This window comes from Hyla sarda, chromosome 9 (assembly GCF_029499605.1).
Source record: "Hyla sarda isolate aHylSar1 chromosome 9, aHylSar1.hap1, whole genome shotgun sequence".
Taxonomy (NCBI): domain Eukaryota; kingdom Metazoa; phylum Chordata; class Amphibia; order Anura; family Hylidae; genus Hyla; species Hyla sarda.
The window spans coordinates 146,052,759-146,113,706 of NC_079197.1; the positions used below are offsets into that span (position 1 = coordinate 146,052,759).

The following is a 60,948-nucleotide window of genomic DNA, read 5'->3' on the forward strand; positions in this document are numbered from 1 at the left end:
TACAAAATCCGCTGCGGAGAAACAGCTGCTCCTCCAATGAAAACCGAAACTAAACTTGGTTATAACCACAAAAACACCATTTCAACCATCCTGAGGTAAAAAGGAACATAGTGCAAGAAGAATCCTTCGCGTTACGACAGAACGTTCAACCGCAGGAAATAACAAAGTCACAAAACATCAGCGAAGTGTAAAATGATAAAGAAACCTAAGATGCACATAGTGTATATGTCCTACGCTTATCTATAGGACGATCGCTTAAGAGACAGTTCCTACATTTTACCACAAATACACATTTTGCAAGCGGAACTATTAGGATGTGTTCACACGGGGTTAATACGCTGCAGAAAATCTGCACCAAATCGTGCACATGAGGGGTTCGATTTATTAAAACCTGTGTAGAGGAAGTGGGGTGCAGTTGCCCGTAGCAACCAATCAGATCGCTTCTTTCATTTTCAAAGAGGCCTGTGAAAAATGAAAGAAGCGATCTGATTGGTTGCTATGGGCAACTGCACCCCACTTCCTCTACACAGGTTTTGATAAATCTCGTTATTTTGCTGTTAATTCGCTGCTGCAGGTTTCGTTGCGAATTGCTACATGGGAAAAAAAAAATGTTTATTCCTAGGTTACGTTCACACGTCCGGATCTCTGCTCGCCGTCGCCTTTATTGTTTACTTCTGAAGCGTAACAATGTGTCCTGGTCATGTGACACGCACACAGGTGCGGGGCTGGTTGCAAGACACAGTCGTGATGTCTGTACTGCAAGTGTAACGCCCCCGCATCTGTGTGATGTGTCACATGACCAGGAGTGTTACATGCCGAACGTAAACAATGAAGCTTTCTAATACGGTGAACCTTAAAGGGGTAATCCAGTGGAGAAAAACATATCCCCTATGCTAAGGATAGGGGATAAGTGGTCCGACCGCTGGGGCCCCGGCTCGCTGGCCATATAGCGCGTGTTGCCCACCGCACGAAGCGGCGGCAGACACGCCCCCTCAATACATCGCTATGGTAGAGCCGGAGATTGCCGAAGGCAGCGCTCCGGCTCTGCCATAGACTTGTATTGAGGGGGCGTGTCAGCCGCCGCTTCGTGCGGTGGTCAACACGCCCCCTTCCCGCGGGCTGCCGGCCTAAGGTATTGATACAGAAAGTGTATTAGGAGCAGGTGAGGACAACTATTTGCTGAAAAAGGACTACTCCTTTAGGGACTATTCCCACGTACAGTATTCTGCGCAGATTTGATGCGGAGGATTTGAAGCTGTGTTCAGTCATTTAGTTTACATTGAAATCTGCAGCAGAAAATCCTGCGCATCAAATCTGCGCAGAATACTGTACGTGTGAATAGACCCTTAAAGGGTTAGAACTTTTGATCAGACTGTGGACCTCCAGCTGTTGCAAAACTACAACTCCCAGCATGCCCGGACAGCCAACGGCTGTCCGGGCATGCTGGGAATTGTAGTTTTTCAACAGCTGGAGGCACCCCTGGTTGGGAAACACTGACCTATACTATATACTACTATATAGTACAACATGCTGGGAATTTTCATTTGGGGCAGCTGCTGAGCCACAGGGCATGCTGGGAGTTGTAGTTTTGCAACAGCTGAAGACCATCACAATAGTGCTCCAGGGAGAATGTTGGGGGTAAGGCTGCGTTCACACGGACTTAAAAAAAATAAACAACGGACAATGACGGATGCAAACGGATGTTATCCGTTTGTTTCCGTTATTGTTCCGTTAATAAACCCCCCCAAAAATGTTGTTGTTGTTCTAAACATGCTCAGAAGTAAAAACGGATCAAAAAACGGATCGAAAAAAAACGGATGCAAACGGATGACATTAAAAGCTCATCCATTTTCCTTAGACTTCAATGTTAAATTTACTGTATCCGTTTTTTTTGACAGAAGAAAAAATACAGCATGTGCCGTTTTTTTCTGCCGTCAAAAAAACGGAAATGAGTGCAGACGGGTACAAACAGATGTAAACGGATTGTAAAAAAAAATCCCATTGACAAGAATGGGATTTTTTTTTTAAACCGTTTTTTTTTTATCCGTTTACAGCCAGAACTGTAACTAACTAAATAAATAAAAATCATAGGCAATTTTTTATTCGCCCAAAAATCTGACGGAAACGGGCGCATATTTTGGGCACAAGTCAATGGAACTGACTAAGGCTAGGTTCACATCATGATTTAACCATCCGATTAGCAGCCCGCAAAATCGGACAAAATCGGATTGCAAAAAATCGTACACAATCGTATGTAAAAATTTCTTTGCTATCCGATTTTAAAATCGTATTCCATCCGATTTTCAATCGAAATCCGATCCCGTTTTAAAAATGAATATGTGTGCCAATGGCAATAAAGTTTTATGTATTTGAAGTGTATGTGTTTTGAAGTCTACTGCGCATGGGTACAAAAAAATCGTGCACTCTTAATCTGATAGAATCGCACAGTCACGCGATTCCGTGCGATTTACATAGACATCAATAATAAAAATGTCGCACACAATTTCGATCCGATTTTGAATCTGGACGAAAAAGCGCGGCCAAACCACGACTTTTACCTCCGATCTCAAATCGTGCAAAATCGGATGCGGAATCAAAACTGATGCATTTGTTGTCTATCAGTAATGAAGGGAAGTCGATGGATACGACTTGGCGTGCAGGTTGGCGCGATTTCAAAGTTAAAAACGGTGAGAAGAAGTAGGATGGTAAAATCGTCATGTGAATGCACCCTAAAACAATGTTAAAAAAAACTTTATTTTTAGGTGAAAAAACACAAAAAAATAAAAAACGTATTAACTAGTTGGATATATCAACCCAGCCTAAGTAATATTTCAGCGACTCGCCGTCACGTGACTTTGTTATGGTTTACGGTACGTTATGGTAGATACGTTACAAGGGGGTTGCATGACTTGCGATCCAAAAGCCGTAAAATTGGGACTGTTGTCATGACAACACACTGCGACATTTTCAGCCGTCGCGTGCGACTGAATTGCGCATTGTCAATTGCGCAAATTGGACCCTTATGCATAAAAAAAAAAACAAAAACACAAGGATTGTTGCAAAACTACAACTCCCAGCATGCCCGGACAGCCAAAGGCTGTCCGGGCATGCTGGGAGTTGTAGTTTTGCAACAGCTGGAGGCACCCTGCTTGGGAAACACTTCTTGTAGAGATGATGTCTTGCGATGACGTCATTGCAATAGCTGTCAGCTTCTGCTGGGACTTGTAGTCCCCCTGCTGGCTGTATACAGTAGGGTCTACACACCTACCTGTCCTGCCCGGCTCCCTCATGCTGGTGGTCGCGTTACCCCCGGCCTCTAGGCGGCTGCAGCCCCCCCGGTACAGATCTCACAACTTCGCAGATAAAAGTTTTTTTCTCGAGTTCTTCCTCTATGGAGCCTCTGGAATTCCCCGATTGTGCGGTCGGCTCCGCTGATTGGTTGAGCATCCCGGGGACGTCACTGAAAGGGAGGAGGGGGCGTGGCCAGGAAATCCCCCTTCAGCATTCGGGAGAGCACGTGACTTCCCGTGTATGCCACCACGTGGGAGGGGGAAGAAAAGAGAGAGAGAGCAGAAGAAACCGACAAGTCTGTGTGAACAGGGGCCGAGAATTCCGTGCGTCTACTGTGTGAACAGGGGCCGAGAATCCGACGCGTCTTCGCCACAAACCAAAGACCTGTGACTGACTCTGCAGCTGCTGCAAATCCACCACTCCTTGGGCTGTCAGGGCATGCTGGGAGTTGTAGTTTTTGCGACATCTGGAGAACCCCTGACATTGACTGGGCATGCTGGGAGTTGTAGTTCTGCAACAGCTGGAGAGAGGCACAGGAAGGAAAGCACTGACATAAAGGGTTAAGGCAGTGGCATCCAAACTGTAGACTTTCATATGTTGCAAAAAAAAAAAAAAACTACAATTCCCAGCATCCCCGGTCAGCCAACATGCTGGGAATTGTAGTTTTGCAACATCTAGAGGTCCACAGTTTGGAGGCCCTGGGGTTGTGGGGGGGGCTCCAATTCCTCTTGAATTCTCCGCTCCAAATTAATTCACATCTCCTCTGCCCATTGACTTTAATGTTTTTTCCGCTGTCCTGTTCACACTGCGGAAATTCTACTAGCGGAAATTCTACTAGCGGAATTCTGTTCCGCTTGAAGAAAGAGCATGTTCATTCTTCAAGCGGAATCCACGAGCAGAAATCAATTGAAGTCAATGGTAAAAAAAAATTCTGCCCGACATCGTTTTCTCGTGCAGTTTGCGCGGAAATGGGTGAAAAACCCTTCACTTCTTTCTCCCCCATTTCCACACAAATTGCACGCAAATTTCATGCGAAAATAAAATTCTTTTTTCCGCCCGTAAATTTTTCGTCGTGAGTTACTCTTGATTTACTCCATGTGAACGCACCCTCACAAGGAGGAGCCACCCTGCAACAGTTGAAGGCTGTCCGGGCATGCTGGGGGTTGTAGTACTGCAACAGCTGGAGATTCACAGATAGGGGAGCACTGACATTGACTGTTTGGGCATGCTGGGAGTTGTAGTTTTCCAACAGGTAGGCGAGCGCTGACAAAAAAAGGGTTTAGGCAGTGGTCTCCAAACTGTGGACCTACAACTATTGCAAAACTGCAGCTCCGCGCCTGCCCCAGACAGCTAACATGCTGGGAGTTGAAGTTTTGCTAAACAGCTACAGGTCCACAGTTTAACCTGTGAGGACGAAGGGCGTATGAATACACCCGTGGGAATTTCAGTCCCCGCCGGGCGGGAACCGGAACGGGGTGACTGCTGATATCAATCAGCAGGCACCCCGCGCAAATGCTCAGGGGGGTCAGCCCACTGTTCCAAAGATCTATCAAACGCCAGTGAAGTGTAAATACTCACTGCACCCCTTATTAAATTCTGTGAGGGGTGTAGTTTCCAAAATGGGGTCACATGTGGGGGGGTCCATTGTTCTGGCACTATGGGGGGCTTTGTAAACGCACATGGCCCCTGACTTCCATTCCAAACAAATTCACTCTTCAAAAGCTCAATGGCGCTCCTTCTCTTCTGAGCATTGTAGTGCGCCAGCAGAGCATTTTACGTCCTAACATGGGGTATTTCCATACTCGGGAGAAAATGCCCCCCAAAATTTGTAACCCCATTTCTTCTATTACCTTTTGTAACAATGGTAAATTTGGGGAAAAACTGCACTTTAGTGAAAAAATTTTTTTTTCGTTTACACATCCGATTTTAACGAAAAGTCGTCAAACACCAGTGAGGTGTTAAGGCTCACTGGACCCCTTGTTACGTGCCTTGAGGGGTGTCGTTTCCAAAATGGTATGTCATGTGGGTGTTTTTCTGCTTTTCTGGCACCATAAGGGCTTCCTAAAGGTGAGATGCCCCCCAAAAACCATTTCTGCAAAATTCACTCTTCAAAATCCCACTGTCGCTCCTTCCCTTCTGAGTCCTCTACTGCGCCCGCTGAACACTTGATGTACAAATATGAGGTATTTCCTTAATTCAGAGAAATTGGGTTACAAATTTTGGGGGGCTTTTTCTCCTATTACCACTTGTAAAAATTAAAAAACTGGGTCTACAAGAACATGCGAGTGTAAAAAATGAAGATTTTGAATTTTCTCCTTCACTTTGCTGCTATTCCTGTGAAACACCTAAAGGGTTAACAAACTTACTGAGTCATTTTAAATACTTTGAGGGGTGCAGTTTTTATAATGGGGTCATTTATGGGGTATTTCTAATTGGAAGGCCCTTCAAATCCACTTCAAAACTGAACTGGTCCCTGAAAAATTCCAATTTAGAAAATGTTGTGAAAAAATTAGAAAATTGCTGCTGAACTTTGAAGCCCTCTGGTGTTTTCCAAAAGCAAAAACATGTCAATTTTATGATGCAAACATAAAGTAGACATATTGTATTTGTAAATCAATATATAATTTATTTGGAATATCCATTTTCCTTATAAGCAGAGAGCTTCAAAGTTAAAAAAATTTAAAATTTTCAATTTTTTCATCAAATTTTGGAATTTTTCACCAAGAAATGCTGCAAGTATCGACAAAATTTTACCACTAATAAAAAGTAGAATATGTCACGAAAAAACAATCTCGGAATCAAATTTATAGGTAAAAGCATCCCAGAGTTATTAATGCTTAAAGTGACAGTGGTCAGATTTGCAAAAAATGCTCCCGTCCTTAGGGTCATAATGGGCTCCGTCCCCAAGGGGTTAAAGACCACTGCCTGATGTGTACAACAAAAAAGTGGCATTAAAGGGATACTCCGCCCCTAGACATCTTATCCCCTATTCAAGGATAGGGGATAAGATGTCTGATCTCGGGGTCCCGCCGCTGGGGACCACCGTTTTTCAGCTAGACAGCGAGGATCGCTCTGTGACTGATGACGCACAATGCGGGGACAGAGTATCGTGACGTCACAGCTCCGCCCCCTCTATGCAAGTATATGGGAGGGGGCATGATGGCCACCATGCCCCCTCCCATAGATTTGCATTGAGGGGGCGGAACGTGACGTCACAACACTCCGTCCCTGCATCGCGCATCATCAGTCACAGAGCAATCCTCGCTCTGTGCAGCTGAAAAACGGGGGTGCTGCAGGAGAGATCGTGGGGTTCCCAAGCAGTGGGCCCCCCATGATCAGACATCTTATCCCATATTTTTTGGATAGGGGATAAGATGTCTAGGGGCGGAGTAGCCCTTTAACAATGACAGCCTGTCCAACAAAAAACAAGTCCCCAATATGGAAAAAAAAAAAAGTTATGACTCTTGTAACCTCCTAGAGGACACATGGGGTGGTGATGCCGTTGGCTGTCTGGGCATGCTGGGAGTTGTAGATTTTGCAAAAGCTGGAGAAACACTGGTCTAAAGAATATGAGCATTTTAAAGGGGTACACCAGCGCTTGAATGAAAATTAATATGATGCTGGAACCTGTAAAAAAAAAAAAAAAATCTCATTGGGGTCTGTTCAATCCCTGATCTTGTATTTTTTCTGCTTCTGAGAAAAGTGCTGAGTACAGGACCTGCCTGCTTAGCCAATCACTTCACATCAGAGTTCTGTTTTGGCCAATGATTGGCTGAGCAGGCAGGTCCTGCACCGAGCACTTTTCTCAGAAAGAAAAAGATGGAAAGAATCAGGTGATTGGGGAGTAGGGAAGTATGTAAATTTTTCTTATTTTTTTACACAGGCTCCAGCACCATATTAATTTAGATGCAAGCGCCAGTATATGCAAAAAAGAAGAAAAGGGAGGGATTCAGCTCACCACTGTGCGGTATTGGATGCAGGAGCTCCGTAGTTGCAGGAGAGCAAGGCAGGCAGGATGCGGGCCGTGTCCCGGAGAACAATGGAAGAAAAAAAGCACACGTGCAGGGGTGGGCCTCCAGCTGCTCCAAAAAGTCCAATTAGAAAGTTAAAACTTCACCTTTAATGTAGCATGTTAAAAACAAAGGATATCCATGGTGGAAAATAAAAGGAAGGAAGGGAAACCGACGCGTTTCGAGCCTGTACTGGCTCTTAGTCGTGGCACATAGTATATCGGGCAAGTGCCCCCTTATATAGTGTAACTCCAAATGATCCCAGACGGAAACCCGGAGGCCCGGGTTCCGGAAGGGTGATGACGTAGGTCAATGATAAGAACAAGTATAAGACCTGGACTGGATGGATGGTCATGTGCTGGGTGAGTGCATAATAGTTAACACTATGTGTGCGGAGGCCATATCAAATTCATGAGTACCAACTCCGGCAGCATAGCGTAGCCCGTATATGGGCATGATTACTCAAACCTAGTTTAGGTTGCCGACCGGTTGTACATATGTGGAAAGGTCTTATATGGGACATCAGCATAAACCGCATCCATAAGGCGCGTAGTGTGAATACTCTGTGATGTGTGTACACACCGTTTGGTCCAGAATTAAAATATTTTTGGAACCATGCTCTGTCCTCATAGATCTATAAAGATAATAATGATTAACGTATATTCATATGCACGTGGACCATGTGCATCAAGGGCAAATGCCACAAGTATCCAATATAATAGTATATGTAGCAATGTGCGCACATATATATCTACGGGCCATACTGTGCCTTTGAGTCATAAAAAACATGAAAAACATATATTATAGAGAAACCGCAACGGTAAACGGTTCCCAAAAAGAGGGATAATTCTTTCTACTTGGACAGAACATGAAAAACCTGTCATAAGCCTACAAAGGCACAGTACCAATCCCAGCCTAGTAGAAATAGTAATAATGGTATACATATCTAGTCCCATATAGCATACATAGTATTGTAGTATGAAAAAGTTGCATCTATACCCAATTATAATAGCAACATGTGAACTATGTCCATCATATAACCTACATCAAAAAGAAAAGGGAAAGGAGGGGGGAAAGGAAGGAAAAAGTAGGGTTGAGAGGAAAAAAGGGGGTAGGTGGGAAATAGCGGAGGTGTACCCATATCATAGCTAGAATATGAGGAAAATAGCACCCTCTCTTATGACATATCTCTAATAGATATACATCAGGTCATGTTTTGTATTCATGCCGGTGGGGAAGCGAGAATCCAATACAAGGATCCAATATGCCTCACGGGACCTGAGTTTCGCCGTTCTATCTCCTCCCCTCCGGCATGAGAAAACTTTTTCTATTGCTGCAACTTTGAAACCTCTGGAATCGTTCTGGTGTTGATCTCGGAGATGTCTAGTTAACCCGGATACAGAGCGATTACTTATGAGGGTATTAGTGGTGCACCGAAAATGTTCTGCGATACGTGTTTTTAATTTCCTCGCTGTACTACCTACATATTGTTTCTGGCAGCTGGTACATGTGACCAGGTACACTACATATGTCGAGTTGCAGTTGACTAGTGTTTTAATGGGGTATGTCCGATTTGTAACGGTAGATGAAAAGGTGGATACATTTGACATGAGGTTGCAACATGTACACCTGGTAGCGTTACATTTGTAGCACCCAGTTGTTGATAACCAAGTCTTAGCGGTCTCTTTAGATGTAAATTCGCTAGGAGAAAGAAGGTCCCTAAGGGATGCTCCTTTCTTTGCTACAAAACGGGTGCCATGTTCCAGAAGGTGGGCAGTGGTTTCATCTTGGGAGAGGACAGGTAAATGTTTTCTCAAAATAGTACATATCCCCTGAAAGTCACTGCTGTATGGTGTGGAAAACGTGACCATATGTGTTGATTCAGTCTCTGGGGATTGTCTAGTATGTTCTTCTAGATACGTTTCCCTGTTCTTAGAATCTACTATACACTGTGCTCTCTTTAAGATGGGTTTCGTATAACCTCTCTTCCTGAGGCGGTTACCAATGTCTCTGCAACTGGATTCATATGCCAGTGTTGTTGAGGAGGCCCTTTTTGCTCTTATTAGTTCTCCAATCGGGAGATTGCGAATGGTGTGTTTAGGATGGTTACTTGCAGCATGTAAGATGCTGTTTCCAGCAGTGGGCTTTCTATACATTCTGGTATGCACCAGATTTTTCTCCGCATCTCCTGTTAGAGTAACATCAAGGAAATTAGTTTCTATGTGGTTTAGTGTATATGTAAATTTCAAATTGTGTGAATTGAGATTAAGATGATCCACAAATGAAACTGCTTCTTCATCCGACCCTCGCCACACTATGAGGAGGTCGTCTATATACCTGCCGTACCACCCCACAAGGGGGTGGTAGATGTTATTGGCTGTATACAGATAGACCTCCTCCCAGTGAGCCATGTATAAGTTGGCTAGGGCTGGGGAGAATTTGGCTCCCATAGGGCATCCAGTGGTTTGAAAAAAGAATTGTCCATCAAAAGAGAAAAAATTGTGCTTCAGTACAAAAAGTAATACATCAAGTATGAATTGTTTGAGGTCATTGCTATAGTTGGAGTATTTGTTGAGATGGAATTCCACTGCTGACAAGGCGGACTCATGGGGTATGCTTGTGTATAGGGCAGTGACATCACATGAAAGCCACTTGTCTTGTTTGTTCCATGTGAGGGATTTAGAGGCTAGCAGAAGGGTTTTTGTGTCTCGAATAAATCCCATCGTTCTGGGGACAAGCGGCTGTAGGAGATGATCCAACCATTCGCCCAAATGTTCCTGTAGAGATCCGATACCCGCAACTATTGGGCGGAGCGGGGGAGGAAATATATTCTTATGAGTTTTAGGGAAGCCGTGAAAAATGGGACATATAGGAAAATCCGGTATCATATATTGTTTTTGTTTATTGTCTATACTTCCCATCTGTACCCCTTCCTCCAATAATTTTTTCAGCTTGTTTTTGACCAGTGCAGTGGGATTGGTGGAGATTATTGGATTCTCGCTTCCCCACCGGCATGAATACAAAACATGACCTGATGTATATCTATTAGAGATATGTCATAAGAGAGGGTGCTATTTTCCTCATATTCTAGCTATGATATGGGTACACCTCCGCTATTTCCCACCTCCCCCCTTTTTTCCTCTCAACCCTACTTTTTCCTTCCTTTCCCCCCTCCTTTCCCTTTTCTTTTTGATGTAGGTTATATGATGGACATAGTTCACATGTTGCTATTATAATTGGGTATAGATGCAACTTTTTCATACTACAATACTATGTATGCTATATGGGACTAGATATGTATACCATTATTACTATTTCTACTAGGCTGGGATTGGTACTGTGCCTTTGTAGGCTTATGACAGGTTTTTCATGTTCTGTCTAAGTAGAAAGAATTATCCCTCTTTTTGGGAACCGTTTACCGTTGCGGTTTCTCTATAATATATGTTTTTCATGTTTTTTATGACTCAAAGGCACAGTATGGCCCGTAGATATATATGTGCGCACATTGCTACATATACTATTATATTGGATACTTGTGGCATTTGCCCTTGATGCACATGGTCCACGTGCATATGAATATACGTGAATCATTATTATCTTTATAGATCTATGAGGACAGAGCATGGTTCCAAAAATATTTTAATTCTGGACCAAACGGTGTGTACACACATCACAGAGTATTCACACTACGCGCCTTATGGATGCGGTTTATGCTGATGTCCCATATAAGACCTTTCCACATATGTACAACCGGTCGGCAACCTAAACTAGGTTTGAGTAATCATGCCCATATACGGGCTACGCTATGCTGCCAGAGTTGGTACTCATGAATTTGATATGGCCTCCGCACACATAGTGTTAAATATTATGCACTCACCCAGCACATGACCATCCATCCAGTCCAGGTCTTATACTTGTTCTTATCATTGACCTAAGTCATCACCCTTCCGGAACCCGGGCCTCCGGGTTTCCGTCTGGGATAATTTGGAGTTACACTATATAAGGGGGCACTTGCCCGATATACTATGTGCCACGACTAAGAGCCAGTACAGGCTCGAAACGCGTCGGTTTCCCTTCCTTCCTTTTATTTTCCACCATGGATATCCTTTGTTTTTAACATGCTACATTAAAGGTGAAGTTTTAACTTTCTAATTGGACTTTTTGGAGCAGCTGGAGGCCCACCCCTGCACGTGTGCTTTTTTTCTTCCAAGCGCCAGTATACCCCTTTAATATATTGATGGATTCTCCTCAGAATAGGTCATCAATATCAGAATGGGGGGGGGTCCCACAACCAGCACCCCACCGAACAGCTGGCATAGACAGAACAGAGGCAGAAGATAGCTCTATACATTGGGGGAGATTTATCAATAACTGGAGGAGAGGTGCAGTTCCAGCTGTCGGCTTCTGTTCTGTGGGCACCAAGTCTCTGGCAGACAAATGATCAGCAGGCGATGCCAGGTGTCAGATCACTACCCATCTCATATTGATGGCCTGTCCTAAAGACTCATGAAATGACATCACTCATTGTACCACAAAAAAAATATTTGTGGGGCAAAAGAGGAAAAAAAAACAAAAAAAAACACCATTTTGTAGTTTTTGGGGGCTTTTGTTTGTACGAAATGCGTTTTTATTGGCAAAAATGACAATCTTTATTCTGTAGGTCCATACAATTACAATGATACCCAATTTATAGGAGGCTGTATGAGGGCTTATTTTTTGCGCTGTGATCTGTAATTGTTATCTGTACCCCTTTTGTTTTGATCGCTTTTTATGTTTTTTTTTTCCTGCTATATGAAATGACCATCAATTCTTTTGTACGTGTGCGCCATTGACCATGTGGTTTGATTAACATCATACTTTAATATTTTTGACATTTCCGCATACCATGTATGTTTATTTACATTTTTTTTTCATTACTTTTTTTTTTTTTTATATAACCCACCATAGCACACCATTAATCAGTGTTATTAGCTCTCCATTAGTGCAGTCTGCCATGGCATTCTACACTGAAGGAGCACCAATCGGATGAAATGGGTAAGGACGTTCCACACTTGCTCTCAGCTGATTGGGACCCGGATATTTTGGTGCAATGTTCCCAATCAGCAAGCTAGCTGGTCATCTTTTATCCTGCATTTAGATGCTGTGATCAGTTAATGCCAGACATGGGCCAGGACCCACCAAGTACGACACGCACACTGCTGCTGAACATGCTCCTTACAACAGGAGCGGGACTAGGGCGTACATGTACATCCGATGTCCACAATGGGCTAAAGAGGCCTGTGAAAAATAAAAGAAGCAATGTGATTGGTTGCTTTAAATGTATGGATGACCTATCCTTACAATAGGTCAGCAACGTCAGATGAGTGAGGTGCCGACACCCTGCGGATCAGATCTTTGCTGCGGCCATGGTACCTGCACACACAGCGTCAGAAGCAGACAGCACCATACATTGTTTAGTGGCCATGACAGGTTACTGCAGTCACACTTCTGTTGAGCTCCATCTCATTCTGGGCCGGTTTGGTGCAAACAATGGAACCATTCAGACCCTGAAAACATAGACACCACTGAGTCCCTAAGAATCCCACGGACCTGAATGGGGTCCATCAGGTGTCCAGTATTTTAGGGGAGTTAGAAAAAATGTTGCATGTCCAATATTTTTTAATTAACTCCCCCTCCATTCATCTCTATGGGAGAGCCGGAGATACAGCATTCATGTATCTCCGGCTATCCTGGAGAGATAAATGGAGAGAGTGTGTCAGACGCAGCTTTGTGCCATTGTCAACACACCTCAATCATGCAGATAGCTGGGGCACCAGGCGGGAGATTGCAGGGGTCCCAGCGGTCGGACCCTCCACGATCAGACACTTAGCCCCTATCCCGTGGATACTTGTTTTTTTTTTTTATATTGGATTACTCCTTTAATGGCAATGTGAACCTAACATTACTGGAAGCTGAGCTGCTGTAACAGGCTGCCTTATGTTCTGTGGAGCTAAAATATATATTTAAAAAAAACAAAAAAATGTATGCGACAAGCTGAGAGGATGCCCATCTTTGGCCCAAACTCACAAAAACTGCACTGAGCAACTCCCGTATCCTGTGGCTATGCCATTAACATTTAACATGGAGATTACACATTGAATGTAAGGTCAACAGGAAACATTGTGTAAAACTACAGACAAAAACTGCAGCTGTATCTCCCTCCTCCCCCTTCCTGTTTTTTTTTCTTTTCTTAAAGGGGTACTCCAGTGGAAAACATATATATATTTTTTTTAAATCAACTGGTGCCAGAATGTTAAACAGATTAGTAAAATTACTTCTATTAAAAAAATCTTTACCCTTCCAGCACTTTTTAGCAGCTGTATGCTACAGAGGAAATTTTTTCTTTTTGAATTTCTTTTTTGTCTTGTCCACAGTGCTCTCTGCTGACACCTGATGCCCATATCTGGAACTGTCCAGAGCAGGAGAAAATAGCAAACCTATGCTACTCTGGACAGTTCCTGACACGGACAGAGGTGTCAGCAGAGAGCACTGTGGACAAGACAAAAAAAGAAATTCAAAAAGAAAAAGAATTTCCTCTGTAGCATACAGCTGCTAAAAAGTACTGGAAGGGTAAAGATTTTTTTTAAATAGAAGTAATTTACAAATCTGTATAACTTTCTGACACCAGTTGATTTTAAAATACAAATATGTTATCCACTGGAGTACCCCTTTAAAACATGCGGAGGAGGTGTCTTTTAAAAGCAGAACCACCTGCTGCTTGAGAAAAAAATGCCCCTCTGTTCTAATACCCAAGTCTCATGTATTCACATTTACTATTGATTGATATATCTTATTGCTGATAACTAGAGTGGTTGAGAATTTGCCGTACAAAGCGGCAAATCTCAAGCAGCAGCGGTCGATAATTTTATCATTTTTTTTTTTAGAAAGAATAGTTCCGCCTTCCAATTGTTCTAGGAAAATTTGAGCACTAGGAAAACGGAACTACTTTTTCTAGACAAAATCAATCTACCACAGAGGCTTGAGATTTAGCGTTACCGCCGCATACTGTGAATATGTTGATCTCTACTTGCGACCCGAGGTGGCACCTGCAGTACAAATGTAAGCAAAGAATCAAGTATTTATATACTGTAAGACAGTGGTCTCCAAACTGTGGCCCTCCAGCTGTTGCAAAACTACAACTCCCTGCATGCCCGGACAGCCGTTGGCTGTCCGGGCATGCTGGGAGTTGTAGTTTTGCAACAGCTGGAGGGCCACAGTTTGATGACCACAGCTGTAAGACAGAATAGGGAATCATACATTTGTACCCCTCTAATCGCTTATATTATGTAGTTGCCATCTTTATACTCCACAAACCCATGTGTAAAATCAAAATCAAAAATTTACTTTAAGAAGCATTGTACAAATAAATTAAACGTGTCCAGACTAAAAAAAAATTAAATAAAAATGACACCATCTAATTTGGATTATGACATCTCCATTGTAATCACTTTAATAATTAAACAATTTTCTGTTTGCCCTTTCCAGTTATTTTAAAATAATTTACTATTTATGTATTTTTGTTTTATTTAATTTTTATTAATTATTATTATTATTTTTTCAAAAGGGGTTGTTTACTTTTTGGACACCCTAAATTGTGTGATCTTTTTCACCACCGCGCACCTACGCCTCGTGGCGGCTTTTGTTCGTTGGAGGATTCTAGTATTGTGAGACACGTTTTACAGCACAATAACCCTATAGAGGGGGAAGCACATGGGGTTGGCATTGCCCCCTATAAACCTTATTTGCAATATACTTTAAATTTGACTCTGAGATGGTGTTTGTCTGCTGCAGGGTTACTGACTACCCAGAAGTAACTGCAGACATCACTGTAGTCTGGACCGCCCCCTGACAGCTGTAAAAGGGCAGTAAGGGGGGGATGGATCGCACTGCACAAACTTATGATCAGAAGGCTGCTGAAATATTAAAGTTTTACTGTTAAAGGGGTACTCCAAATCAATTGGTGCCAGAAAGTTAAGATTTGTAAATTATTTCTATTAAAAAATCTAAATCCTTCCAGTACTTATTAGCTGCTGAATACAACAGAGGAAATTCTTTTTCTTTTTGTTACACAGAGCTCTCTGCTGACATCACGAGCACAGTGCTCTCTGCTGACATCTCTGTTCATTTTAGGAACTGTCCAGAGTAGAAGAATATCCCCATGAGCAGCATATGTTTGCTATGGGGATATTCTCCTACTCTGGACAGTTCCAAAAATGGACAGAGATGTCAGCAGAGAGCACTGTGGTCATGATGTCAGAAAAGAGCACTGTGTTCCAAAAAGAAGAAAATTTCCTCTGTAGTATTCAGAAGCTAATAAGTACTGGAAGGATTAAGATTTTTTTAATAGAAAGATTTGTAAATTATGTTTAACTTTCTGACACCAGTTGATTTAAAAAAAAAAAAAAGTTTTCCACCGGAGTACCCCTTTAATGTATACCATCCAATTAATTTGCGCAATTTCAGATGGCAGACAAAAAAAAAAAATAATAATCTGAATCTGGAAAAGACGTAATATATACATAAAGACTTTGTACACTTCAGTCACGGGCATCATGTAAACAACAAATAACCATTCATGGTTTTATAATTGCTTAATCCGATTATCCTCCCTTAGGCTACTATGTTCACACGGTGGACATTCCGCTCGGAAATTCCGCTGCAGCAGAGTCCCATTTATTTTAATCGGATTCTGCTGCACTGTGCACACGGCGGAATTTTCGCAGCAGCAACTTCTTCCCAATGCCAGCATCCGCAGAAAGGTTAGACATTAGGGGGCACATTTCCAAGCGGTCCTAGTGCTCGCCGGATCATTCAAAACATGCAGGATGCCCACTCTGTGTTTTCACGGGCAGACATTCTGCACAGAATCAGCTGTGTGAACATAGCCTTAGGGTGTGTGCACATGGTGGAGAAATTCACTGTGGTTAAGGGGCAGAATTTCCTTGAGAAGCTGCAATTTCTATGACTCTTCGGACCCGGAAATTCCCTCGTGTGCTCCACACAGCAGAATTGAATACAATGGGACTCTGCTGCTGGGAAATCTCCATGCGGAATTCCGCACGCAAATTCTGAGGTGTGAACATAGCCAAAGTGATCAGTTCTCCTGGGTGCAGATGCTACATTTTGCAGCTCCGTGGGAAGTAATGTCACCAGCCTCAGATTAGGGGCTCTGGTGTCGGAGGTCACAAGGGAAAGTTAAATGGGCACTCTCATTAAAACTAATTTTTGCTAGTGCACTTTCTTATGGTAAATAAAAAAAAAATATTTCTAATGTACTTTGTTTAAAAAAATTATAATGAAGTTTTTAATGTTTTGTGTTTAAAAAAGCTGCCACTAGGTGTCTCCCTACTTGTCCAGAGCACATTTCCCCCCCATCTCTTGCAGACTTTGGACTTCTGCTGGCCTGGCAGGAAATGCAGTCTGGAGTGCTGAAGAGGGTGTGTGCAGCCTTAGCCAATCATAGCTCATCTCACACACTGAACTGCTCTGGGCTGTGTGTAGCAGAGTGAGGGAGGAAGTTCTCCCCTGTATGGCTTCAGATGATGTCACAGCCTGCTGGGGAACGCCCCTTCCCAGTCTGTAAATCTGACTGAGACTGAGAAGAAAATACAGAGCAATATCAAGGTAGAAAAATAAAAAATAAAAATAAAAGGCAGGGGGTGGTTTATCATGAACTGGGAGGATTATAAAATTTAACAAGATCATGATTTAAAAGGTTTTTAAAAGCCAGGCAGGGTATGTAAAAGTAAAAAAATAAATAAAAATAAAGATACAGGACAACTCCCTTAACCCCATTCACTGAGGCTAGTTGGCGTCCTAAGTTAAGTTTCATACGTGATTTTGCTCTGAATAGGCATGGCACATCTTGCAAATCCGAAATGCGTACTGGGAATAAAAAAAAAAAAAAGCACAGTCCGAACTGAACATTGGGGCTCACTCCCATTAAGAACGAGCCGTGCATTGCATGCATTTTTGGGTGAATATTTTCCGCGCTGAAAAACGCTGTGAACCATGCGCCTACTACATATGGAGTTCAAGCCAAAGATAAAAGGCAAAGCTGCCAGATGAAGAACATGCAGCAGTGTCCAAAAAGTGAACAACCCAAATAAAACACAATGGCCTTGGATTAAAACTTTGATTATGAACATCCTACAGAAATTACACCAGCCATACACCTCACCCTCTTATTCCCCTAGAACAGTGCATGTGCTATCCAAAACTGGTTTTTACACCTAATACAAAACAATTAAAAACTTAGCACAGTGGAAATCCATATCGTACAACAGGAAAGATACACAGTCTTCCTCCATCTTTTTTTACAGAGGGAATGTTTTCAGTAAAACCAACGAGCAGAGAAGCCTAGGACGACCCTCTTCGACCTCTTGCTATCTGAATACAGGTGTCCTTAAAGCAGTGGTCTCAAACTGTGGCCCTCCAGCTGTTGCAAAACTTCAATTCCCAGCATGCCCGGACAGCCAACGGCTGTCCGGGCATGCTGGGAGTTGAAGTTTTGCAACAGCTGGAGGGCCACAGTTTGAGACCACTGTTGTAAAGGGAGCCTGTCACCAAGGGCAGCATGAAATAGGTGCAGTGAGCGGGGTCACAGAGCACTATATAATGAAGTGTTCGAATCCTTCAGAGAAATCAAAAGGTGCCAGGACCAAGGTAAGTAGTCACAAGAGCTGATCCTCATATGATGTGTCCCAATACACAGATAGCAAGAAATGTGTCACTCAAGGTCAGCAAAGTAGAGGACAGGAAGGAGGACCGCTTCCCTGTGACTACTTACCTTTGTCCCAGTGGCTTTTTAGGGTGTATTTGATGCTGCAGATTTCAATGTAAATCTGCAGCTTCAAATATGCACAGGGTACTTACTATATGTGTGAATGCACCCTGAAACTACGATTTACCTAAAACACCCAATTGTTTCAGAGTATTATAGTGTTCAGATGGTTCGGGCAGCATGAAACAGGTGACACAGGTACTCTATAATCACCCTCTATATCAGTGCAACCAAATCTGTATTTCGAATAATAACCAGCATTTCCCCCTAAAATAAGAAAAAAACTAAATACATACCCCCCCCCATTTAAAACTATTCTTCTAGTCAGCTGTTCATTGGGTACTAGAAGTGATTTGGGACAAATCAAATTTGCTACCTCAGCAGTGGATCAACGCTGGGCCATCCACCCCACTGGATCACCAGGAACGGGATACAGGCACCTTTAGACGCTGCTGTCAACTTTGACAGTGGCGATCTAAAGGGTTAATAGCCGCCCGCGGCGATCGCCGCATGTCGGCTATTAACGCCGGCCCCCAGCTACAGGAATCAGCTGGGGGCCGGCCGGTATGACGTGGGCTCGAGTCGGGAGCCCGCATCATACCCAGTTAACAGCCATTGGACGAGCATAGACGTCCATGGTCGTTATCAGGTTAAACATATTTATGTTCATAATTTTAAAAGCAAGTGAACGGGAAAGGGTCTGCTAATTAAACAAAAAAAAAAAGTATATTAAAAGTTTTATTTGGTCACAGGTACTCTTTAAAGGGGCACTCTGGTAATTAAAAAAACTTTTTTCCCCTATTCATAGGACTTCCTACGATCTCCTGTCCGGCACCCCAGCTCTCCCCATGCACAGAGTGGCTACTGAGCTGTGTGGACCACGATATAAAGCTGTGGCCAACATGTCCCCCTCTACGCATTTCTAAGTGAGACCCGAAGATACAGTGCTTAGTATCTCCAGCTTTAATAGAGGGCCTGTCAGCCAATGCTTCTTGTGGTGGTCAACACAGGTCCGAGTGGTAGCCGCTCCATGCGGGGGTCCCAGCAGTTTAACACCCTGCGATGACGCACCCCAATCTGTGGATTAGGTTTAATGTACCAGAGTAACAATGGGTGTAATGACAGCCATAACAATCGCCACAATAACATGACTTCACACATTGGGCCAACTCAGGTTATTTCCTCGGGCATACACAGGACTCCTATAAATGTAGGATAGATATATATATATACACACACACACACACACATACGACATAAAGCACATAACAGTACTACCAACCACATCAGCCCCTGCCTGACTGTACAGCTTATAGTCTGTAGCATTAGAATCCACAACGGCTCCTTTGGTGTAAAACAAGCTTGAAACATCTTGAACTATTACTGCCGCACGAACTGCAGGAAGATAAAGAGCGGCCATATTTATTAAACCCAGTTTGAGCAAGTTGATCCCACGGAGGAGTCAAGATTGAGAGGAAGAAGAAAGACACAGCACAATGGAATTCTATCAGAGAGGAAGGAGCGCGAGTAGGAGAGACAGAGGGCAAGGAACAGTAAGAGAGAGAGATAGAAAGTAAGAGGGGAAAAAGGACCGGACAGAAAGACGGACAGGATGACCGAAAGCAACAGGGGGGGCAGAGAAAGACAAACTTCACCAGTCCCATATACATATTAACAGACGGGGGAAATGCCGTCTCAACAAAGAGGGTCAGGGGACAGAGGAGATTTATATATAAAACAGCAGCCGATTTACCCCCCGGGGGAGGTTTTAACAGTTCATGTAGAATGGGAACAAGAAAAAATAAAAAAAATAAACTAAAAATAAAATAAATTAGTCTTTCTTTTTGTCTTCTTCTGGTTTGGGTGGGGATGTGTCTTCAGGGTTGGGGGAATTGAGCGCTAGCTGATCCTGGACAGGAAGAGCAGGGGGGCTCTCGCCGCTGGTCCCAAACTCGTTCATCCGCGTGGGGTCCACTCGATAGATCCAGCGTTGGTACAAATAGATGAAGAAGACCACGTCTGGGGAATGACCGGGGACACAATGCAGAAAGGAGTTTAACTTTTAAGGCATTTGATTCCATATGCTTTATATTCCCTAAACCCGGTGTTTTTCCAAACAGTGTGCCTCCAGCTGTTGCAAAACTACAACTTCCAGCATGCCCGGACAGCCAAAGGCAAGCTGGGAGTTGTAGTTTTGCAACAGCTGGAGGCACACTGTTTGATTAACACAGCCTTAACTATTTAGCTGCCAACGCTATTCTGACAAACCTGAATTATAAAAACTAAAAATAAATTCCCTATCCCGACAGATTGTATGAAAGCAGCCATTATCTATTAGGCTTCCAAACATTACCAAAATCAGAAATGAGTGACGGTCCCATAGACCATGAATGGAGCATTGGCCAAGCAGACATGTCGCTGCTCTGTTTAGTTGGTGGGGATCCCACCAGCTACTTATTCTGGAAACAGAAAACTTTTACTCTATATCTATCTCTCTCTCATATCTAAGAGATCCCTCTCCATATATTATATATATATATATATATATATATATATATATATATATATATATATATATATATATATATATATATATATATATATATATATATATATATATATATATATATATATAATATTATATATATATATATATATATATATATATATATATTATATATTAATTATTATATATTATATATATATTATATATTATATATATATATATATATATATATATATATATATATATATGAGCAGGGAGAGTTTATCTTATAATAGGCACTCATTTGAATGAACTTTGCATAGATTAATAGTACAAGCAAATAAAAGAAACTTTGTAATATATCTTATTATTAGATAAATATGCTCTCTCTCCTGTTACCAAACTTTATCCCTCTCCCCTCCTGCTGCTCCAAAATCAGCTCAGCTTTGTTCTGTGCCTGCAAGACAAGCAATACAAGTCTATGGAAGGGGAGGAGTGAGCTTTGCCCACCAGCTCTGAGAGAACGGCAAATTATTGATGAACCCTGCAGAGCGGGATTCTGCTAAAAAATACCACATACAAGTTATATAATGGTCATAAATAGTGCTACTCCTTATGTACAAGTACAGGACAGCTTATCCTGAAAAATCACCTAAAATGACAGATACGTTTTAGGATTGACTTACACTCTGTCACAACGTGGGCAACCTTTTTATCTTTTTCACCACCAACAGAGTGAAAATGGACAGTAAATTGTGGCTTTCCTCCACTGAAGATAGCTTTAGAAGTTACATGCCCCACATAGGTGTATTATGGCTACATTTTTGTAAGTCCCGGATGGTCAGGCAAGGAGTTGCGGTCTAGGGACTACAAACCCCTTAGAGAAGCCGGCCTTGCGGCACTAGCTTCTGAATTCAAGCAGAAAATATTCCTCCCTATGTCTGCTGCAGGGGAAACGTAGTATTAGACAACAGAGGATGGAATGAATGTCCACCAGGCAATACATGGACAGTCTGAGTCCCAAACAATAGCCACTTTAGCTCATAGAGGAGGTCATGAGAAAGAAGCCGCTCTATGATGTTCATGTACATATGGGAAGATGAAAAAATGACAGAAGATAAGGTTCTTACCATCTCGCAGACACCCGATCCTATACATCATGGGCATCTTGATAACAAAAGCAAACAAGTCATCGATAAAGGTGTTGAGGGCTTTGTAGGTGAGCATCCTCCATGGGAGGTGGGCAACTGACTTCAACTTATAGTTAATGAACAGCTGTGGAGTCATCGTGATAAATCCTATAAAATGAAGCAGAGGAAATAGTGTTGCCGTTTAGGGAGCTCTGTAGCTTTGACATTCCGTAAAATGAAGAAAGGGACCAGGGAGCAGCATTTTAACAGGTTTCATACCGAATCTCCCAGTTACTTACCAAACGTGAGGAGGAAGCCATACAACATGCTTAGTACCCAGGAATACCAGCCTTTGTGCTCCATGTACAATAAGCTGTATACTGCATAGCATCCCAGCAATGGGAAGAGGATCCAGGACAGGTAGCGGAATGCCATCTGAACACAGGAACAATGAGAGCGGTTATTTCCCCAGGACCACATTCTAATATACCAGACACAATTTATTGCATTATACAAAATACTTTTTTCCATATATAAATCCATCACATACATAAAGAAAATAGCAAGTGGGGCCTTTGTCTTCGATGAATACCATCGAGTCAACACTACAAATACCTTCATATACATTGATACATGCAAGTTCTAAAATACTGTTCTAACTTTATTCTATGGGTCAGTATGATGACAGCGATACCAAGTTCACAGGGTTTTCATTATGCTTTACTCATTTTGCACAACAACGCTTTGTTTTTTACAAAGTAATTTGTTATGTTTTACTGCAATCCAATAGCCTTAAACCTTTGTATACAGACAGAGCTGTATGAGGGTTTGAATTGTGACTAGTAATTTTGTGGGACACAAGAATTGTACCATTTCTTTCTTTAATAAATATATATATATATATTTTTTTTTATTAAAGCTATTAAAGCCTTTCACCATGACATTTGTATTTCACCTCAGCTCCATTGACATGAATGGAGTCATGTTGTAATAACACACACAACCTGAGGACAGATGTGGCAGTGCTGCTGAAAGAACCCCTTAAATAATGAGCTGCATGTTCATGTAATGCAGGACAAACAGGACGCGTCCTCCAGAGTAATAGTGACTCTCTCTGGTCAGGAAGTGAGGAACTTGCACAGGGAAGCTAACCATTAAATCATAATTCCCTTATAGGGTACCTTTCATCAAAAAAAAAAACTTTGGATATATTATAGATTAATGTATGCAGAATAACTTTCCAATAGCATTTTATTAAAAAATATGCTTCTTTCTATTTAATTTTGCACTTTGAAAAAATGACCACTAGGGGTCTCCCTACCAGTCCTGGCCGCAAGCATTTTTTTTTTTTTTATAGATTTCAGACTAATGCTGGAGTCTTAAATCTCAGACTGCAGCCGGGACACAGACAAGCTCAGCACTGCTCCCTGACAGGGAGCAGTGCTGAGGTTGTCTGTGTCCTGGCTGCAGTCTGAGATATAGGACTCCAGCATGAGTCTAAAATCTATAAAAAAAAAAAAAAAGGCTTGCTGCCAGGACTGGTAGGGAGACCCCTAGTGGTCATTTTTTCAAAGTGCAAAATTAAATAGAAAGAAGCATATTTTTTAATAACATGCTATTGGAAAGTTATTCCGCATACGTTAATCTATGATTTATAAAAAGTTTTTTTTGGTGAAAGGTACCCTTTAACCCCTTAACCCCTTAAGGACTCAGCCCATTTTGGCCTTAAGGACTCAGACAATTTAATTTTTACGTTTTCATTTTTTCCTCCTCGCCTACTAAAAATCATAACTCTTTTATATTTTCATCCACAGACTAGTATGAGGGCTTGTTTTTTGCGCGACCAGTTGTCCTTTGTAATGACATCACTCATTATATCATAAAATGTATGGCGCAACCAAAAAACACTATTTTTGTGGGGAAATTAAAACAAAAAACGCAATTTTGCTAATTTTGGAAGGTTTTGTTTTCACGCCGTACAATTTCTGGTAAAAATGACGTGTGTTCTTTATTCTGAGGGTCAATACGATTAAAATGATACCCATTATTATATACTTTTATATTATTGTTGCGCTTAAAAAAAATCACAAACTTTTTAACCAAATTAGTACGTTTATAATCCCTTTATTTTGATGACCTATAACTTTTTTATTTTTCCGTATAAGCGGCGGTATGGGGGCTCATTTTTTGCGCCATGATCTGTACTTTTTTTTGATACCACATTTGTATATAAAAAACTTTTAATACATTTTTTATAATTTTTTTTTTAATAAAATGTATTAAAAAAGTAGGAATTTTGGACTTTTTTAATTTTTTTTCGTTCACGCCGTTCACCGTACGGGATCATTAACATTTTATTTTAATAGTTCGGACATTTACGCACGCGGTGATACCAAATATGTCTATAAAAAATGTTTTTTACGCTTTTTGGGGGTAAAATAGGAAAAAACGGACGTTTTACTTTTTTATTGGGGGAGGGAATTTTTCACTTTTTTTTTACTTTTACTTTTACATTTTTTTACATTTTTTTTTACACTTGAATAGTCCCCATAGGGGACTATTCATAGCAATACCATGATTGCTAATACTTATCTGTTCTATGTATAGGACATAGAACAGATCAGTATTATCGGTCATCTCCTACTCTGGTCTGCTCGATCACAGACCAGAGCAGGAGACGCCGGGAGCCGCACGGAGGAAGGTGAGGGGACCTCCGTGCGGCGTTATGAATGATCGGATCCCCGCAGCAGCGCTGCGGGCGATCCGATCGTTCATTTTAATCGCGAACTCCCGCAGATGCCGGGATCTGTATTGATCCCGGCACCTGAGGGGTTAATGGCGGACGCCCGCGAGATCGCGGGCGTCGGCCATTGCCGGCGGGTCCCTGGCTGCGATCAGCAGCCGGGATCAGCCGCGCATGACACGGGCATCGCTCCGATGCCCGCGGTTATGCTTAGGACGTAAATGTACGTCCTGGTGCGTTAAGTACCACCTCACCAGGACGTACATTTACGTCCTGCGTCCTTAAGGGGTTAAGGACTCAGGGTTTTTCCGTTTTTGCACTTTCGTTTTTTCCTCCTTACCTTTTAAAAATCATAACCCTTTCAATTTTCCACCTAAAAATCCATATTATGGCTAATTTTTTGCGCCACCAATTCTACTTTGCAGTGACATTAATCATTTTACCCAAAAATCGAAGAAAAAAACGCCATTTTGTAACTTTTGGGGGCTTCCGTTTCTACGCAGTGCATATTTCGGTAAAAATGACACCTTATTATTCTGTAGGTCCATACGGTTAAAATGATCCCCTACTTATATAGGTTTGATTTTGTCGCACTTCTGGAAAAAATCACAACTACATGCAGGAAAATTTATACGTTTAAAAATGTCATCTTCTGACCCCTATAAAACTTTTTTATTTTTCCACGTACAGGGCGGTATGAGGGCAAATTTTTTGCGCCGTGATCTTTTGTTTTGATCAGACTTTTTGATCCCTTTTTATTCATTTTTTAATGGTATAAAAAGTACCCAAAATACGCTTTTTTGGACTTTGGAATTTTTTTGCGCGTACACCATTGACCGTGCAGTTTAATTAATGATATATTTTTATAGTTCGGACATTTACGCACGCGGCGATACCACATATGTTTATTTTTATTTACACTTTTATTTTTTTTATGGGAAAAGGGGGTGATTCAAACTTTTATTAGGGAAGGGGTTCAATGACCTTTATTAACACTTTATTTTTACTTTTTTTTTGCAGTGTTATAGGTCCCATAGGGACCTATAACACTGCACACACTGATCTCTCATCCTGATCACAGGCGTGTATTAACACGCCTGTGATCAGTGTTATCGGCGCTTGTCTGCTCCCGCCTGGATCTCAGGTCATTCGTCGATCGGACACCGAGGAGGCAGGTAAGGGCCCTCCCAGTGTCCTGTAAGCTGTTCGGGACGCCGCGATTTTACTGTGGCGGTCCCGAACAGCCCGACTAGCCGGGATACTTTCACTTTAGAAGCGGCGGTCAGCTTTGACCGCCGCTTCTAAAGGGTTAATACCGCACATCGCCGCGATCGGCGATGTGTGGTATTAGCCGCGGGTCCCGGCCGTTGATGAGCGCCGGGACCGACGCGATGTGATGCTTCATTTCGCGGGAGCCGGCGCTGGACGTAAATATACGTCCTGCGTCGTTAAAGGGTTAATAAAAAAAAAAAAGGAGGAGTATATCAGAATGTGTGTTCCACATTGGACAATCCTTTACACAACTTAATAGCATACTTACATCATCATACACCTTGGTAGCCGACTCAACGTATGTGGATTTATCCTTCACAGTCACTCGGGGGAAGATACCGGCCACTTTATTTTCTCTATCCACCTACAAAACAAAAAACATCAAACCATCGAAAATCAGATAAAGAGTTAAGTGAATCCACAGAACGAATCGACCGCTCCGGATCTAATGAATTGGCCATCCATTTAATTTAGTTTTGTAAAATGTATTCTGCTTTCCAAGTGTTCTGGAATGTAATTGTGGACTCTCTCGTGCCGGTACTCCAAGCACAATTAGAACGACTTTTCCAAAACTAAATAAATCAATCAATGACTGATTTGTTAGACTTGAGCTCTGCGATTCTTACGGTTTATCAGATCATATCTATAGATCCGTTATTGTGTAAAAACCTGTATAAACTGGTAAAATGACCACCCTGGTAGGAATATGAAATTCTGTAATTTGTGTAGAAGCACCGCACATGTAACAGCTGCCCTAATGGTTATTACTGTGTGAATAAGTCCTAAGTGTTTAAGGGGCCTGAGATCTAAAACCGCGTAGTAGTACTGTCTACTGTGAATGGACAGAACTATCATGTGACGTTAGTTACACCACATCCACTCTGAAGTCTAGTCCAATGCAAAGACCCTATGACAGTCTTCTCAAAATTGTGGAGCTCCAGCTGTTGCAAAACTACATCTCCCAGCATGCTCGGCCAGCCGTTGGCTGGCCGGGCATGCTGGGAGTTGTAGTTTTGCAACAGCTGAAGGTCCACAGTTTAAAGACCACTATCCTATAAGAATCAGATCTAAGGATTATAGTCACAGGTAAACTATTCCTGACCTGGAAAAAATTACTTCTTACCTTGACATCCATGACCTTTGTGATTTTCCAGAAATCAATCAGCAAACCAATACCAACGCTGACCTGCACCACAAAGTTGGTCTCATTGTCCAAGATATAAAGCAAGACCACAAGGGACTGAAATACCCCAAAGATGACAGATCGGACAGAAAGACCCTCCAGAGATTGACGGCTATTCCAGAACTGGATATCTGAAAAAAAAAAAAAAAATGTAATAAATAAAGTCAGGCTACTAATGCCCATACAAACCCATCTCATCTCTTCTTCAATGCTTTTACAAATGAAACTTACCATTCTTGAAAGCCAGAAACTCAAAGATGCTGTGTACAATGGACACTGTGATGGTTAGAGCTAGAAGGTAGGGGTTTGTCTCCAAAAGAGCAACCTGAAAAAATAAAAAATATCAGTGTTACTACAATTGTTGGCCTGGTGGCGCTGCAATGACCAAGGGTTCAAACTGTGCCACTGCATCTAAGTCAGCATCAGCAGGACAACTAGCTATGTAAAGGCATTACGCAGACTCTACATCAGCAAGAGGATGGGACATTTTAAATGAAATTAAGAAACTTGCTTCATTTTGCATTAAAAGTGTACTCCGCTGCCCTGCTTCGGAAGCTCCGTTCCCCAGCGTCTGGAAGTTTTTTGTTCCGAAAGCTGTGTGTGGCCTTCAGTGTTCAGGGCTGCCCCTCGTGACGTCGCGCCCCCTTCCCATAAACTTTCGTTGAGTGGGCGGGTGAACACGGAAGCCCGCACACAGCTTTCGGAACAATAAACTTCCAGACGCTGGGGAGCGGACTGGAGTACCCCTTTAAGGACAAATGCATTATAAAAATTCAGTGCAAAGGTTTCCAATAAATCATGCAATGATGCACATACTATAGTTCGTTTTGCAGAGAACTTGAAGAGGGCTTGTGGGCAAAAAAAATAAAAAAATTGGCATTATCATTAAAGGAGAACTGTAGTGCAATATAACTCTCCTGTACGGGATCTCTATGGGAAACGTGGAATGGGGGAGTGTCGGCTGCCACACCATGCAGAGACAGAACGCCCCCTTCCACGGCCCTGAACAGAGATAGCGGGGTGTTCCAGCAGTCGGACCCCCGCGATCTTCGGATAGGGGGATAAGTTATATTGCAAAACAGTTCTCCTTTAACCCCTTAACGATGCAGGACGTAAATGTACGTCCTGGTGATGTGGTACTTAACACACCAGGACGTACATTTACGTCCTGAGCATAACCGCGGGCATTGGAGCGATGCCGGCATCATGCGCGACAGGTCCCGGCTGTGGATCGCAGCCAGGGACCCGCCGGTAATGACGGAAACCTGGGATCCCGCGGATGTCCGCCATTAACCCCTCAGATGCCATGATCCATCTGCAGCATTGCGGTCACTTAACAGGATGATCGGATCGCCCGCAGTGCTGCCGCGGCGATCCGATCATCCTACATGGCAGACGGAGGTCCCCTCACCTACCTCAGCTGTCTTCCGGGAGTCTTCTGCTATGATCTGCCTTCCCGCAGACCAGAGCAGAAGATGACCGATAACCCGGATCAGTGCTATGTCCTATACATAAGCAATTTGACCATGTAGTAGGAGATGTCGGCGCTGGATGAAGGAACCAGGAGGAGTGCAGCATAAAATCAAGTTGGGTTGCATCTAATAAACCCAACTTGATTTTATGCTGCACTCCTCCTGGTTCCTTCATCCAGCGTCGACATCTCCTACTACACGGTCAAATTGCTTATCTACTGCCTCTTAGGAGGGCTGCGGATGAGGACACAAGCATCTACAGGCGCTTCCCATTGTTGTGTGTGTGCACACAACCAACTCTGGTAAGTGGCGTGGGATAGATCGTTTCCCTCCCCTATGGGCCTGACCTGCTGATCCTGCACATGGAGCGCCTTCTGCTTTCCTTTTAGATCGTGTCCTATACATAGCACTGAACAGGATTAGCAATCGAATGGTTGCTATAAATAGTCCCCTATGGGGACTATAAGAGTGTAAAAACAAAAGTAAAAGTAAAAATAAAAATGTGAAAACCCCCTCCCCCAATAAAAACGTAAATTGTCCCATTTTCCCTATTTTACCCCCCAAAAAAGTAAAAAAATGACTTTATATACATATTTGGTATCGCCGCGTGCCTAAATATCCGAACTATTAAAATAAAATGTAAATGATCCCGTACGGTAAACGGCGTGAACGTAAAAAAAATAAATAAATAAATAAAAAAAAGTCCAAAATAGCTGCCTTTTATAACATTTTTTTCCAAAAAAAAAATGTATAAAATAAAAATTTAATAAAAGTTTTGTATAAGCAAATATGGTATTAATAAAAAAGTACAGATCACGGCACAAAAAATGAGCCCTCATACCGCCGCTTATACGGAAAAATGAAAAAGTTATAGGTCTTCAAAATAGGGGGATTTTAAACGTACTAATTTGGTTAAAAAGTTAGCGATTTTTTTTTTAAGCGCAACCGTTAATTGAAAAGTGTATAATCATGGGAATCATTTTAATCGTATTGACCCAGAGAATAAAGAACATATGTCATTTTTCCCATAAATTGTACGGCGTGAAAACAAAACCTTCCAAAATTTGCTAAATTGCGGTTTTCTATTAAATTTCCCCATACAAATAGTACGTTTTTAGTTGCGCCATACATTTTATGGTAAAGTGAGTGATGTCATTACAACGGAAAACTGGTCGCGCAAAAAACAAGCCCTCATACTAGTCTGTGGATAAAAATATAAAAAAGTTATGATTTTTTGAAGGCGAGGAGGAAAAAACAAAAACGTAAAAATAAAATGGTCGGAGTCCTTAAGGTTCAAATGGGCCGAGTCCTTAAGGGGTTAAATAGCTTGGGGTACCCTGATCACACACCTTTTTACAGTTTCTTGATATATCCTCCAGTACCCAAGATATAAAAGGTTTACAGTGTGTCTGACAATTCAGAAAAGCAGTCAGATGGGGTTGAACTAAAATTTAAGAATGGGAATAGATATCAGGTATTGGCAGGATTATAAAGTCAGGTGGTATGTACCTGCTGACCGAATAATCCCACCCATCACTTCCATAGGAGTCATTCCCTGAATTGTCAGACAAATTATAAACCCTAATTTCTCAGGGACAGGGGGTGAATAAAGAAACTGTAAAAAGGAGGAGCGTGATCAGGGCACCCTATATTTAATGGCAGTAAAATCTAAATTTTTTGGGGGTCTGGCAAAGGTTCTCTTTAAAGAAGAAATCCCTCTCACCTTAATGGAATCCTGCTCCTCATCAGACTGCTCATATAGGTCTTCTCCAAGGAAGCTCCAGGGGCTACGTGAGCTCTGAGCCGCATAAAGCTGCCACCGCCACAGGGACAGAGGACAAAATGACAGCCGTAAGGGCAAGCTTGTTACACTGGAATTGACTGGCACATAGTCTTTCTGTAGGTTCCAGTAATCATTGAAGTACACTATAGGATAGTAATCGCCACTGACTGCATCAAACTTTACATCTGTGGAAGAGACAGAACTGTTATTGTAGCTGGAAGGTCAGTATGGTAGTATAGTAAAGCTATAATATATAGAGTAGTCTTCACTAACCTGTGGCCACCAACCTCATGTCCTCACAGACAAAGACTGAGGACATGATGGGAATTGTAGTTCTGAAACCGCTGAAGAGCCATGGGTTAGTGAACATTGATACAGAGTAGAGATGAGCGAACTTACAGTAAATTCGATTCGTCACGAACTTCTCGGTTCGGCAGTTGATGACTTATGCTGCATAAATTAGTTCAGCTTTCAGGTGCTCCGGTGGGCTGGAAAAGGTGGATACAGTCCAAGGAGACTCTTTCCTCTTACCTGAAAGCTGAACTAATTTATGTAGGATAAGTCATCAACTGCCGAGCCGAGAAGTTCGTGACGAATCGAATTTACTGTAAGTTCGCTCATCTCTAATACAGAGTATAGACACAATAACTAGAAGATCAAAATGACAGAAGTGGGATGTGAGAAGTGGGATATACAGTGACCCCCCCCCCCCCCCCCCCCGACATACAAAAGAATTGTATGTTGAAATGATTGTATGTCGGGGCCATCGCATAAACGGCTATCCGGCAGCGCAGACTGCTTCAGCTGCCACCGAATAGCCGTTTACGGTGCCCCGTGTGGTCCGCTGACGATCACTTACCTGTCCTCGGGGCTCCGGCGCGTCCTCTTCGGGATCCCCTGCATCATTGGCGCTCTCCATAGTCGTCATCACGTCGCTGCGCACGCCGTCCCGTCATCCAATAGGAGCAGCGTATGTAGCGGCGTGATGGTGGTGACGGAGAGCGAGGATGCCGGGGAAGCAGAGGCCTTGCCGGAGCGTCGGTGACACCCTGGGGACGCGGCAACAGCGATGGAAGGCGACATCCAGGGCAGCGGTGACGAGCGGTGATGGTCCGGAGAAGTGGGGACATGTGGGTATAACCTTCAATACCAGTGGTCTTCAACCTGCGGACCTCCAGATGTTGCAAAACTACAACTCCCAGCATGCCCGGACAGCCGTTGGCTTTCCGGGCATGCTGGGTGTTGTAGTTTTGCAACATCTGGAGGTCCGCAGGTTGTAGACCACTGTCCTATACTTTACATTGCACGGATCCCTCAACATACGATGGTTTCAACAAACGATGGTTCATTTGGAACGGATTACCATCGTATGTTGAGGGACCACTGTACACATCTACAGGTTCCAGTTAATAACAAAGGAAACCTGTCAGCCTGTTCCCCCACACTAAACCAAATACACTGGGTTATAATGGGGTGAGCAGGAGTCCAACGAGGGGGTCACTTACTTAAATATGTCCAGTAGGTCCTGAGATATGTCCCCCAGAAGATACTCGAATGAATTCAGTAAATCACGTGCAGGGGGCGGGGCTTTGCTGGTGTAGTAAAGAAAATGGTTCCCTGCGGCCAAATGTGGTCACACAGCTGATCAAAAGTGCTGAGTCATCAGAGCCACAGTGATTGGCTGAGATGCCCACACCAGCCCCATACTATTCTGTGCTCTCACAGCAGTATTTAGCAAACCGTTTCCCCGCAGTGAGAGCAAAGAGATGGGGGTAGAGATGTGGGGACCGCTGGGCACATTGCACCCTGATCTCAGTGCTCTTGCAGCAGGATATATCCCCGCTGTGAGAGTGGAGAGATCGGGGCAGAGTATTCCTGCTATATGTCGCTCCCCCCACCCCAGGCTCCTGAAGAAAACAGTGTATTTGTGTCTATCCGCGCGACCCGATCTCCGTAGACAGGGATACAATGGGGATATAGGGGACACATTCAGCTAAACTTTTGGGGCAGAGTATTCCCCACCAGAGCATTCTTCTCGCTGCCTGTTACATCCAACTCCAACCCTCTCCCCACCCCAGGCTCCCGAAGGAAACAGTGTACACGCGCCTATCCCTGACTCCAGTGGGGATACAGCAGACACATTCCTCTACAGTCACCGCTGTCTCTCCATCCCCGATCTCCCCGCTCCCTGTGATGTAGCAGAGAGAGGGCTGCAAGGTGTCCTTCATCCTCCTCTCCCTGAGCGCCGTCACTGCAGATAGCGGAGATGTAGCGCACACATGTCGCTTTGCATTCGGCCGCAGGGAACCATTTTCTTCACTACACCGGCTCAATTTACATATTCATTGTCTGTGACTCCACTTCAATAGGATGTGGAGTCACAGACGAATATGCAAAATTAGCCCCGCCCCCTGTGCGCGATTCACCGAATTCAGCACAGGATCTTCTGGGGGACATTACTCAGAACCTACTGGACGTATTTAAGTAAGTGACCCCTCATTGGACTCCTGTTCACCCGCACTATAACCCGAGTGCATTGGGTATAGTGTGGGTGAACAGGCTGACCATTTTCCTATAAAAGGGTACTCCGCTGCTCAGCACTGGGAACAAAATGTTCCAAATGCTTAGAGTCGGCACCGGGAGCTTGTGACATCATAGCCCCGCCCCCTAATGACGTCACACCCCACACCCTCAATGCAAGTCTATGGGAGGGGGCGTGATTGATGTAAATTTGTAAATTACTTCTATTTAAAAATCTTAATCCTTCCATTACTTATCAGAGGCTGTATATGCGCCACAGGAAGTTGTATTTCTTCCTGGAATTATTTTCTGTCTGACCACAGTGCTCTCTGCTGACACCTCTGTCTGTATCAGGAACTGTCCAGAGTACAAGCAAACCCCCATAGAAAACCTCTCCTGCTCTCGACAGTTCCTCATATGGACAGAGGTGTCAGACTGAAAAGAATCCCAGAAAGAAATACAACTTCCTGTGGAGAATACAACAGCTGATAAGTACTGGAAGGATTAAGATATTTAAATAGAAGTAATTTACAAACCTGTTTAACTTTCTGTCAACAGTTGATTTGAAAAAATTCGTTTTCCACCGGAGCACCCCTTTAAGCCAACATATACCAGTGTTTCCCATCCAGGGTGCCTCCAGCTGGTGCAAAACTACAACTCCCAGCACGCCCGGACAGCCTTTGGCTGTCCGGGCATGCTGGGAGTTGTAGTTTTGCACCAGCTGGAGGCACCCTGGTTGGGAAACACTGATATACAGTGATGAAGGAAATAACTGTGCTTCACTTACACTGGTCTAGAGGTGGTGGGACGCTGCCTTGTACCCATGGAGTATGGTCGTCGACAATATTAATGGTTAAGTTCGGATGCCAGTGTGAGATGATCTCTATGGGACCAAAGTCCTCGGCTCTCTAAAATAAGAAGGCAGGATGAGTGTCTCTCCATATTAACAGTCACAATAATACAGCTATCCGACATGACAGTCTCCTACCTTAATAACTTCCGGATCGGCTTCTGTCTCTCCCGTCAGGAGGTTCTTGGTCTTAAGGAATCGCTTGCGTTTGTATTTATTAAGCACTGGAAGAGAGAGGTGGAGCGAGTCATGGAGAGAGCAAGGAGCAGAAGACCATTGTCACGGAAGGCAATGAGGAATGAACAGAAGAACGTATACAAGGAGCAAAACAAGATCAGCACTTACTACGAGATGTATAAACTGTGGCCAGCCTTCGATGTAGACTCTTCCTGCTGGGATCTGGATGGAAGCCGCTCTTAGTCAGGTACACATGGATGTAGAAGGAGCCATTGTTCTGGACGCCCTGAAGAAGACCAAGAAATAAAATGTACAGCTGTTGCCAATATTTTATTATTAGAGCAATAGGATGACGGATTCTTTTTGTTGTCATAATATTGTTTTTTCATCTCAGGGAACAAGAAGTTTGGATAAAAGACGACAATTTTTTTTTGTTTGTACATCACTGTGGAATATGCTGACACTAAACATATACAGCGATCCCTCAGCTACGATGGTAATTTGTTCCAAATAAACCATCGTCACTTGAATCCATTGTATATTGATGGATCTGTGCAATAGAATGTTATACTTAAGTGTCCCTGCCGCTCCGGACAGTCCCCACTGCCCTGGATCATCGATCCCCATCATCACGTCCCCGGGGTGTCCCCGCCGCTGCGGACAGTCCCCACTGCCCTGGATTGTCGCTCCCCATCATCACGTCCCCGGGGTGTCTCCGCCGCTCCGGACCGTCACCGCTGCCCTGGATTGTCGCTCCCCATCACTGCGCACACTGCTCCTATTGGATGACAGGACGGCGTGCGCGGCGAGGTGATGACTATGAAAGAGAGCGACGGCCATACAGCGGAGCATCAAGAGGATGGTCCGGAGTGGCGGGGACAGGCGAGTGACATTCACAGGGGCACATTAAAAGGCTACCCGGTGGCAGCTGAAGCAGTCTGCGCTGCCGGATAGCCGTTTATGCGATGGTCCCGACATACAAAAGCATCGTATGTTGATGCTGCCTTCAACATGTGATGGCCTCTGAGAGACCATCGTATGCTGAAATGATCGTATGTCAGGGCCATCGTAGGTCGGGGGATCACTGTACTGGGAAAAAGACTAAGCTATTTTCACACTGTGTAAAATATACAGGCATATTTTATTTTTCATTATTTGCAGCTATTTTGTGTGGATTACGGTTAAAAAAAAGTATGCGTGTCAATTTTTTTTATCTATCCTCTATCTAAATACACATCTATATAACTCAATGGGGGACATTTATCATTGGCTTTACACCACTTCAATGTTCTAAATGTCCCTGCAAATTTTGCACAATTGCATTTTTGCACATTTTTCCCCCACAATTTCAGTAGAAGATTTTTCAAAGTTGTCTACTGTTTGGTGCATTGTACCCCACTTTAAGCTAACCTACCCCCTTATGTGAAGGAAGAGGTGTTTGCTTCAAGTCCCATGCAAGTATATGGGACTTCTGTTACCTTACTCCACAAGCTCCGCCTCTCCTGGTGAATGTGCCAATCCAGCTGGCAAGCCACACCCTCCCCGCATTCCATGCCCCATCTTGAAAATACACGCCCACCATTTAAGCCACACCCCTTTTATTTTCAGTTTACAATATCTTGATTACAACTCAGCCCCACCTGGGGAAGGCACATGGGGAAGGGACATGGAGACGGCATTTGCTTTTCTTCCCCCACAAGGATTAGGTAGAAAAAAAACTGGGCAACGCCTGGTACTCAGCTAGTCTATCTATATTTATCCACACACCCCCAGCCATATTTCTATGGAGTGTGAACATAGCCTTAAAAAATGCTATATGTTACTTTTCCAACTTTTTATACCTTTCTCAGGACTGTATATTAAAAAGCTTTAATTTGACCTTCACCCACAATCTTAATACATGCTGCAGGGATCGCTAGCATATGTGGTTTCGGCTATACACAGCTTAGAATATGCTTACAATGCATGCTTTCTGAAAGAAGCATTATTATAACCCAGCAGGAGCCTCTGCCTCCCCACATTACACAGGGGTATATAAGCCTATAACACAGCGTGGTGCATGGTAATTACTAAATATATTCTGTTCTGTGCAGCTCTTCAACGCAAAGGCAGAATTTTCCATTTATAAGGGGGTTAAAATATTTATAGTTGTGTGTGGTATTTCAGCTGAATTCCATTGGAGTGAATGGAGCAAAGTTGTAATACCACATACAACCTGAGGACAGGTGTGGTACTGTATTTGGAAAGAAAAAAAAAAAAAAAACTTAGTTTCCCTATTCTGAATATTCTCCTTAACCCCTTAAGGACAGAGTGTTGTTCCGTTTTTGCACTTTCGTTTTTCCTCCTTACCTTTAAAAAAAATCATAATTCATTAAATTTTGCACCTAAAAATCCAATCCGCATGATGGCTTATTTTTTGCGCCACCAAGTCTACTTTGTAATGACATCAGTCATTTTACCCAAAAATAGTCGGGCTTCCGTTTCTACGCAGAACATTTTTTGGTAAGTGACCAAAAATGCACTATTTTGGACTTTGGAATTTTTTTGTGCGTAAGCCAATGACCGTGCAGTTCAATTACCGATATATCTTTTATAATTCGGACATTTCCGCACGCGGCGATAGGAAAAGGGGGGTGTTTCAAACTTATTAGGGAAGGGGTTAAATGATCTTTATTAACTTTTTTTTGCAGTGTTATAGCTCCCTCTAGTGGATATAACACTGCACACACTGATCATTTACATCGATCTTTGTTATATCATAGGATAACATAGATCAATGATTCTGCCGCTGGACTGCTCATGCCTGGATCTCAGGCACTGAGCAGTCATTCAGCGATCGGCGACACAGGAGGAAGGTAACGACCCTCCTCCTTGTGTCTGCCAGCTGTTCTGGACACCCGCTGAGCTAGCCGGGAGCAGTTTACTTTCACTTTAGACGCGGCGATCAACGTTGAACGCTGTGTCTAAAGGGTTAATAGTGCAAAGCACCGCCCGCTATTAGCCACGAGTCCCAGCTGTTAGAGGCCGGGCCCAACCCGCGTTATAGAAAGGGAGTGGACTCAGGGCGTACAGTTGCACCCTGCGTCCTTGTACGTTCAGAAGAGCGGATCCACAGCGTAAAATATGCTGTGGATCCACTCGTCGGAACATACCCTAAAGAGGTTTTCCAGGACTTCTTTTTTTTTTATTACTATTATTATTAATTGCCTATGCTTATAGTATAAATATCAGACCGGTAAAGGGTCTGACGCCCTATCCCCCGCCAATCATGCTTGCCAGAGCCACTGTGCCTGCAGATACATAGCCGGAAGCAAGCCCACTCCCATATATCCATCATAACCAGTATTATATTCTTAACCAGTATGCCTCAAGCTGCAAAACTACAAATCCCAGCACGGCCGGAAAAACAAAGGCTGTCGAGCATACTGGGAGTTGTAGTTTTGCAACAGCTGGAGGCACCCTGGTTAAGAAACACTTATGTAGTAGCCATGCGGTGTTACACGGAAGTGAATAGGAGCTGAGCTGCAGTAACCCTGCACAACAACTACACAATGTATGGTGCTGTTTGCTTCCAGCTCTGTCCTCTGACCACAACTCTGGCAAACAGCTGATTGGCAGGAGCGTTGGGTGCTGGAACCCCAGTATTCTATATTGATATCCGCCCAATTTTGCACATAAACAGCAGAGTGTAACAATGGCATTGTGTTGCTTTCTGCTACCACCCTGTGTGACTGTACACTATGCTTGGATGATGCCCCCCCCCCCCAGTCAAAAAATAAATAAATAGATAAATACAAAACCGAATACTACAAAAGGTGAAATAGCTTTGGTGGTAGCTTTGAGATTTGGCGAGTCCCCCTTGCCCCCACAGACACAGGCTTACCTCAGGAATACTGATTTCAGAGTACTGTTCATAGCAGCCATCTCCGCTGGCACCGCTGCTCCAGTCCCCGTACACCAAATCTCGCTGCTCCCAGAAGAGGGCAGTAGTGGCGTTAAACTCTGTGAAATGTTCGTTCTCTGAAAGGAACACGTAGAGGTCCTGCAGAAAAAGAAAAAGTGAAAAAAGTATTAAGAATCAGAAGGGAATCCTTAATGGAGAAGCATGGCTTTACACCAGTGTTTCCCAACTAGGGTGCCTCCAGCTGTAGCCAAACTTCAACTCCAAGCATGCTGGGAGTTATGGTTTGGCCACAGCAGGAGGCACCCTAGTTGGGAAACACTGCTTTACACTATACAATTTTCACCAGCTACATAAAGTAAAACAGTCAAACGCTGTGCAGCCATCTTTACCACTCCATATGTATGGCACACAGAGCTGGCTATGTACCCAACATGGCACACAAGGTAGCAAAAACACCACAAGAAGGTACTGTAACACAAACATACCATCAATGTTTCCTTAGGAAAGAGGTTGCGGCTGGGGGGTCGGGGTGCCCCTACAGATGTGCTTTGGTCCTGGGGAGTCGACCCTCTGCGAAACCAGCTGCTGATGGCCCATATGATGAAGATTCTGGGGGGGGGGGGGGGGGGAAGAAAAAAAAAATGTATATATATATATATATATATATATATATATTTATTTCAGAGACTTTAAACCAACTCCTGCATCAATGACTCTCCCCTCTGTCTCCCCCTCAATGCATCTTAGTTCAGGATTATGGACTGAACTCATTGGTAATTTACTACTACTGTCTTCACATCCACAGAGCTCAATGGGGCACTGCTGGGTCTAGTGGTCCTGTGAGCATCATGTATACTACCAGTAACCACAGACTGTTTCCCAAACGTATAGGATTTTTGTAATAGTTTACTACATTCGAATTATTAATAGTTGCGTGCCAAGTATATGGCGACATCATTTTACCAGCCATAAACCCTAGAAAAGTAATGTAAATGAACCGTGTCTGGTTCTGAAGACCCAAACTACTCTGAACCTGAACGGGTTAAAGGGTAAACCCAAAGTCTCAAACCCACACGATCTTCAGTTTCAGTATAGGGAGACAAAGGCAACACTGTGCAGTACATTTGGAGAGACAACCATATCATGTCCAGCAAGTTCCGTGCACCAGAAAAGGGCTTGTGCAAGGAACTCGCTAGATGTAGCATGGCTGCCTTGGCAACTGTATGGCCCAGTGTGACCTGCGTCTCCCAAACTCTGGAGCTGAAGCTTAGGGTGCGCTCACTTGGCCATCTGTCCCCGTTTTTTTTTTATCCCCGTTTCTGTTCCGTTCTTGCAGGCTGTAAACGGATTAAAAACGGTTTTAAAAAAAATCCCTTTCAAGTCAATGGGATTTTTTTTACTATCAGTTTACATCCGTTTCTACCCGTCTGCGCTCATTTCCGGTTTTTTGACAGCAGAAAAATCGGCACATGCTGTATTTTTTCTTCCGTCAAAAAATGGATACAGTAAATTTAACATTGAAGTCTATGGAAAACTGATGAGCCTTTAATGTCATCCGTTTGCATCCGTTTTTTGGTTTATTAACTGAACAATAACGGATCCAAACTGCTAACATCTGTTTGCATCAGTTATTGTCCATTTTTTTATTTTTAAAGTCAGTTTTTATTTTGACGGGAGAAGAAAGGGACAGGTCTAGACGCCTGTGTAAACGTAGCCGTAATTACATAGACCTGAAACTTAATAAAAAATAAAAATAAATTTTTTTTTTTTATAAAAAAAATTTATTTTACCATAAATTTTCTCTTTTCAATTTCTTGACCTTGGTTAATCAGGTTACTGAATGTTTTTATCTTTTAGAGTAGGATCTCGTAGAATGTCTTGTGCTGCATTCCTCATCAATCAGAAGCAATGGGGACCCAGGAGACCCATTCACACAGAGCTACACATTTAAATTGTTCTTATCTAGACTGTTTGAAAGGGCTTGTTCACACCTGACAGATCTGCAGCAACAATTTCGGTTCATGCACACAAGTATGATTTCTGCAATCATTCAAACCTCATTCAAATGAGTTAAAGAAATTGTGCAGGACATCATTCACTTTACTGGGGTTAATTTATAAATTCTGTTACAAATTTGTCACCGATGTTAAATACGGATGAAAAGGGAAAAAAGTAGATTTTTTTGTACTCACTGTAAAATCGCTCTTGTAGCCTTCATTGGGGGGACACACTATTGGGTATATACTCTGGCCACTATGAGGCGCTGACACTAGGCAAAAAAAAAAAAGTCAACTCCTCCCTGGCAGGATATACCCACCCACCTGCCATGAGGAAACCGGTTTTGTCACAAAGCAGTAGGAGAAGCCAACAAGCAGCGCCCAAAAGGAACCCTAAAAAGAAAGAAATCCCGGATAAAAAAAACAGAACCAGAAAAGAATATCAGGACAAGACATGAAGAAATAGGTGGGTGCTGTGTCCACCAATGAAGGCTTCGAGAAAGATTTTACGGTGAGTACAAAAAAAAAAAAAAAAATCTACTTTTCTCGGTCGCTCTTCATTGGGGGACACATAATTGGGACGTACAAAGGCAGTCCCCTGGGGTGAAAATAACTACCAGAGAAAGGGAGTCAGTCCAGAGACTGAGCCACAACCGCCTCAATGCTTGAAGGCGATACCCTGGGCCAAGAGGCCACTGGGGCCAGGAAGAGAGCGGCTAGAAACCCCCGCAACCCATGGAGGGGGCGAGGACACCAAGGAAGAAACCGTCCGTGTCAGAAACCTGGGACAAATTGGCCACAAAGAGAAACCAGAATGGCTGTCTCGGAGACCCAAGGACCGTGCACAATCCTGGAGAAAGTAAGAACCTAAGTCCAAGGAGACCACAGAACCAGTCAGAACACCATCCCAACTGGTAAACACTGTGGAAGGAAAACGGCAAGAGAACCTCATCCAGCAAATCAACAGATTCAAGAGAACACAGCGAGAAAACGCCATGGAGATCTACATATGCCTGACTAAGGGCGAACACACGGAAGTGAAGGCGAAAACCTTCAGAAAACAGGAAGAGAGAGAAGAAAACCGTCTGTGAAGAGGCATGGTGCATACTAAGATAACCGGAACTCAAGACTTCCGGTTCCAGAACAACCATCCCAGGAGCTCACCACGAGAAAATCGGGAGGACACCCTGAGGGAACCGCAGAACGAGGGAAATACGGCCACACAAGCTGAAATTTGGCCAAACAAAGACCTGAGCCCTGAGAAGGAGCATCCCTGAGCAGGTGACATGAGAACTGGAGGTTCCAGGAACTCCTGAGCATCCCACACAAATGTAGGGGCAACCCCAGCCACAGCGAAATGCTCCGACCGAACAACGTACTTCTAAGACAAGACCAGAAGTAGCACAGAACAGCGATACCACCCCCCCGGGAGGTGGAGGAGGAGCTTGGCAGAAATGCCATGCATGCCCGAGACCCCCACCCTCATCACAGCCCCCAGAACAGGAAGGCTGTACAAGAGAGAGAGGGACACCCCAGGCGTCCAGGAGGTTACCCAATACAAGAAGACTCCCCAGCACTCAAGCTATGAACGAAGAGGGGCTAACAAGCCTCGGACCGCAGTGGCCCAAATGGACCCGAAAACTTCAAGGCAAAAGGAAATGGAAAAGGGGGCCTAGCCAGAATTCCCAAGATTCGGGCACATAAAGGCTACTCTGGCAGACTGTTGAGTCAGTGCAGTGCGACCGACAGATTCAGAAGGAAAGATGGACCCGCCAACCAGAGGAGAACGATGGCATGAACCACACCACAAATGAGCCCGACCGCCACAGCTGAGCCATACAAGACTCTATAAATTCCTCCGGCAGAGGAGAGAGTCTAGGTTGTAAGAACAGCAGGCAACCAAGAAAAAAGAAGAAAGTGCAATAGTAAGCCGTGGGCACATAACCAGCAGGATCTCCTGAGTGCTTAAGCAAACTAGGAATCCAGCTAGACACCTCACAAGTAAGGGGAGAAAGAGAAGGCACCCTTTTGGCAGAGATAATGCGCCGCAAAGGTTCCCAGAGGAGAGGGAACAAGAGGCAATTGTGGAGAACACAGGCACTGGTCTTGCAGAGTCCCAGTGGGTTACAATAGCAACCCCTGCAAAAAATAAAAAAATAAAATAAAAAACTATGAAAGGCATGGAGAAGCGGAGCAAGTCCCTGGAGGAATCCGGGACACTGGAGAAATCCTGGACACTTGAGCGAGGTAAAACCAAGGGACCAGGAATGCCCATAAGGTGCATGCGCATCAACGTACAGTTGAGGAGATAAGTCCACATAAGGGACGAAGCCCTGGCCCTTGGAAGAAAGAGGCAGACGCTGCGACAACTGAGCCATGCTGGCCTTTGCCCAAAGGCTCAGACGACTGAGCCACCCAGCGTAGAAAGGTAGGAACTCTGGAAGGATACCCGGAGACATTGGGGGTGAGGATGAATACACTTTCGCCCTTTTGGGGCACCTGCCAAAAAAAAGGAGGCACACAGCCGCAGAAGCGTTCCTATAGAAAAAACAGAGACATGGTGTTGTTGACCTTACGAGGTAGTGAGGTACCGAGACTGCAACCAAACACAAAAAGCGGACTTAGCAAGTGTCCAGCGGCAAGAAAATTGGTGGCACACCCCCGGTGTGCCTTGAACCGCTACCAGCCCCGGCACACCCCCTTGTCAAAACTTAGATAGCTGCCGAGTCTACAAGGATCTGTAGACAATGCCCACATCCTACAATAGTGTGTCCCTCAATGAAGAAATCGTATTTAACCCCTTAATGACCAAGAAAAAAAAAATGTTTGACTTTTTTTTCCTCCTCACATTCCAAGACCCATTACTTATTTTTCCAATGATGAAGTTGTATAAGGGCTTATTTTTTGTGGGCCAAATTGTACTTTTCATTGGCTCACTTTATGTTGTCATAAAATGTATGACAGAGCGAGAATATATGTAAGACATAATTAAAAAAAAAAAATATGGAATTGCGCAATTTTGTGGGAAATAATTTTTCTATGGGTCAGTAAAGCTGTAGTTTAACGGTTCCACTTTTGTGTATATATGACTTTTTATTAAATTTTTTTGGGGGACATGATGTGACCAAAAATCCCCAAGTTTGGAGTTTATGCCTTCAAATGTGCACGATCAGGAACATCATTATTTAATAGTTGGACGATTACACACGCAGTGATAAGAAATGTTTATTTTTTTATAGTGTAATACAGGTCAGCACTGTGCCCTTAATCTCGACCAAATTGCCGGCAGCCGAAAAAAAAACCTTGGCAACCGCCGAGGATGTGGTACAAACAAAAACTGCAGCACTTGCAGAGCAATGTGGCCATGTCCTCAGGAAGGTACCTGAGAGAATCCCGTGGAGAGTTCAGAGGGTTCTAAACACGCAGGATCTGTTAGGATAGCCATATTTGCCAGAGGTAGAGAGGCAGACTAGACAATCAGGACACCGGAGAACCCCCCAGGGAGGAGATGTCCACTTGGAGACCCGGTCCAAGAGGAAATGGGTATAGGGTCTGTTTTCCTATACTCTTCCGAGAACGTTGTTCCGGATGCTTCCAGGAACTCGTCTGATTCAGCATGAGGACCGAATGACGAGAGCGGCAGAAGGAGACTTCTGGAATGGAGTCCACAGTCTTTGGGTCCTGTATGTAGAACGGTATCCTTGATTGCCGAACAGGCCATCCACAGGCCATGGGACCATTAGAAACCAGGGAATAGCGGCAATAAATGGAATGTTTAAATGCTGTGATTTGTATATTTAACCAGTTAAATGACGGACATCGGAGCGATCTCCAATGTTCATCACTACCAGCAGAAGTCAGCTCCCAGTTATGGGCATCTCCCAGTTATGATGCGGACCTGACCTGTGGGCCCGCGTCACGAATGCCCACCTGACCCATGACGTACATATATGTCATGGGTTTGGAAAGGGGTTAAATAAGACCCCAAGATATATAACGTTATCACAAATTGTATTGGCTTCAGCATGCGTTTGTGTGATTTACCTCTGACAGGAAGTTGTGTAGTCCTTCCATTGTCAGTGTGGTATCAGCAGGCTTGGCTGCATCTGGTCTCTGAGCTCTAGCCTTGGCCCTTAAAAGGGGTACTCCGCTGCTCAGCGTTTGGAACAAACTGTTCCGAACGCTGGAGCCAGGAGCTTGTGACGTCATAGCCCCGCCCCCTCATGACATCACGCCCCGCCCCCTCAATGCTGTCACGCCCCCTCCCATAGACTTGCATTAAGGGGGCAGGGTGTGACGTCATGAGGTGGTGGGGCTATGACGTCACAAGCTCCCGGCGCCGACTCCAACGTTTGTTCCAAACGCTGAGCAGCGGAGTACCCCTTTAATAATGTCATCACCTCTGAACAGCCCCTACAGCTACATCACTACCTACCTTTTCTATATCTTTTAGGAGACATTTAGGGAAGAATAAGGTAGTGTTCACTGCATGCCGCCTTGTGCTGAACAATGAGACAAGCAGAGGAGCAGACAGGGAATAATTAGCAGGTGCTGCAACCTCACCGATAAAGTGCGCCATTTTGCTGTGAAATGAGATTTTCTGCAACAGCTCTAAGCAGGGAACTAGCAGGATTGCTGCAGGGTGATTGATGAAAAGTTAAGGAAAAAGCAATGTATTCTCAGAATTGAGTTATTTTACAACTGCTCAACCCAAAAGTACAGGGCTAAGCCTGCCAAAACAAAATGGTCTTTTTTGGGGTTCAGAACTGGGGAAGACAGGTAAGCAGTGCTGTATGCTTCTGCAGCGTTTTCGTATTTTATTTTTTTTAACTGTTTTTCTTCTACCAGATGACGGAATAGCCTTTTAAACCCACAGGGTGAAATCGATATCTGTGATCTGTAGATATGATACTTTCGCAGTAGGCAAGAAGAAGAGAGCCCTTACCTGAAGAGGACCCCTTTAATCACCTGCCATGCGTTAGGGGGTGGCGGTTGTTGTTGCTGCTGCTGTTGTGCGTTCTGTTGGTCAGGGGCGATGGCTGCTTCAGTCCCGACAGAGCCATTGAGGCTGGCCTGGAAAATACAAAAGACAAGAAGAACAGATCCTGAGTGTTCTGATCAACTAGATAAACCCATCCACGAGTGCAGAGAGGCTGCTGCTATTCATTTTCGTTTGAGGAAGTGTTTCCCAAATCAGTGTGCCTCCAGCTGCTGCAAAACTACAACTCCCAGCATGGCCGGACAGCCGAAGGCTGTCCGGGCATGCTGGGAGTTTTAGTTTTGCAACAGCTGGAGGTGCCCTGATTAGGAAAAACTGCTCTAGGATGAATGGGTGATAACAGGGAAAACTCCCAGCATGCCTTTAGGCGGCCTGCAGGAGGTCACTGTGACTGACTGTTGAGAGCAAATAAGTATCACTGACATATAGCCGCCAGTACTGTACATTAAAGGGGTACTCTGGTGATAAAAGAATATTTTTCAAATCAACTGGTGCCAGAAAGATAAACAGATTTGTAAATTCCTCCTATATAAAAAATCTTAATCCTTCCAGTACTTAACAGCTGCTGTATGCTCCACAGGAAGAAGTTCTTTACTTTTTGAATTTCCTTTCTGTCTGACCACAGTGCTCTCTGCTGACACCTCTGTCCATTTTAGGAACTGTACAGAGCAGGAGAAAATCCCCATAGCAAACCTCTATGGTCTGGACAGTTCCTAGCATGGACAGAGGTGTCAGCAGAGAGCACTGTGGTCAGACTGGAAAAAAAAAATTAAAAAAGAAAAGAACTTCCTGTGGAGCATACAGCAGCTGATAAGTGCTGGAAGGATTCAAAAATGTTTTGTTTGTTTTTAACTTATTTTTATAATATATGTTTTGCATAACATTATTCAACTCTTTATTCTATATGCATCCCAACCCCCTTCCCAAAGGGGAAAAAAATAAAAAAATTAAAAAAATTAAACATTTTTTTAATTTAAAATATTTTACAAATCTGTTTACCTTTGATTTGAAAAAAATTATAATCATAATAAAATATGAATAATTGTTTTCCACCAGAGTACCCCTTTAAACAGAACTGCTAGGTCATACCCACTAGATTCAGTAACAATAATGATGCCACTTGGCTTATGTGCCGTGCAGAATCAGCGCGGAACTCAGGCGGTAAAGGGTTAAGCTGCTCCATGTAGAAAAACTTTAGCAAGAATAGTCAGATCATAGGGAACCGGGTCCCAGAAGGATTGAAGCTTACAAGGGAAATCTACCGCGCGCACACACAAGTGTATTCCTGCAAATGTGACATGATAATAATACAAGTAATAAAACTAAACACTTCCTTAGGGTGAATTTACATGTAAAGTGTCTTCGTGTGGCCAAAACCCCGCTGGTATGCAGTTTTACCGCAAAACGGTGTGTGTGTGGGCATGTATTTTAGAGAAGAAAATCTACCTTAAAGGGGTATTCCAGGCAAAACCATATATATATATATATATCTCAACTCGCTGCGGAAAGTTAAGCAGATTTGTAAATTACTTCTATTAAAAAATCTTAATCCTTCCAATAGTTATTAGCTTCTGAAGTTTTCTGTCTAACTGCTCAATGATGATGTCACGTCCCGGGAGCTGTGCATGATGGGAGAATATCCTCATAGGAGCTGCACAGCTCCCGGGACGTGAGTCATCAGAGAACAGTTAGACAGAAAACAACAACTCAACTTCAGAAGCTAATAACTATTGGAAGGATTAAGATTTTTTAATAGAAGTAATTTACAAATCTGTTTAACTTTCCGCAGTGTGTCTCTCTCTCTCTCTCTCTCTCTCTATATCTATATCTATATCTATATCTATATCTATATCTATATCTATATCTATATCTATATCTATATCTATATCTATATCTATATCTATATATATATATATATATATATATATATAAAAGGTTTTGCCTGGACTACCCCTTTAATTCTTCACTTTCAGACTACATGCAGCACATTGAGTTGAACACATCCCTGGGTGCACGCTGTGGTATCGGAAAACTGGTCGGCTGATTTTCCAAAGTTTACCACAAAAGACGCCGTACGTGTACGTTCACATGTCAACTCTCAGCAGGTTTCCTGCTGCAGAAAATCTGCAGTGAGTTTTGCCACCATTTGGGTCCGCAGTCAATATTAAAATCTGACACTATGTGGGGTTTTCCGCAGACCCAAGGAAGCGGCTGGTAGAGAGACATACAGCAGAAACCCGCTGAGAGTTATCGACGTGTGAACGGACCCTTAGAGTAGGTGTGAACAAGGTCTAATAGGGAGGAGACGTCTGTACGGCTTTGTAGGATTGAGATCATCCTAAGAGCAAAGTAGTCGAGGATCCCATTACTTTTCAGATATTTTCCCACCAATTGATCAATTCTTATTACTTTGCGATACATGTCTAGATCTTAACCCCTTAGGCCGGGTTCAAACGTCGGAATTTCTGAGTCTGAATCGGAAAGGAACGCACAAGGAGGAAGAGTGATCGTCCAGAAACTAGTTTTTGTAGGGGATTTTCTGCGCGGAAAGTCCACCTAGCTCAGGAGCTGAGCTCGCATCATACCCGCACAGTCCCTGCTGCTATCAACAGCCAGGACCCGTGGCTAATGACAGATATCGCCGTTTATGCAGATGTCCGGCATTAACTCTTTAGACGCAGCGATCAAAGTTGATCGCCGCGTCTAAAGTTAGAGTGAAAGCTTCCCAGCAGTGTCTAGCTCAGCTAGGACGCACAAGGATTAAAGATGATTTAACCCCTTCACTAATAAAAGTATGAATTTTTTTCCTATAAAAAAAATAAATAAAAAACTGTAAATAAAAATAAACATGTGGTATCGCCGTGTGCGTAAATGTCAGAACTATAACAATATATCATTAATTAAACCGCACTGTCAATGGTGTACGCGCAAAAAAATCCAAATAGTCCAAAATAGCGTATTTTTGATCACTTTTTATACTATAAAAAAAATAAAAAGTGATCAAAAAGTCCAATCAAAACAAAAATGATACTGCTAAAACTTCAGATTACGACAAAAAATTAGCCCCATACATCCCCATACGTGGAAAAAATAAAAATAAAAAAGTTATAGGGGTCACAAAAGGACAATTTTAAACATTCATTTTCCTGCATGTAGTTATGATTTTTTCCAGAAGTCCGACAAAATCCAACCTATATAAGTAGGGGATCATTTTAATTATATGGACCTACAGAATAAAGATAAGGTGTCATTTCTACCGAAAAAAGTACTGTGTAGAAACGGAAGCCCCCAAAATTACAAAATGGCGTTTTCTTCAATTTTGTCGCACAATGATTTTTTTGGGTTTCGCCGTAGATTTTTAGGTAAAATGACTGACGTCATTACAAATTAGAATTGATGGAGCAAAAAATAAGCCACATATGGATTTTTAGGTGCAAAATTGAAAGAGTTATGATTTTTAAAAGGTAAGGAGGAAAAAATGAAAGTATGAAAGTTCCTTAAAAGGAAAACTGTCAGATATTTTATCCCGTCCTATCCACAGGTACAGGTGGATAGTGCTGGAGACACTGATTAAAACGAGCCCTACCTTACCCGGATCCGCCCGGCCGTTCTCCCACAATTGTAGTTTTATTCTACGTGTATATCTTGCTGTAACTGGCACGGGCGGGGCTTCTGCAGGTTAACTGGCACTGACGTCAGCGCAGCTTATGAATATTCATCCCCTCTCCCTCCAGTTAGGAGCGGCGAAGAGAGGGAGAACTGGAGGGAGAGGGGATGAATATTCCTAAGCGGCGCTGATGTCAGTGCCAGTTAACCTGCAGAAGCCCCGCCCGTGCCATTTACAGCAAGATATACACGTAGAATAAAACTACAATTGTGGGAGAACGGCCGGGCAGATCCGGGCGAGGTAGGGCTCATTTTAATCAGCGTATCACGCACTGCCCATCTGTACCTGTGGATGGGAGAAAATATCTGACAGTTTTCCTTTAAGAGGTTAATATTACTTTTTGTAAGAAAATAAGGATGCTTAAAATTGTCCTCTTCTGACCCCTCGTACTTTTATCTGTAGTTTTTATTGGTACAGTTTTTGTATTGATGGGACTTTTTGATCGACTTTTCTTAATTTTTTTTCCTGCTATCTGAAAAAGCAAAAAATCTGTAATTCTGGACTAAGATTCTTTACATATACGCAAGTCACCGCACGGTTTCATTAACATATTTAAATAGTCCGGATAATTCCGCACACACAGAGATAAATGTTTTTTGTTTACCTTATCTAAAGAAAGGTAATTTTTTTTTTTATTACTCTATTTTATTCTCTATAAGGAGCTATAACCTGCAATCTTTTTGATCTTTTGATTGAACAATGCTATAGCACAGCATGGATCAGTGTCATCAGCATTCCATTACTACAGACCATTTGGAGCGCTTCCTCACAGCTACACTGAGCAAATTAATTTTATCCTTTTTAAATGCCAGAATCAACTCTAATCACAGTGCCTTAAGGGTTAATACCAGACATAAGCCTAATCGGTGGGGTCTGGGAGCTAACAGGAGGGGATCTGGTACTGACCTCCTATTTTGACCATTAGGCACTGGAACATTTGGAGAGACAGACTGGTGATCACATGACCAAGATAAAGTAATAAAATACAGTAGTTTTTATTTAACATACAATGGTCTTTTCTGGGCCATTGTAACTTGAAACCAGACTCAACATACAATGTACGGACAGTCCAGATATGCAAAGTGTGTCAATGACTGGAAGATCCGACCAATCAAATTACTGAAGTGCATGCACTTACTGGTGTCTGGTAGCACCCCCTACAGTACAGGGTGGTATTACATGTTCTGTACTCTTTACCTGTACGAGGGTTAGCTGCTCCTTTGGACACCAGATGAGGGCGACTCCATGTTACTTTTTTAGGACACTGTGTGTTCTGTACAGGACCCTGAAGAAGCTCCTGTCCTCTACATAGACAGTGATTACAGCTCCCAGCAGATCTTTCTTACTTTTATATGTAAGGATTTGCTTTATCTGTATTAGTTATCTACTTCTCTTTCTTTAAGCCTCTCTAATTTTGGTGGCTTCAGAACAAATAATCAAGTTTCCATAGAGTTCTGGTCCCAACATACAATGGTTTTAACATACAATGGTCGTCCTGGAACCAATTAATATTGTAACTTGAGGGACCACTGTACATAGATGTAGCTGTGCTGGAATGAAACAGATGGCGCTGTATGACTAATGATAGCAAAATTAGCTGTCCGGGCATACTGAGTAGTAGTTTTGCAACAGCTGGAGGCACACTGGTTGGGAAACACCATCCTATATTCTTCAAAGAAGTTTGGGAGGGGGGGGGGTGTAAGCCTTTATACCCTAGAAATAGCAGCAATTGCCCATAGGTGCCCAATACTGCAATAAAACCGATCTGATGTACAATATCCAACACATCTCCCCCAGTGACTGAGGTGACTGTGGTATTGTGTGTGTTACACTAGTCACAGTGTCATCTCTCCAAGATCCACAACATGTTTACAGCTAAACACAACCCGACTGTACACAGGAACCCATGACGTCTTTGTATTATAGACAGGGAAGAAGTGTTTCCAATACAGAGAAAAACGGATACCAGACAAACAGGGCGCCGATATGGCATTGTCCCTTAGAATTAGCTGACATTCACCCGTCATCTCTTCATGTATGAAGAAATGCCGATCCACGCGACATACCTCAGCCGTGCTTCTGCCCTAAAACGCACTTGGATTTTGCTGCTTCTATTATACACCGTGTGAATCCAACTTAAAGGGGTACTCTGCTGCTCAGCGTTTGAAACAAACTGTCAGCAGAGAGCACTGTGGTCAGACAAAAAAGAAATTCAAAAAGAAAAGAATTTCCTCTGTGGCATACAGCTGCTAAAAAGTACTGGAAGGCTAAAGATTTTTTAATAGAAGTAATTTACACCAGTTCATTTAAAAAAAAATATATATATATAAAAAGTTTTTAAGCCCCAGAAGCTTGAAAAAGTGCAAGATGTCAAGATTATTTAATATAAAGAATGCTTTCAAAAAAAAAAAAAAAAAAAAACGTAAAATAAGAAAAAAATATTTAACTATATAATGAACAAATACACAAATATACGTGCATGAGGGGTAGTCCATTTAGAGCAGTGTTTTCCAAAAACAAGCCTCCAGCTTTTGCAAAACTACATCCCCCTGCATGCCGAGCAGGCTGGGAGTTGTAGTTTTGCAGCTGCCTGGGGAGTACAGGGTACCACACATGTGGGAGTTTGGAGGTGTCCAATAGTGATGCAGAGAGGTTGGATGAATGTCGATCAAGACAGAAGAGGCGGAGCTGGGGCCTAGACTGCAATTCTCCCCGCCCAGATGACTCTTAGGCAGAAATTTGCATATACAGTGGTCACTCAAGTTACAATATTAATTGGTTCCAGGATGGCCATTGTAGGTTGAAACCATTGTATGTTGAAACCATAATTATGGAAACCTGGTAATTGGCTCTAAAGCCCCAATATGTCATCCAAAAATAGGAAAAAAAGTGAGGATTAAAGGGGTACTCCGGTGCTTAGACATCGTATCCCCTATCCAAAAGGATACGGGATAAGATGCCTGATTTGCGGGAGTCCCGCTGCTGGGGACCCCCATGATCTTGCACGCGGCACCCCGTTTATAATCAGTTCCCTGAGCGTGTTCGCTCCGGGTCCGATTACCGGCGATCACAGGGCCGACAGTGTGTGACGTCACAGCCCCTCCCATAGGCTTGCGTTGAGGGGCGGAGCGTGACATCACACACTGTCGGCCCTGTGGTCGCCGATAATCAGACCCGGAGCAAACACGCTCCGGGGACTGATTATAAACAGGGTGTTGCATGCAAGATCCCGGGGGTCCCCAGCGGCGGGACTCCCGCAATCAGGCATCTTTTTCCCTATCCTTGGATAGGGGATAAGATGTCTAAGCTCCGGAGTAGCCCTTTAAAGAAAAATAAGTAGATAACTAATAGAGATAAAGCAAGTCCTTACATATAAGAGTAATAAAGATCTGCTGGAAGCTGGAATCACTGTCTATGTAGAGGACAGGAGCTTCTTCAGGGTCCTGTACAGTACACAATGTCCTAAAAAAGTAACATGGAGCCGCCCTCACCTGTGTCCAAAGAAGCAGGTAACCCTGGTACAGGTAAAGAGTACAGAACATGTAATACCTCCCTGTACTGTAGGGGGCGCTCCCAGACACCAGTCAGTGCATACACTTCAGTAATACAGGTAAAGAGTACAGAACATGTAATACCTCCCTGTACTGTAGGGGCCGCTCCCAGACACCAGTCAGTGCATACACTTCAGTAATACAGAAGGTTTACCAGTGAATGCCCATTCTGATTGGTCAGTTCTTCCAGTAATTGACACATTTCACAGATCTGGTTTGTCCGTAGTATTGTATGTGGAGTCTGGTTTCAAGTTACAAAGGTCCAAACTATTGTATGTTGAGGCCATTGTGAGTTGAGGGATCACTGTATAGTGCACTGCTTTTTAGGTAGTGAATGTTGCTACTAGTAGCATCAGGTTTGGCATACAGATACATGATCGGATACATTGTCAGCCCGTGTATAAGGCACAGTGGGATTTTTACAGACCAAACAGGACCCGACGGGTTCCCTTTGTCTTGACACAACACAAACATAACAAAAGCCTAAGACTTGTGGACATTGCTTTTCTGGAACGTCGGCCTGGTATATGCAGCAGAACAATGGCCCCAGTGTCCAGCACTGCCGTCGCCCCTTGTGACCCGGCCATAACAAATGCAGGCGGGAATATTCGCCGCTCGCTCCAGAGGTCAGATTCAATAGAATAACATCCATCGCAGCCAATGAAACCTGCACCAAGCCTAAAGAGCTAAACAAACCACAGCAATGGAAACGGCTTGTGACTACTGCATGTAGCACTGTGACCAAGCGTTGTTCTGAGGGCCCGGACACAGGAAGCCTTATTGCAAAATACTATACAGCTGGGTGCAACGTGACGCGACTGAACCTCCCGACACGCCTGTTCCCTGCCCTCAGAATACACGATGACTGAATGCATGTGTATGACCCAGATGCTTATCAGGGGGAATGAACAACTTCAATGTGATTAGTTAAAGGGGTAATCCAAGGATAAGTGTTTGATCGTGGGGGGGGGGGGGGGGGGGGGGAGTTATGCAGATTTGTAAATAACTTCTATTAAAAAATCTTAATTCTTCCAGTACTTATCAGCTACTGTTATGATCCAAAGTAAGTTCTTTTCTTTTTGAATTTCCTTTCCAGTCTGACCACAGTGCTCTCTGCTGACACCTCTGTCCGTGTCAGGAACTGTCCAGAGCAGGAGAGGTTTGCTATGGGGATTTGCTCCTACTCTGGACAGTTCCTGAAATGGACAGAGGTGTCAGCATAAAACACTGTGGTCAGACATAAGGGAAATTCAAAGAGAAAAGAACTTCATGTGGATAATACAGCAGCGGATAGCTACTGGAAGGATTAGGTTTTTTTTTTTTTTTTTTTTTTTTTTTTATAGAAGTAATTTACAAAATTTAACTTTCTGGGACCATTTGATAAAAAAAAAAAAAATAAATAAATAAATAAAAGGTTTTCAGTGGAGTGCCCCTTTATCCTAAAAAAAATAAAATAAAAAAGTTGCATATGCCATCAAATATTTAAAGCGTAACTACTAATGTTTAAAAGGACAAGTGCGTAGTTGTGAGCCCGTCCGCGGGGGAGACGCAGTGACAGTTGCCAAGGTAACCGTGCCACGCTCAGCTAAGTTCCACACATGAGCATGTAGAACGGTTAAAGGGGGTACTCTTTATTTTATTTTTTTTAAATCAACTGGTGCCAGAAAGTTAAATAGATTTGTAAATCACTTCTATTAAAAAAATCTTAATCCTTCCAGTACTTTTTAGGGGCTGTATACTACAGAGGAAATTATTTTCCTTTTGGATTTCTCTGATGTCATGACCACAGTGCTCTCTGCTGGCCTCTGCTGGCCATTTTAGGAGAAAATCCCCATAGCAAACATATGCTGCCCTGGACAGTTCCTAAAATGGACAGCAGAGGTCAGCAGAGAGCACCGTGGTCGTGACATCAGAGAAATCCAAAAGGAAAATAATTTCCTCTGTAGTATACAGCCCCTAAAAAGTACTGGAAGGATTAAGATTTTTTTTTTTTAATAGAAGTAATTTACAAATCTGTTTAACTTTTTGGCACTAGTGGATTAAAAAAAAATAAAAATAAAAATAAATAAATAAATAACGTTTTCCACGGGAGTACCCCTTTAAGCTGAAGGTGGCGCGGGCTCACAACTTTGGACTTGCGCTTCAAACCTCCTGGCAACCCCATAACCCAGTGTTTTCCAAACAGTGCGCCTTCAGCTGTTGCAAAACTACAACTCCCAGCATGCCCGGACAGCCGAAGGCTGTCCGGGCATGCTGGGAGTTGTAGTTTTGCAATAGCTGAAGGCACACTGTTTGGAAAACACTGCCATAGCCTAAAGATACAGATCACCATAGTCTTGCGCTATGGAGTGGCAGTCTGAACATGACCGGAGTTTCGCTTTAAAAAGGGGCATTGTCAGCTCAGGTCATCAGACCCAAAGTCAGGCCAGGGGGGGGGGGGGGGGGGGGGGAGGGAAAAAACATGTTTTATAATGCTAGTGTGAACCCAGCCTAATAGGTATACATAGAAGCTATTAGGGCCCATGCACAAGAAGTACATTCTGAGCGGAATCCTACTGTTTACACACTGCAGAATTTCCTATGCAGATATTGATTCTGTTGTAAGAATTAACATGTTCATTCTTCTGGCAGAATCTACCTGGAAAAGCCCAAAAGTACTTTGGGACACTCAATTAGGGTGAGCGGTGCAGAATTGTTGTCGCTCAGTTCGACTGGGCACTACCCATATGTCTAAGGCTGCTTTCACACTATTGAGTTCACCCGTTAAACGTATTAGGGATCGACCTAATATCGGCCGATATTCACGATTTTGGACATTATCGGTATCGGCAATTACCTTGCCGATAATCCGATAATGCCCCGCCCCCCAGAAACCGCCGCTGCCCCATTGCCTCCCCCATCCGCGGTTTTATAATTACCTGTTCCTGGGACCCGGGGTCCGCGCTATTTCTGGCTCCTGCGCCGTCCTGTGTTACGCTGTGCGCTGCGCAGCGCAATGACGAGTGACGTCCTCAACGCGACGTCACAGTCAGTGCGCACAGTGACAGCTCAGGAGGACGGCGCTTGAGCCAGAAGTAGAGCGGACCCCGGGAACAGGTAATTATAAAACCGGGAATGGGGGAGGCAATGGGGCAGCGGTGGTCTCTGGCTGGGGCGGTGCGGCACGGTGGGGTGGCGGTGATAGGACTCAGGACAGGCAGGGGAGGGAGCAGGTGGCGGCAGCGGTCTGTAGCCCCGCAAAAGCCGCTGCAGTTCATTGATTTAAAGCGCCCGCTTTAAATCAATGATCTGCAGTGGTGTCACCCGGGGGGGGGGGGGGTAAATAGCCGTTAACTTATACCGGAATATCGGTATACGTTATCGGCTATCGGCCCTAACCTCCAAAGAGTATCTGCCCTAAAAAAACGATATCGGTCGATCCCTAAAACGTATGTTTGAAAAATAATTATTAACACCCAATAAAGTCAATGGGTTTTTTCGTTTACTCATTATCACCCATTATAGCCCGTCATGAATAACGGACGTTAGTTGTGACGGGAGAAATAACGGAACATGCACTAATTTTTCTTCCGTCACAAGAAACGGGTAAATTAACGGCCGTTATTTTTAACACTGAAGTCTATGGTAAAGGGATGAGCCTTTATGTCATCCATTTGCACCCGGTTTATTATATCCGTTATTACTTCTGAGCATGCTCAGAAGAGGGGATATCAGCAGACTCCTGCAGTGCTGAGGGACTACTACTACTCCCATCATGGAACAGACTTGTTTCCATGATGGGAGTAGTAATTCCCCACTGCGGGAGTCTGCTGGTGGCTGGGGAGGTTACATTAGTGTTTGTACTACTACCACCATCATGGAACAGACTGTTCCATGATGGGGGTTGTAGTACATGGGCTGAGGGATTGATCGCACCAGGTCTCACTTCTGACACCCGATGCGATCTTAAGTTATTAAGCAGGGGAGCGGACGGCATGCTCCGCAACCCTGCGATCAGTGTATTTTTTACTTAAATTTTTTAATCCCCCGAGGGGAGCCCTGAATGGCCGGTACTGAGGAGTCAATCAGGGCTCCCGCGGGGTTTTAAAATGGACAATGTGAGGGACATATGTATAATAAAAGTGTTGTTGGGGGGGGGGGGGGGGGCAAGATATATAGCGCTGCAGGGGGGGGGCATAGAGCGCTATACATCTAGCCCCCCAGCGCATTTATAATATGCCTCCCGCTGGCACATTTATAAAAATATATACTCCCGCCAACGCATTTATATGTATACATCTATACCCCCCCCCCCCCGCCAGCGCATAATGTGACCCGCTGTCGCATTTGTCTTCATTTTGCATTGCAGTGCTATATGTGAATGGTATATCAAGTCGCATCCAGCAGCCGCCGGCCAGATGATCCTGACAGATATATTATTCATTCATAGCACCGGTGGCTGCAGATGTATATAGATGTGCTGGGGGGGGGGGGGGGGGGGGGGGAAGACATATAGCGTTATCTGCCCCCCACAGCGCTTCTATATACATATGCCGGCGCTGTGCTATGAATGAATAGTACATCTGTCAGGATCATCTGCCGGGCGGCTGCTGGATGCGCTGCTGACAGATATACTTGTCACATATAGCGCATTTGTGCAGCGCGATATAAGGGATATCTGTCAGATCGCATCCAGCAGCCGCCCGGCCGATGATCCTGACAGATATACTATTCATTCATAGCACGGCGGCTGCATATGTATATAGAAGCGCTGTGGGGGGCAGATAAGGCTATATGTCTGCCCCCCAGCACATCTATATACATCTGCAGCCGCCGGCGCTATGAATGAATAGTATATCTGTCAGGATCATCTGGCCGGCGGCTACTGGATGCGATCTGATAGATATACTTGTCACATATAGCGCTGCAATGGAAATTTAAGACAAATGCGCTGGCGGTGTCACATTATGCGCCGGGGGGGGGGTATAGATATATACATATAAATGCGCTGGCAGGGGTCATTATTATTAATGCGCTGGGGGGCTAGATATATAGCGCTCTATTTACCCCCCACCCCCACAACACTTTTAATATACATATGTCCCCTCACATTGTCCATTTTAAAAACCCCGCGGGAGCCCTGAATGGCTCCTCAGTACCAGCCATTCAGGGCTCCCAGCGGGGAATTTAAAAATGAAAGTAAAAAATACATCGTATACATCGCAGGGTTGCGAACCATGCCGCCCGCTCCCCTGCTTGATAACTTCTGATCGCATCGGGTGTCAGAAGTGAGACCCGGTGCGATCAATCCCTCAGCCCCTGTACTACAACCCCCATCATGGAACAGACTGTTCCATGATGGGGGCAGTAGCACAAACACTAATGTGACCTCCCCAGCCACCAGCAGACTCCCGCAGCCGGGTAACTACTACTCCCATCATGGAAACAAGTCTGTTCCATGATGGGAGTAGTAGTAGTAGTCCCGGCTGTGGGAGTCTGTAGGCAGGGATGTTTAAATGTCCCTACATGATTGATGTTATAACGGGTCTTAACAGATGAATATGCCCATTGTTTGGACAGACATTATTCAGCCGTTAGCATCCGTTAATTCACCGTTATAAAACGTCCGTTAACAATACATTATAACGACCGTTTATTAACAGGAGAACTTTATAGTGTGAAAGCAGCATCATTTACAAAAACATTCCGGCCCAGTGCTATCTTCTACCACATCTTGTACGGACTCTACGGTGCAGACCTGAGTACCTTCACACCTCTGCTACATATAATAGACAGATCAGCCATGAATCCTTCACTGAACTAGTTAATAAGTGACGTATTCCACATCCAATAAACATTCCGAAATTAAATTCACACAGAACACACGTTACAAAGGTCTTATTGCGTTATGGGGGTTCAGCTTGGATGAGCAAGAAACTGCAAACAAAGTACTTCCTTAATACAGTCTTTGCCAACCTGGAGCTCTCCAGCTGTTGCAAAACTACAACTCCCAGCATGCCCGGACAGCCAACGGCTGTCCGGGCATGCTGGGAGTTGTAGTTTTTCAGCAGCTGGAGAGCTGCAGGTTGGCAAACACTGTCCTAACAGATGGCTATTCCAGGTATGTAGGGCTAACGTGACGAATCACTGCCCAGCACTCTCGGGAAGGTGTAGAGCGCCATCTTCAGGAATCGTTGTCTATGTCTGCATCCCAGGGCTCAACTACCAGAACACACCCGGTTGTAAATAAATATAATAAGGGTGCGTTCACACGGCCGTCTGTCCCCGTTTCGGTTCCGTTCTTGCAGGCTGTAAACGGATTAAAAAGGGTTTTAAAAAAAAAATCCCATTTACATCCGTTTGTACCCATCTGCACTCATTTCCGATTTATTGACGGCAGAAAAAAAACGGCACATTCAGTATTTTTTATTCCGTCCAAAAAAATCGGAAGAAAAAAAAAAATGGATACAGGCAATTGAAACATTGAAGTCTATGGGAAACGGATGAGCCTTTAGGGTGCGTTCACACACTTAGTTTTTGCGGGTTTTGCGCTGCGCATTTGAAAGGGGGCGGGTTCTTCTCGGCTGTCCAAAGCAGATTTTCCGCGGGGGAATTTACGCTGCGGAAAATCTGCTGCAGTCACTACTGACTTCAACGTCCCTACGTAGCGGAAAACCCGCAAAAAACAAAAAGCGTGTGAACCCACCCTCAATGTCATCCTTTTGCATCAGTTTTTTGATCCGCTTCTGAGCATGCTCACAACAAAAAATTATTTTTTTATTTATTTTTTTGGTTTATTAATTGAACAATAACGGATCCAAACGGATAACATCCGTTTGCATCCGTTATTGTCGTTTTTTTTCTAAAGTCCGTTTTTATTTTTGACGGGAGAAGAACGGGACGGGTCGAGACGGCCGTGTGAACGCAGCCTAATAGGAACGTAATAGAGGATTGCTATGTGCGATGTTTTAGGGGCACTGCAGGGATTAACTTGTCCCCTACCCACAGGTGCGGGTGAAAGGTATGACCTCTGGGACCCCTTGCGATCTAAGGAACGGGGGGCTTGAATCCTCCCCCCCCCCCCCCCCTGTATGAACCATGAGGTCAGCAGCCATCTACGCATTGCCTATGGGAGCGCCGGAGAAAACAAGAGTGCTGTAGTCTGGCATGTGACAACCGCTAGTTTAAAGTTCGGGCCACATTCTGGAAAACGTGGCCCAAAGGTTGGACCCCTCCCTTACGATCAGACACTTATAGGGGATAAATTGTTAATTGCCGGATTTCACCTTTGAAGAGGTTTTCCAGAACTATACTAAGGACAGGTCATCAATATGTGATCTGTGGGGGTCCCACTCCTGACAGTCAGCAGAGGAGCCGATTAAGGGTCTATTCACACGTACAGTATTCTGCGCAGATTTGATGCGCAGGATTTTCTGCTGCAGATTTCAATGTAAACTAAATGAATGAACACAGCTTCAAATCCTCCGCATCAAATCTGCGCAGAATACTGTGAATAGACCCTTAAAGGGGCAGTGTTGCGGCTTCAGCGTGGTACTGTAAATTCAGTGGCGGCTGTACCTGGCAATGCAGCCTTCGGCTGTCCAGGCATGCTGGGAGTTGTAGTTTTGCAACACCTGGAGGCACCCTGGTTGGGAAACGCTGGTCCAGGGGCAGTGATAATGCCATGATCACATCATGTCCATCAACCTCAATGGCGGTTTTGCCCAAGCTGTTGCAAAACTACAACTCCCAGCCGTTGGTCGTCTGTGCATGCTGGGAATTGTAGTTTTGCCACAGGTTAAAGGAATGGACAAAAAAAAAAAAGCTTATTTCTTGCAAAAACAGCACCACTCATGTCCTCAGGTTGTGTGTGGTATTGCAGCAAAGTGAATAGAGATGAGTTGTAATATCAAACACAACCAAAGGACAAGGGTGGCGCTGTTTTAGCAAGAAATTAGCACTGTTGACCTATTGCATTAAAGAGACCCTCTACTACTCTTTTCTGGTGGGCCCTATAAGTACACAGGTACAGATAAGTGGTAGTGGATGCTGGGAGTTGTAGTCGTCACAGGTTTGGGAGCACCGGGTGTAGATGCCGGCCATCACGTGACCTGGAGGGTGATGAGGGTCCCCATGTGATGGAGGCTACTCTGGGATGGTTCCCCCCTCCATCACTTATGGGTCCTCCGCAGAGTACAGGCCGGGCCCCGTGCACTCACCTGAGTCTCCGCTCCCGGCGCCGCCATCTTGCTCTTTGCTCTGTCACTCTGCACTCGCCGACGAAATCTCGGGAGAAAGCCGCCGGGGGAAGCACAAAGTCGCACACACAACTACCTCAATCTCCACCAATGGCAGCCGACAACGTCACCACAAAGGGACGTGCCGCGTCGGCTTTTTGGGTCACCTTGTTGGGCTTCTCCGGCACTTGAAGCAGCAGACGACATGTTGGAGAAGGGAAGATTCATTTGGAATGTAAGGGGGGGCGCCATGTTCGTGAAGGGCAGTGTACGGGGCTGACGAGGTTCCGCCTCCTGTAATCCAGCACATACGGAAGACGCCGCCATATTTGTTAAGGGCGGCGCGCGCTATTAGGCTCCATACTTGATAAGGGCAGAGACGCACAGAATAAATTGTGAATGTGATGTGTAGATGGGATTGGGGGCGTCCATTTTCCTTTTTTTTTTGGAGCAGTTATCTGTAGGATATTTTGCATTGGTTTTGTTTTAAAGAAGCGCTCCAGGTTTTGTTTTGCCCATATCATACACACTCACCATCTCTAGTCATACATGTGTTTTATTCCAGTACAGCTGCATCTATGAGTTTCATTACTGTAACTTGGTCATGTAATTGCCAGTTTGGTTTACACAAAGCTAGTCAGTCCGGGTCACATGACTACTTATGGACAATGTAGTGGTCTTCAACCTGTGGACCTCCAGATGTTGCAAAACTACAACTCCCAGCATGCCCGGACAGCCATTGGCTGTCCGGGCATGCTGGGAGTTGTAGTTTTGCAACATCTGGAGGTCCGCAGGTTGAAGACCATTGGACTACAGGATCACGACATCACCTACTAGATCCCTACTACTAGGTGCAAGATCCCACCTTTCCCAGCT

The 60,948-nt window shown here is 43.8% G+C and overlaps 2 protein-coding genes across 6 annotated transcripts in view; both read right to left on the reverse strand.

The window, feature by feature from the left end:
* Nucleotides 1-3,713, reverse strand: part of RELB (RELB proto-oncogene, NF-kB subunit) — a 52,162-nt gene extending 48,449 nt beyond the window's left edge. Inside the window, exon 1 of one of the 5 annotated variants that reach the window (XM_056540066.1) lies at nt 3,269-3,713. In XM_056540066.1, the coding sequence (XP_056396041.1) occupies nt 3,269-3,290 (22 nt within the window). In that variant the 5' untranslated portion in view covers nt 3,291-3,713. Of the gene's footprint in view, nt 1-280; nt 364-627; nt 673-3,264 lie in introns of those variants that run through there. The other 4 variants (XM_056540064.1, XM_056540069.1, XM_056540071.1 and 1 more) reach the window with 4 other exon arrangements.
* Nucleotides 3,714-19,495: 15,782 nt separating this feature from the next.
* Nucleotides 19,496-60,211, reverse strand: CLPTM1 (CLPTM1 regulator of GABA type A receptor forward trafficking). Its single transcript, XM_056539673.1, has 14 exons — nt 60,055-60,211; nt 44,585-44,712; nt 38,128-38,251; nt 37,622-37,780; nt 33,907-34,024; nt 33,700-33,785; nt 33,499-33,619; nt 30,132-30,376; nt 27,168-27,261; nt 26,877-27,067; nt 26,022-26,117; nt 22,038-22,173; nt 21,739-21,906; nt 19,496-20,142 (listed from the first exon to the last, which is right to left on the reverse strand). The coding sequence occupies exons 1-14, from the start codon at nt 60,079-60,081 to the stop codon at nt 19,955-19,957; spliced, it is 1,881 nt and encodes a 626-aa protein (XP_056395648.1). The 5' UTR covers nt 60,082-60,211; the 3' UTR covers nt 19,496-19,954.
* Between the last annotated feature and the right edge of the window lie 737 nt (nt 60,212-60,948).

Coding starts and splice junctions, on each gene's coding strand:
- CLPTM1 (XM_056539673.1), bottom strand. CDS start 60,081: ATGGCGGCGCCGGGAGCGGAGACTCAG. Junction 27,262..30,131: donor AGGAGCAGGATTCCATTAAG/GTGAGAGGGATT, acceptor TTATTTTTTCAG/GTTGCTCTTTTGGAGACAAA. Junction 22,174..26,021: donor CTACCAAGGTGTATGATGAT/GTAAGTATGCTA, acceptor TCCTGTGTTCAG/ATGGCATTCCGCTACCTGTC.